Source organism: Uranotaenia lowii, chromosome 3 (assembly GCF_029784155.1).
Source record: "Uranotaenia lowii strain MFRU-FL chromosome 3, ASM2978415v1, whole genome shotgun sequence".
Taxonomy (NCBI): domain Eukaryota; kingdom Metazoa; phylum Arthropoda; class Insecta; order Diptera; family Culicidae; genus Uranotaenia; species Uranotaenia lowii.
The window spans coordinates 64,195,362-64,267,450 of NC_073693.1; the positions used below are offsets into that span (position 1 = coordinate 64,195,362).

At 34.7% G+C, this 72,089-nt stretch overlaps 1 protein-coding gene and 1 long non-coding RNA gene across 2 annotated transcripts; one reads left to right on the top strand and one right to left on the bottom strand.

Annotated features, from left to right (window-relative positions):
* Positions 1 to 1,898: 1,898 nt before the first annotated feature.
* Positions 1,899 to 48,523, bottom strand: LOC129756346 (protein lethal(3)malignant blood neoplasm 1). Its single transcript, XM_055753204.1, has 3 exons — positions 48,172 to 48,523; positions 13,262 to 13,385; positions 1,899 to 3,090 (listed from the first exon to the last, which is right to left on the bottom strand). The coding sequence occupies exons 1-3, from the start codon at positions 48,187 to 48,189 to the stop codon at positions 2,045 to 2,047; spliced, it is 1,188 nt and encodes a 395-aa protein (XP_055609179.1). The 5' UTR covers positions 48,190 to 48,523; the 3' UTR covers positions 1,899 to 2,044.
* Positions 48,524 to 60,127: 11,604 nt separating this feature from the next.
* LOC129751953 (uncharacterized) lies at positions 60,128 to 60,496 on the top strand. The gene is made up of 3 exons (XR_008738834.1): positions 60,128 to 60,195; positions 60,256 to 60,363; positions 60,428 to 60,496. It is a non-coding gene; the product is annotated as an uncharacterized LOC129751953 (long non-coding RNA).
* The last annotated feature ends 11,593 nt before the right edge of the window (positions 60,497 to 72,089 follow it).

The following is a 72,089-nucleotide window of genomic DNA, read 5'->3' on the forward strand; positions in this document are numbered from 1 at the left end:
ATTTCAAATAAAAATCTAAGCCAAACTTAGCAAACAAATTTCATAAAATTAAAAAAGTTTCATTGTAAAATGCGTTCAATTAATTCAAAAAATTCAAAACACTGTGTTTTATAATTTGATGAATTAAAAAAAATTAAGTTGAAAAAGATAAGTTATTTTAACTTTATATAAGAAAATTTTATCAATAAGAACTTCTTACCATTTCAAAAACATATTTATAAAATTCTATTGATAACTCAAGAAAACATTATTTTTGTGCCGATGTTAACTTGAACAATTTTGGCGTCCTGAACTCGAATCTATACACAGATTTTGTCGAAAGTTTTGGTGAGATAGACTTTACAAGTTAAAAAAATTTGTCAATGTTGAGTCATGAATTACTGATTAGGTATCTAATATACTTGAAAGAAAAATAAAACCGATTCGGATTATGTTTATTATGCCTAGTTAAGTGAGACAAATATTTTTATTATGATGATGATGAATGATCTAAAAACGTCAAATTAAACAATTTTTAGAAATTGCAACGATATCATTACAAATATTTCTGACGTTACTGAAGAAATTAAAAAAAAAGTTTTATTTCATTCAACCTATTTGTTGAATCCTGCAGAATTATTTGATTTCTGCTTTTAAAAACATCTATAATTCAGTTTGGGTTGAACCATTAAAATTCATTTAATTTAATGGGGAAAAATTAACAAATATGAAAGTTTTTTTTTTATCGCATAAATCACAATTACTTAAGGTCTTAGGAAAAGTTGATAATTTATTTAAAACCTTTATTCATTTATTTTTTTTTATTTTGTAAAGTTTTGCAAAACATAGTGTAGAATTTTGTTTAATGATTTCTACCTATTTTTTTAAATTATTTCAAAAACAAGGACTGTAAGAAAAAACTCATTGCATATTTGGATTCAGGGCACCTAATTTAATGGAGATTTCTTCAGAAAATGTGAATATTGTTGCCTTGTGTAATTTTTTAAAAACATTTTGAATGAAGAGTTGAACATCAAGTAGAACAAGAAACTCAAAAAAAAAATTGTGGTTGGAATTCGTTTTTTGAAGGATATTTTATATTAGCAGAAAATTTGTAACGTGTAGAAGTATTTGAAATGTGTAGTAGGTAATTGTTAGCTACAAATTTTGAACAGTTTTGATTACTCTTCTTAATGAAAAACCTATTCTAAAGTCGAGGTGTCAATATATGAGTTTCAATACAAAAGGATTATTGAATTATTGAATTATTGAATTCGAAATTTACAATTACAAATAAGTATAAACGTGGAAACGTCATATAGAGTCTTCAAATGAAATGAAATATGCCTTGAATGATTTAAGTCAAAATTCCGCCGAAGGTGAGCTTATTTTCTGACATGTTTATGAACACTTGATTTAAAACACGTTTTGGGATTATGTAATTTCCTATTACTGCGGTAAATTCAATTATTAAACTGAAAATTTTACTTGGAAAAAATCTCCATGTGGGGGGAGGGGGGTTGTTAAACTCCTAAACCCCCCCCCCTCCCCCTCGTTCACACGGCCTTGGGGGTTAGTTTTGATATTCAATTTTGAATAAGACCTCGGTAGGGACTAGACTTTGCAAACCACTGCACTGCCTTGCATAATTTTTAAAAGACTTCAATGATTGTTTATTTTTTGACGACGAACTTATCTTGTTCTAAGCTAAAAATCTGAACAATTTTATTTGCAGTTTGTCAAACCAAGACTTAATACGGCATACGTAGACAAGTCTTCTGTTGATTTATTGTTATTATGGGAATTTCCATTTTTACAAATAATATGAAACGATTGCGCTAGAATTTTTAAAAAGCTTTATTTATCATTATAAGTTCGGCAGCTATGGAAATCATTTTTTTCTTTAAATAGGGTAGGAAAGTTGGCTATTTACAATTCGAACATTGAAATTGAGTATTATCTATTGCCATTAGGAAGCGAAACTCTCTCTCTGGACACTCTCTCTTAACAACTAAAACTACTCAATAATGATCACACTTCTCCGGCTAGCCTTCGAAATTTTGTCCTACGAAGAACCACCCCAGAACCACTTGAAGTCGAACCCTTTAAGACCGGCCTGTTTTTCCGTTTCCTCCCGAGGCGTTTCTTCGGGGCTTACTTTTTCAAATTTGATCTGTGGTTGGAATCCGAATTCATTCGCCTTGTAGGTAACTCCTCTCCGGATACCATCCCTGCCTATCGAAAAGTATCCACCTTCCTTGTTGCCCTTACGATCACCCTGCTCGTGGTGCCCATGATACCCCACTGTGTAGTTGAACCTGTACAGTAATCCATTAAGGATGTGCTGGATCATCGTATTGGCCATATTGACTCCGTCCAGCTTAGCTGGACCAACTTCATTATTACTGGATCCCTGATCAGATCCACCTGATGACGATGAATTCGATTTGAAAGGTTTATCTTTCGACTTTTGATCCGATGATGGATTTCGACCGCCCGATTCTGACTGACTGGCTGCAGTGGGCAATTGACTACCTTCAGGCGTTTTCGGCTTGCTGGGCGATGTCGACTCGCGTGAGCCGCCGGATTGATCTTTTGGATCTTGTTTGACCAGTTTCTGTGGAACTTCTTGAACGTCGATCGACTCGGAAGATGGGGGCTTGCCTTGGGAGCTGGTGGAACTGGCCGGTGAGTTATTGTTGTTTACGCTTTCGATTTCATTTTTGTTGACTATTTTAAACGGTGGCGGTGCGGGTGTTGAATCTGAATCGCCTGAAGATGCTTCCGATTTTGCTGGTTTCGAAGTTGTGGAACTGGAGTCGGGGATCTTACATCCGGAGCAGGCATTGAATCCGTTTGGTTTCGAAGGATCCAGAGCGGATTTGGCAGTGGTCATGATGCGGAACGGTTGCGGTGTCGTTGAAGTTGTTGTTGTGGTCGGTGTCGTTGCTATTTGCTGTGGAGGAGGAGGCGGAGATCTTGGGCCCAGCTTGTAGTTTTTCATGCTCACGATTTTGAAGTTTCCGTTTTCGTCCGTTGCATAAACGGTCACGTGATACACGTTGTCGGCGGTGATGAATCCGAATTCGCCCATGATTATTCCATTTTTATCTAAAAAAAAGAAGTCAAAGTTACAAACAAGTTTTAAAATTGCAAAAAGCATATAGAATATTAAGCTATAATGAAATCATGATAAAACCCTTTTTAGATGGATTTCGATTTAAAATTTTCAACTGCCATTAGAACTTTTTAATTTGTAAGCAATTATTAGAAATTGGCAAATGATAGTTCTTAATTTACATTCGTTATAAACGTTCTAAATCAATATTCTTTGAATGCTAAATATTCGTTTGTAACATAATAGATTATCATTTTGGTACCTACGTTTTGAAATTTGATTCTGAAAGATTTTATCGTCCCGAATCGGAATCGTTTGTCAGATATTGACTATACCTTAACACTCAGAAAAAAAAAATATTCTAAAAATCATAAAACTCGTCTTATGAAGCCTTTTTTTTGAGGCCAAAATAATTTTTCATAAGAGTCTCAGAAATTCTTTCAATTTCATAAGAGGATAATATGATAAAAAAGGAGAAACTGCAGTGCGACGATAAAATTAACACATTCATTCAAAACGGCAGAAGCAAAGCTTTTTAATCATAAGAAGCATTTGAGGAAAGTAGTCCATTTTAAGTGTTCATAGCATTGATTTTTAAATGGTTAGTATATGTTGCAAAACATATCATTTTCATTAACTTGAAATGGATGAAAAATGTGAAAATATTCACAAACTTAGATTTTTCAAATTTTTTGTCCACTCTCCAGCTTACTGACTGACAAAAAGCGAAAGCCCATGTACTAAAACCGACAGTGGAATTTTCCAAGGTTTTCCCGTACATCCGCGAACAACTGACGGATCTGCTAATTCTGTGGGAGTTTTATTTGAAAACCCACAGAACGAATCATGGCCATAGGAACGGGGGGAGGGGGATTGGGGGTGGGGCCCCCCTGGAGGGTCCAAAAAAGCGAGGTATTCTACTCTACACTCCAAATTTTAAATTCAAATTATTATAAAAGAGTAAGGTTATTAATTAGTTACAATCTAGGCCAAAAACTTATACCTTAACCTCAAAAACCCATCCCAAGTTCAAAATTCTGCTACAGTTTTTCAAAATTTCAGAAATTCAGGTCTGAATAAAAATGTTTAAATTATATTGAAGCCATTTCTGGTTCCATAACCAAAATTATACCCATTTTTTCGTATTTCGAAATCTGTATCCAGTTTAGAACTCTAAATATTCAGTTCGAATAATTTTGTTTTGCATTTCACATCATATTTGAAACATGTTTCGAAAATCATATAAATTTTCAATATTTTTAATATTTGTTCTCGAAGTCGGAGTTCTTCAACTCAATTCTTACACTAAATTCAAACATTTAATACTTCTTAATGGATATACAAAATTTTAAACTCAGATTCATCATTTAAAATACTTATTATAATTTAGATTCACTATTCGGATAAAAAGATAAACAATTTAAATAATGAATTAAGATTAAACCAGAACTATAGAATTTAAATAACAGATTTATTGATAGGGGTTCTAAATTTGGCTCATAAAATACTGATCGTGAATTATGATTCGGAAATCGTTTTTTTTTGTACATTTCTGAAATCGCTTAGAAATTCGACAACAGACTCACAATTTAATTATCGAATTCAGGTTCAGAATTCAGATTCAGAATGCAGATTCAAAATTCAGAAAAAGATTTAGCTTGTACATGAGTTTTACAATCAGCAAAAAATTTATGAGGAATTCATGAGATCATAAACTTGAAAATTTGCTTGTCAATTCAATTTCCAGATTTTTAATTTTTGATCAAAATTTGTTTGTACACACAATTCAGCTGAAAATCACAAATATGAAGTAGAGTTTTAGTTAACCTTCCTAGGCCGTTCTCAAAATTTTGAACAAATTATTTTTCGCTTGTTTTGACTAGTAAATTGATTTCGTTCCACTGGTCACATATCTTGACCGATATTTATGACTTTAGATTCATTGTTTAGGTAATTTATTCAAGATTTTAAATATATAAAATTTAAATCGATTCGACATAGCAGATGACCTATAAAATGCTTGGAACGGAAAAACTCCGAAAAAAGACATCATTTTAAAATTCTTATATCTGCAGTATATGTTGGTGTATCAATTTTTTTTATATGTTTTGAAATTGTGAAAAATAAATCTTTTCAAAAATATATAAAAAATATATATAAAATTTTAGGGTTACATGGGTGTTTTGGCCGTAATCTTGGAATTACCGGAAAAAAATTAGGTATCACTTTTAAAAAGAGGTTACATTTTTTCTTAGCAGCGCTGTATCTCATTCCTAATTGAACCGATTTCCAAAATTCAAATTTTAGTTTTATTTTGATAACATGATTATCATTTTCATTGAATACTTATAGTATCTCAAATATTACTGTTATTCGTAATACGAGAATGAAAACAAGAAAAAAATCGTGATTTTCGAACCCGTCTGTTATGATGCGCACATTTCTCATTTTGTTATCGTGATTTCTTAAAACTTTTTATAAAACCTGCCCTTATTTTATATACCCAATGATAGATTTTAATCTTTACAATCGATTGATATACTTTTTATGTGGTTTTTCAAAAATTTGTAGCAACGTTTTTCGAATTTACAAAAAGATATTCTATTTCTACCAGATTTTCAAACGTTTGTAGCAAGCTAGCACAACCCCCCGGGAGAACTTAGATCGAACAAAATAGATTGCTCTCCCGGTCGTGCTCTCGAAATCTGCCTTCCTAAAGCAGACTGAAGGAATCGCCCGCATGGTTACGTAGGGTGGTTTGTGCTGATACTTATGAAAATTTTTACGTAATTCATAGCTAAGTCATTGTCTTCATAATTTTGATTGTTTGTCAGCTTTTCAAAGTTACAGAGACCTAGTTCAGAAATTATTTTATTTTTATTGCATAGTGTGGTTTCAAAACGACACTTAATTTAAATTATTTCGGAAGCGCGTGGATATTGTTATATTCAAAACAATCACAACCAATATTACAACGATTTAATCTTTAAGTTTATAATACTATAAATATCGAGTTTAAATTAACATGTGAAAAATTAGACAAAATATGCATAAAAGTAGTTTAAATCATAATTGGAGCTCTTCGTGATGTTATGATTATTAAAAGATGTTTTTAATGAATTAGTAATTGCCATATCAATTAAAAAAAAAGTCGTGTTTTAAAAGGTTAAGACATTGTGTTCCAGAAAATTGTCATATTGCATAATATTTTGAACGACATCTTTTGTTTCAGAGATATTATTTGAAATAGACATTCTTAATTTACATAAGTGTGATTTTTATTATTATACTCATATTTTCTTCAAAAAGATTCAAAATTTTAACTTTATATCAGGATTCAGAACAAAAATTTAAAAAAAAAAACTTCAAATAAATTATAAATAACTTATGATTAAAACTTCACAAATAATTTTATGGATTCATAATACTGTACTTCGAATTGTGAGATGTAAACCAGTTTTTCGTGTATTATTATTTTAATTTTTGACTTTCCAAGTATGAATTTTGCAATTCAAATTAACATTTTTCTAAGAGTTCCGAATCGGAATTTATAATGAATAAATTCATAATTAAAACTAAGACAAAAGAATTGCTCATTCTTAATTCTAAATTCATAACTGAACAAAAATCAGAATGCGAATTCCAATTTAACATTTTCGAATTTAGTATCATAAATATGAAACTAAACGTGAATTTATTGTTTACTGAATCAGCGTTTAAAAAAGAATGGAAAACTGTGGACTTTTAATTCAAAATTCACCATTGGAAGCTTAGTATTGTGAACAATAATTTTTGAAAGTTAATTAGAAGCTCATAATTTCGATTTAAAAGTTTTGAATTCAGAAAAAAATAATTGTGAACAAAGAAATATAAATCGTGAAAATTGAATTATTTTTTCTAAAATTTTATTCATCATTCGGATTTGAAGTTCAGATTAGTAATCTGAAATATAAACAGCAAATCTTATTTTAATACGTATGGTTTTGAAATATTTCCAAAATTAACATCGAAAACATTCACACTTGTGTAAAAGTAGTATGTTTGTATGTAAATTTTATGTTTTAATAAAAATCAAAGAAGATGCCACCGAAATTCTGGTATTTGGTCGAATTCCGATATCTTTTAGTAAATTCGAAAAACGTTGCTACAAATTTTTGAAAAACCACATAAAAAGCATATCAATCGATTGTGGAGGTTATAATCTATCATTGGGTATATAAAAAGTGGGCAGGTTTCATGAAAAGTTTTAAGGAATCGCGGTAACAAAATGAAAAACGCGCGCCTCGTAACAGCCGGGTACGAAAACCACGATTTTTTTTCTTGTTTTCATTCTCGTATTACAAATAACAGTAATATTTGAGAAACTATGTGTACTCAGTGAAAATGATGATCATGTTATCAAAATAAAACTAAAATTTGAATTTTGGAAATCGGCTCAATTAAGAATGAGATACAACACTGCAAAGCAAAAGTTCAAAAAAAGAAGCTTTTTTTCAGAAATTCTACGCTAGCGACCAAAAATTCCATATGACCTTCAATTTTTCTTTCTGTTAAAAAAGATTTATTTTTCACAATTTCCAAACTTGTAAAGAAATTTCAATACATCAAAGCAATTAAAAGATATGGGAATTCTGAGAAGACATTATTTTCGGGGGTTTTTTCCATTCGGAACAGAATCCAAACGTTCGGATAAGTTACATCAACTGAAATTTTGAAGATTCAGAAACTAGAATAAATTTCCTAACTAATGAATGTAAAATCATGAAAATCGGTCAACATATATCATCAGGGGAACGCCCGCAAACTTTCGGGTCATATTGACCCGAACGGCTTATGTGTAACTTTTTTTTCGGCTTGCCAGTTGTGGCATTTCAGGTGGTCACCGGAAGTTGCTTTTCCTACAGGCTATGTATCTCGTGGTTTTAGTAATATGTTCCAAATTTCATATTTTTCCGATTTTTTTCAAAAGAGTTATGACGATTTTAAAGTTCGCTTCGGGTCATATTGACCCGAACGGCCTAGAAAGGTTAATTTACTAAGTTTTGGTTTTGGAAAAAAACCAAATTTTATTTTAAAAAAATCATCCACAGAATTTTTATTATGGAATTGATTCTTTATGGAAAAAATGTGCTGTTAAAGAAACATATGTACGTCTGATCTTAACCTAACAAACCTGCTCAAATCATTAATTTGGTTCAAGTTTGCTTCATGCAAATTTTATACAAAAATGTTTTATCTTTCACTTTTCTATTGAAAATTTGATTTATTTTCAGTAAAGGTTAAAATATTTGAAATTGCAGGAGAGTTTGGAAGATGGGGTTTGTTTGGTTTGAGTAGAGAATAAGTTATTTTTAAAGAAATTGAAGGCTCTCCTAAAAAAAAAACTAATTTTATGCTCAAATCAAATAAGTTTGATCTACCAGACCCATAAACAAATTCAAAGATTTTAACCATCGATGAAAGCGAATTCAATGTTTTGTCAGTGAAGATTTCATTATATAAATTTAGCTCATCTTCTAGGTTTAGAGCCAATTTTAGAGCCAACTTTTTGAACAAAATTTTCCAAATTCTAAGTTTTAGCACGAAAACTATTAATGTAAAAGTGCTTTAAAATTAGTAATCATATATGTAGTTAGGTTTTAATTTATTTTGCATTATTAAGCAAAAAATCATAGATAAAAATCAGTCAGCCCTCCCTCCCCCCGAATCATAAAACTATGTTATGAAAAACAAACCATCTTCTTTCAAAGAGGCGTTAATCCGGAAAGTTGATTTTAGTAATAAGATAATCTTATGAATTTCACTTTTTTTTTGGCATAAGAAAATTTTATGGTAAACATAATATTATTTTTTTGAGTATAGTAATATGGATATGGAAATTTTCAAATTACTTATTTTCTGATAATCTGATTCTAATATTTATGATGTGATTTTAAAACGTTCAAAAAACGACTTATCAATGTATTTTCTTGAATGCATTCAAAGGTTATTAATTTTTTCCAATGCTCGATGCCACGTAGGTGCACATGGATTCTTTTTCAGCTGGAAATGTTATTTCCATAGAAAAAATTTTTACAGTAAAGGGTAAAGATATTTTTATTGAGAAATTCTACAACATGATCACTTTCTTTAGTCGCACCCCAATCTATCATATTTCTAAATGACCGCTATCTTTACGATGTTAAGTAACAATGTGTTGATGTTTGTTTGTGGAAAACATAAACTGACAATATTTTATTTAGAATTTGTGTTTGAAGATTACGCCAAAGCACCAACTTTTCATATTATCGAGCGTCACTTTCTTTAGCTACACTTTTTTATGAAGAGTTTTGAAGTTCATTTTCTCATTCTGGGTAAATAAGATCATGGTTGGCCAACACTTTCAACAGGCGGGCAAAATTTCAGACAAGTGATTGGCTGACGGTCCAAAAAAAAAAAAAACAAAATACAAATTGTTCTGGATTATTAAAGACAATAAAAAACATTCGGTTTTTTGAAAAGCCACTTAAAACATTTGCCTAGGTCACATCAAGTATAGATTCATCTTGATAAGTCATTTTTGTTACTTGCACATTTTTACAAATATTGCTCCATTTGGAAAATACTGGAAATATTACACAATAGGGAATGAATTATCCCTCTTAACTAAAGTATGTACGTCAATCTTTTCAAGGGATTTAAAACCTCCTCAGCTTTTTCATCCCAGAAATGTAAAATCGCGTGACTTCAATTTTATGGTCTTCAAATATGTATAAAAATTGTCAATTTTTTCAAAGTTTTTAAATTCACCGTTCTCCATAGAAAAAATTGAAAAAAAAATGCAGAATGGAATTGTTGAAAAAAAAGGAAAGTTTGGAGCAAGCTTTGGGCATTTAATTTTTTTTCAACGAACTTTTTATATCATATACAATATTGGTTTTTCATAGAACGGACCATAATTTCAATTTAACCCAACTCTTGAAAATTTCTCCAGTATCTCGATTTGCCATCTTTTAATAGAATGAATACGAGTTCGATTATTTTAGCAAAATTTTTAATTTTAAAAGGTGCAATGGCCTTTTTAAATTAAAAATTTTGCTACAAAAAGTCTTTTTTGTAAAAGATTTATTAGTACTAAACCAGTTCTAGTTGAGTTCTAACACCCAACTGTAAATTCTGATTAGTTTTTCACTATTGAAGTACACAAAGACAGAGCACGTTGCCAATTGAAATATTATTAGATTTGGTTTAATTTTACTGAATATACCTTTTTCTGTTAAAGCTATACAAAAAATAGCAAAATTGAAAATTCAACAGAGCAAACTTTCTACATTTTGAAAAAAAGTAAAAAAAGTAAAAGTTTTTAAATATTGATGGATGAACTAAGTTGTTGAGATAGAATTCAAGTTAGGAGTAGTTATTGTTATTGTAAAAGTTATTGTTATTGTAAAGTATTATAGTTATTGTAAAAGTATTATTTTATTAATGGTGTTGGTATGATTCGGTTTTTATACGTTTTCGATACGATCGTACTATCTTTCAAAGGCTATCCAAATTCCTCAATATTAAAACTAGAGGCCGCTTGAATACTCTTCATACTTATGATATGTAGTCACCAAAACCCAATCGGAAAACATTGAAAAAAGTGTGATGGAATTAACAGTTAATGTGTCAAATACCGTACCGATTTGATAATTTAAAAATTGTAATTGTTTTCGTATTCAGTAACGGTAACTTTTTGTACAATAATATAAAGCCCTCAGAGCCGAAGGGGTGAATGTGTAAAAATGATCGATTTTGAGTGAGTAATGTCAAACGATTCTCCGTGTTTTAAATTAAACTAAGTGATTTTTCAGATTTTGAAAATTATATTCACATACTTTTCTGTTCGAAAAAAAATTGAAAATTTTCGAAAAATATTTGGAAAATGGCGAAAAACAACAATTGAAAAGCGTGTTTTCTCGAAATTAGTTTTCATATACTTTTGCCCCTTTCGCTTAAAGCTTAGTTGGATTAAAAATAGGACAGTTACGATCTGTATCTCAAAAACCATTCGTTTGATCGAAATACTTTCTATGAAAGAAATAAAGGCAATCTTATAATAATTCATTTAAAAAAATTGAAATAAATTTTTTATCTTTTTTTGTAATAAAAATTTCTACTTTATTTTTGGTATCTTCCATCGAGCGGCCAGTCATGATTTTGATTATACTTCGTCTTATCTGAATTTAAGATAGCTGCATCTACCTCCTTTAATTTCTAATTGTTTTCAGTCTGATAATTTTCTTTCAAAAGAAACTGAGGGCAATTCAATGAATACAGCTGTTTCGAAATTCACTAATTTTGAATATTTTTGAGCCACTTTAAAGCGTTTTTAATGGAATTGCTGCTTGCAAAATACGACAATATTGAAGCAAAACCATCATGAGATTGAACTCAAAGCATAATTGGTTGATATAGATCGTAGGTTGCGAAGGATACATCAAGATTACTCTTTTTAGGCTTTTAAAAACAGCGAAAACCAAAGTTTTCGTTTTGAAAATTGTTGTTTTTTTCTACAGGAGCAGAGTCTTGGTAAATCAATATATTTTATACAAAACAACCAGCAAATACATTCTTTAATGCGCTACGGACCTTACCACGAGCAGACATGTTATAGAATTCAATCGCTGGAATTTGTTTAAAAAAAGGTTTTCCATAAGTTTTGTCGTCCATCAAAAATCTTCTGTCTCATAGCCTCATGTGGTAGATAGAGCTATAGTAATGAATATAAAATTAAATAATTGGAATTGGATTTTTTTTCTTTTTCTCTTGTATCGTTAATACCTAAAAACCGTGTAAATTAGTAGCTACTAGTACTAGAACTTTTTACGGGCAGCAAAATGCTGTCAAAGTTTTGAATGATCGATAGTCAATGAGCTATCAACAAAAGGAAGTGTCCCATTTCTAAAAGAATTTAGCTTTATATCAATTCAAAGAGATTTACAGATTTTTGTTTTGAATTAAGTTAGTGAAGAATCAGATATATTTGTCCAAACATTTAACATATGCAGACCAAGAAAAACGTACAATTCATAGAGTGTGATTTTCCAAGAAAGAGCTTCGATAAATTGGGATGCCGCTTAAGCAAGTGGTCGTATGAATCATGAAAGATGGTTATGGATTCTAAATTATGGATGATGGATTATGAATTGAGAGCTATAATTGAAGAATGGATTATGGATTATGAACGACGTGATTTTAGCAAGCGCCGTTCCTTTTAATTATTTTCGAGAAATATTAACCAGAAATTGAGTAGGATTTTGCATAATGGGTTGTAAACTATATATTTTGAATTAAGGATTCAAATTTTTATTTATTATGGGTCCCGGATTATGGATTATTGATTATTAGTTCTGGAATCTGGTTTAACGATCATGTATAATGGACTATGAATTATGGATGATGGATCTTTGATGAACTAACAAACATGCTTGTGCAAAAAAAATCAACTCTTGAATCTAAAAAAAAGAGCTTACAGAAGAAAAACTAATTGCTTTTTTTGATTCAATCGAAATCAGCTTTTAATTTTATTGCACTTTAAAAAAAAGGTGAATTTTGTTTCTGTTTTCCAGGTATACTTTTTCAATACACCGATTTATTTACATTGAATATAGGTATACTTAACGCGATACTTTTTGAAGAAAAAAAAAAGTTAAATAGTTTAAAATGTAGGTATAATACATTATTTACTATGTGAATAAAAAAATCATCAAAATTTCTCTAAACTTTTTGGTTAAAAATATGTTGTTGGACTCACAAATTGACCAATCGAACAAGATATACATAGGTATTATTTAACCGGTTTCCCAACTTTCTGGGATTCAAACACTCGAGATTATTTTGGTTGTTCTAAGCCGCAGACTCAAAAACAACCCCACGTGTTCGTACCCATCGAACTCAATCGAACCTGGAATTTATGGTGAAATTCGATAGCTCTCGCCCCGTCAATCAAACCAGTCAAACAGTCTGCCAAAACGGCCAAAACAACGCGAATCCCCAACGAGCTGAGGTCATCACTGCTGCTGGGAGTCTTCCACACCCACACCTGGCTTATGATCGCTCATTGAACTTATTGAATGAATCGATCCAGTCTGGAATATCTTAGCCGACAGACAGGAGGGGGCTTGGTTATTTGAAACTTACCTTTCGATTCCTTCCGATGCTGGTTGCCTTCGATGTTGAAGCCAAATTCGTACGGCCGAATCGGTCCATCGTAGTATTTGGAAGCCGGCTTGGCCAGTGGCAGGATCGCCAATAGGCTGATGATCTGTGGGGAGACGTTCGGAGGAAAAAGACAGGAAACTATCATTTGATAAGATTTTGAACGGTGTTTTTCTTGCATTCGATTATAATCTTAAATTTCGATAAAGTTTTGATGATATGACAGACATTGAGACTGGATTTTTATGACTTTTTTGGGTGCAACTTGATGCAGTGCGGCTGAAGATGAAAAATTTTAATTTGTTTTCGAGAAGTGTGACATTCCTTGGGTGACTGAATTGAATAGATGATTTTATGATCTGAGGAAAATTCTTACGAGCTGACTCATTTGACTGTAGAAGAGTAAAGCTTCCTAATAAAATAATTTGTTTTTTTTTTTATGAAAAACGTTGAGTTGTTAAGACAAGTGTTTTGAAGGAAAATAATGTAGATATAGATGACGATTTGCAGTCAACCCTCACGACATCTTTCCAAGTTCATCTTCGTTTCATGTAAACACAATTTGCCAAAACCTATCGATCGACCTTGTTGACAAATATTCCATAATTAATCGCTTGTTATCGCCCATAATCGGGCATAGATCGACATCCATGATCATTGTCATCACAAAACACAATTTAATCGTTGACATTTACCAAAACAGCTTAGGAACAACAGCTCAGCGCAGCAGCAGTTTAACAAGCATTAAAATCGATTCCCACTCATGTTTGTTTAACATCAATGCTTATTTCGTGACTTTTCCTATATTTGTTCGGGTAAATATTGACGGACATCAACCATATCGGCTACCGTACCCCAGACGCTATTTACGTTTGGCCAAACACTAGATCTTTAGTCGGCTAGACCCGAAAGTTTTTTCTACTGATCCCGGATGTCTTTAAGGGGAGTTCTCACAAGCTTGAGTCAATAAAATATGTTGATAGATAATTGGGGATGAAGAGATGACTTCTTTTTTTAGACTCAAAAAACAAAATAGATTTCCACTTGACAGATTTATGAAAACACCTTTAAGACATTTTGAAATCCCCCAACGCAAATAACTTCAGAAATTCCCAAAATCTCTACCGAAAATTCATAACATTTTGATGACGTGTGTGCTTATAGCCAGTTTTTACCGTTTAAGCACTCACTGTGAGGCAGGTGTCAATGAATATCTTAACGGCTTGGGTGAGATTTTGACACCTCCTAATTGACGCGAACCATGGAATGCGGCTGGAATTTTGCGGTAGAGATGAAAACACTGTTTAAAAAGAGTTATAATCGTTAAAGATAAAAAAATCGTGTCAGAACGAAACAAAACATAACCTCAGTTTGATAAAATTCGACAACCTGTTCAATGCAAAACTTTGTTTATGAATCAATAAAAGTTTTATCAATAATTATTCTAGAGAAACGACTTTTTTTTACTGAAAACAGTAAATTTGGCGGTTGGAGGAATTTTGCTAGGTCGTTAGTAAAAATCACAAAACTATGCTGCTCAAACACATTGCGGACCGAATACGAGATATCTCTGGATTTTGGCAAGTAAACTACCCTTAGAACCTTACAACTCGTGAGTTGTAAATTTAACACGTTCGTCGCCACGCTCATTTTGGTAGTTTTACTAGAAGGGCCCAAAGAAATTTTCAGAGAGAGAAAGCAAAGAGGGAGAACTCATATATTTGAAACGTGTGGAAAAGCTGAGCGCTAAACTCAAGTAAGAGAGCGTCACACGCTTTTTGATGTGACGGGGCCCCCCAGGAAATACACCCGTCACCCGAATATGGGTGCCGTGGCGACGAACGTGTTAAACACTTAATATTCTAAAAAATTAAACACAGGTAATATTCTGATAAACTCAAAAATACCTAATAATACCTAAAAGTTTTGTTCAGTAGTTTTCAAGATAAACACTTCGAATCTCAGTGTAATCAAGTTCAGATGTTTCCGAAATTTTTAATGAGTTAAGTGTACATGGGATTTTTTTCCGAGCAGATATTTTCCAGTTAAATTTTTATGCTCGTATAGCTGTCGTGCTATGTTGACTGACTTTTAGCCAAAAATTGAACGAATTTTGTTTTAAAAGTCATGTCATGATAGTCAATGCTTCTAAGTGCTTCTAAGCCACTCTCGAGAAGACACGTTTGAATGTTTTGGTATGCGTGGTTGTTTATGAATTTTTCTAAAAGGGTATATAGTTTTTGGTTTGTATTCTTTTTTAAATATGTTTTTTACAAGGTTTTATGCGATTTTCTTCGCGCGCTAGGGTTTTCACACAAAAATTTCGTCAATCTTCAATTTCGCTCCACGATTTTGTACTTTTCCTCTCACCTTCATATTGGTACGTCTGTTGAATACGAGACTAAAACTTACTAGGGAATTATTGAAAGCCAAACGAAATGGAAAATTTTACAATCGAAGCAATCAAGTTATGTTGACAAAAAAAAAACAATTAAAAAACAGAAAAAGGAACGTTCGACATATTCAGGTATTTTTAATGTATTATTTACTTTCTATTTAATTATGATATTCTTTCTAGCTGAATTGAAGGAAACGGCAAACACAATGATTGAGGAAATGGTGAGAACCTGCAAAAATCTTGTTTTGGTTAGCCGATAAATGAAATTTCATTGTGATCAAATTTTAAATTTTGAAACTATTCAAGCACTGAACTATCATTTTTGAGTCAACTGCTTCGGCTCTGCATTTGCGGCCTCGCTCGAGGATATTGGGGCTCGAATCGGGCCCGTGCGAAGGGTCCGTCCATTGCACACTGGTATAGAACATCAATCTAGCGGAACTAAATTAATAGCGCCCAGGGATGAAAAGATAGACTTTTGATGTCTTCGACAACATTGCATAATTTTATAAGGCGCATACTTTGAAATAAAATATAGAGTCGAGGGGTCCACCAATAGCAAGATAAAAATGCTAACTTTTTTGTTAAGCATTTCAGAGCTTTGGTTTCCTCTACAAAGTTGTTTATCTTAACAAAATACATAACTTTGCTCAACAAGTCAAAGTTCTACAATTTCATTCTAAGGAGTTACAATGAAATTAAAAATAAAACCTTGAAAAAACAGTATTTTGAATCTGAAACGTTGTAGGTAAGGCAAAACCATTTTCAGTCTTCGAAACAAAGTTGAAAAAAGTTAAGATCTATAATCTTCTAGTAAATTATGATGTGTTTTGAAATTGCTGAAGCGCTGTAGAAAGCATTTAGTGTAATATATTAACGATTTTCAAAGAAAAGTTTATCGAATTGCGCAAATTTTCGCACCATAAGCCAATGTGGATTTTATTTTTGGTGTTAAGAGAAATCATTACCATATGAAACTAGCGTGGAACTCGGTGGAACTCGAAGCAATTTTAAGATTCAAAATCTAGTATTTTGTTCACAAATATCACTTTTTTTAGACACTTTATTAGTTTCTTAGTTTATTTGATGCAATGAATGGTGATCCTGTTCTGGTTTCAAAATGGTCATAGATTTTTTACTCAAATTGAGTTTGTAATCCAACGAAAATTTATTATCTCAAAAGTGTTTTTTTTGTTAAATAGAACAAAAAATGGCCTGCCCCCAGCTACTGAAAGCTGAAAGCTACTTTACTTTTGGAGTTCAATCACTTTCACGTGTTGGTACAGATATCATTTATATAATGATGTACTAGAACAGATTCTATTGATAAATTCGAAACGGAAAACCGGTTAAATCATCAAATTATTTCTTATTCTCAAATTCTACAAGTTCATTGCATCAAATAAACTAAGAAGCTAATAAAGTGTCTAAAAAAAGTGATATTTGTGAACAAAATACTAGATTTTGAATCTTAAAAATGCTTCGAGTTCCACCGAGTTCCACGCTAGTTTTATATGGTAATGATTCCTCTTAACACCAAAAATCAAATCCACATTGGCTGATGGTGCGAAAATTTGCGCAATTCGATAAACTTTTCTTTGAATATCGTTAATATATTACACTAAATGCTTTCTACAGCGCTTCAGCAATTTCAAAACTCATCATAATGTACTAGAAGATTATAGATCTTATTTTTTTTCAACTTTGTTTCGAAGACTGAAAATGGTTTTGCCTTACCTACAACGTTTCAGATTTAAAATACTGTTTTTTCAAGGTTTTATTTTTAATTTCATTGTAACTCCTTAGAATGAAATTGTAGAACTTTGACTTGTTCAGCAAACTTATGTATTTTGTTAAGATAAACAACTTTGTAGAGGAAACCAAAGCTCTAAAATGCTTAACAAAAAAGTTAGCATTTTTATCTTGCTATTGGTGGACCCCTCGACTCTATATTTTATTTCAAAGTATGCGCCTTATAAAATTATGCAATGTTGTCGAAGACATCAAAAGTCTATCTTTTCATCCCTGGGCGCTATTAATTTAGTTCCGCTAGATTGATGTTCTATACCAGTGGGCATTGGGGGGGTTTTCGAAATTCAAATTGAGCCTAAAATAATAACAATACCAGAAATAAACAATAAAAAAGGAAAGGAATTTCTAACACCGTTACTCACTCATGATTACGACACAAACTAAAAAAAATTAACTGATAAAAAAAAAACAAAACTTTCAAATCATATCACAATGGAAGTTTAAAATTTTCGGTAAGTCATTCATAATTTAGTTCTAAATTATGTTCTTTAATCCGAACTAGAAATTTGTTTCAAACGAATTTCTAAGAAAATTGAAAACAATCTTTTCCAAAACACAGTGTTTAAAACAGATCTGAGTTCTCGAATAAATGTCCAAACAGGAAAAAACTAACCATGATTAGTTGTTAGGAAAACGATAATAATTTTTAATGTTTAATCATCTTAATTTAAATTATTGTCTTCATTTTCAACTGAAGGGTTTGATAGAAAAATTCCGCTGTAGTATTTTGAACAAAAAAAATATTTAGTCGCGATTTTAAATGTGAATTTTTAATAACTGAAAAAAAAATCATGATCAATGAATTATGGAAAATATATTCAATGGTTGATGGTTTAATTTGATTTCACAGAGAAAAGAATATATTTATTATTATTTGAACAGTGCCAGTGAAAATTCATTTTTGAAGTTCAAAATAATAACTTCATGTTCCATTATACTAACAAGGAAATGTTGGGAAATGGGAAATTTCGTGGATAATTAATGAAAACTGAAAAATAAGAGAAATAAGGAGTTCAAAGTTTTTTTTTGTTAATATTGAAAGAACAAAACAAATATAAAGTAAGTTAACATTTCGCATGAAAATTAAGTTTCAAGTTGCTACTTCAATTAATTTTTCAAAATTTTGAAGATTAATTTAAAATTCATGATCGATTCATAAAACACAATTTTATCCAAAAAAAAAAAAATGAAAATTTTTTATATTTTCAATTGCAGGTTTAAAAGTGGAAAATTACAAGCTCCAAGTATTTTGTCACTTTTGATTGAAATATTGCGTCTTGGAAAGAACAGAAGGTTTAAATTATGTTTTTCTTATTAAAAATTTATATTTAAGGGCTTATGTATCAAGCTCGATTGATTCGATAGATTTTTGCGTCCTAAACTCGATTTTTTTTTATCAAATTTGGTCGAACACTTTTAGTTTTGGTGATAAAGAGATTTAAAAGGTATCAGTTTACGTAAAATCAAACATTGATAACTGTTTAACCAACAAACCTACATAGGTATATGAAAAAAATATGATTCTGATTGTATTCATCATACTTCATCCAATTAAGGAATAATATTATGATGAAAATTATGCATTATCTTAAAAAGAAAAATTCAACAACTTAAAAAAGTCGAAAGATATCATTACAAGCATTTTTGACATTACTGCAGAAAGTGTAAAAAAAAACTTGATTTCATTTATCATATTTGTTGTAACCTGCAAAAAAATTACATGTATGCTTTAAAAATATCTAAAATTCAGTTTGGTTTAAATCTTCTTTGAAGTTGATAAATCAGAAAAAGTTAAAAAAAAATTGATAAATCAGAAAAAGTTAAAAAAAAACATACAACTTCCATAAGTTTTTTCGCAGAACACAAAATAACCTAGGACTTGAGGAAAGTTTTTAATACATTTTAAATTTTTATTTTTAAATGATATGTTTTTGATTTTATTTTTTTTTGTAATACTTTTTATTAATTTTCAAAAGGGATTTCAATAACAAAAGCTGATAGCAATATTGCATATTTTGATTTTGGTCCCACATAAGTTGAAATTACCTTTTGAATTCAGTGCGCCTCAGAAAAATGTAAATTTTGTGGCTTCGTGTAAATTATGTGTTGTGTTAAGCCTTGGAAAAATTCTTCATGGGGGGGGGGGGGGGGGGGGTGTTAAACCCCTAAACCCACCCCCCCCCCCCCCCGTTCGCACGGCCTTGGCTCGAATTGTGACTCGTGAATTCATCGAACCTGTCAAAAATGCAGCAATGGCGACATAAGAACCGGGTCCATCGCATTGATCAACCTAAGGTGTTTCTTATGACAGCAACCTGCTTCAAGCGATGGACAAGTGATGTTGTTTGAAATTTGGTGGAAATGAATTATTTTTATTTATTTTCGTAATAAATAATTACTCAATAATTACTCCCGAAATTCCTTTGGCAATGGGTCCAACATTCGATGGGAAAAAGGTTACATGATTTTGCTTGCCTATCAAGTGGTCGTGGGTAGTTTGCCAGACAGCTGATTTAAGTTTTTATTGGTTCCAATCCTTGTCAATAATTTGCATTTCTTAAGTCTACTGAATACCTACTATGGGATTCGTCACAAGACTGCAAGAACCAAAATCGCATATCTTGTAGTGAAGTTTGAAATTGAGTATTCCAAAGTTGTCATGCGATGTGTGTAAACAAAATGTTCAAGAACTTTCAAAACAAGGTGAGAAAAAAAAACGATGAAAATATTTGATAGCTGAAAATAAGTGCAAGTGAATCTAGTTATTTAAGAAAATCTCATTATTTTGAGCAATTTTTTACACGATTTTCTCAATATAAGACGATTTTCGGACATGTCAAAAGCAGATCCTAGGCATTCCCTCTTTTTTTCGATTCAGACGTAGCTTCTCGATAGAAGCATGGACCGGAATGGCCACTCAAGGGACTCTGCGAAAGTTTCGGAACAACCATAGCAGAAAACAATATCAAAAACAGATCTTTGAGCTTACCGATTTCACTCAAATCACTTCAGAATGGTCTATCAGGTTGGAAATAATCTATTTACAGTCCAAGTTGGCCATTTTATTCGAAATTAGCGTTTGAAATTTTTTAAAACGATATCGTTTTTTTTTAAACGCACACAACAATCGTTTAAAAAAGGATCCAGTAAAGATAAAGATAAAAAAAAATCGGAAAATTTCTTCAAATAATGTTTTGTTTTTCCTAAAGTTCAACAGTGCACAGTATTCCGTCAAGACATTTGACGTGTTCAATGTTAAATCGAAATTTAAAACCTATTTTTTGGTCACACCTTAGCAAAACAAAAATCTCTCCGATATTTTTTCAAAGGATTCAAATAAAAATTAAGAGTTAAGTATCCTTCAACCGTTATTTCTCAAACTGTAGAAACTCCTAACAATACGTCTCTTTTTAAACGTGTTTCATCGCTAAAATTAAGAGGCCAAGGAAAATTGTGGCGAGACATTTAAAAAAAGGTTTGTTGTTTGGCAGTTTGAAAAAAATGGCATACTACCAGATATACTTTTACTGATATAACCACTTAATGAGAAAACGGGAGACACGAATAGCACTATTTGGCGACAGAAATGGAAATACTACACTGTGAATTCTTCCAGAGCTTTGTCAGAGGTGCCAGGTGTTCCGATTTTTTAGAATTTGTTCTTTTTTTTTTTTTGAGAAACCTGCTGATTTAAAATAAAACTCTCGAATTTTCCTGAATTTTAATAATTGGTCTTTTAAATGTCCTGAATTTTGCTGATTTTCAAAAAAAAAAAAAACTCAATAAGGATCGAATTTGTAGTTAAGTTATGAGAACATCGTACAAATCTGCAAATTTAATAGTTAAACCAATGTAAACGATGGTAATCTTCGGTTCAAGTGATACTTAAATGGTGACTTGGCGAGATTTTGTTACATATATTTACCCTCTAGAATCCAATTTTATTTCGATGAAAAATTCTCAGAAATTGTATGTTGTGATTGCAAACAGCTTTTGTATCCGCTAAAGGATGCTGATGCTATCGCTTTTTCATTGTATGGAGAAATCAACTGTGGTATGGTAAATATTGGTTAGTATATTTGATACTAGGTAGACAAGTGATATTACAGGATCAAGGCAGAGCTAGGAAAAATAATATGAGAGATCTTGGATAATACTCTACAATGACTGTCCAAAAGTCTTGCTTTATAAGGGTCGCAATGCTCACATGCAGTCACACACTCATAGAAGAGGTTGCAAAAATCCAATGCCTATTTAGCAAATCTCTGTGTCGAAAATGCGCTGGAAAGTTTACTGTTCCAAAGATGATATGATTGGAAAAGCACTACTGGCATAAAGACTCGAGCTCCCTAGCAAAATAACGCATTGAAGCAAAACAAGAAAAACATATATCGTAAGAATCGAACTCACTGTAACACTGTTCATATCGACTTGTCAGTCCGGTATCTTACCCAGTGCACCATCTGCCACCTGCACTTTCTGCCACCGTCGGTATTTTTTTTCACCCCCAAATTCAAAACTGCCTTTCCGGACGGTTTACATACACACATAGCGCTCGGTACATCATTCGACAATATCCTTGTTTGCTGGAAAGGTATTGAATGACCACTTTTCAAGGACTACTTCGATAGGCACAAGCAGTGATGTCAATTTTGATTGATTTTCAATACCAAAAGACATGCCCCTATTTATCAGCTTATAACGGTTTTGGCTCATAAGATACGAAGTTACGGTTTTTTACAAAGTTGTTCAGCAGAACATTCACTAATTTGACACAAAAACCCATTACCAGGCTCGGTTTCACAGAAGAAACAAAATTGATGTTGATTTTTTCAGAAAAAATAATGCAATATTGCCATACAAACATAATAGTTTGAATTTATTCATATACCTTAACGTTATTTAAAAATTCTGCAAAATATCATGGATGAGTTTTGAATCAAAACAAAGCTTTTAAGACTCCACGGTTTGAGAAATTCCCCTAATCGATCTAGTCCATAAGATATATTTTATTTGATTTCTTTCAGACATATACTATGCTGTTGCGCTGGGAGGACAATGTAGACAGCTATTAGGAAGCTTGTTAGTACCGGTCCGGAAAAGAATTTTATACGGATAATTTTACCTCCAAGGAAGTTCATTATTGGAGTAGAGTCTGATTTGTGGGTGTAATGATTGATGGATGAACCAGAAAGAAAGAATAGACCTTCTTAGTAGTGTCCTCAGTCGAAAGGTTTAGATTGGGCTCATCTTCCTTGTCTAAAAATTTATAAATTTTTCCACCCCATTGTCTTTAATGACCTCAAATGTGATATCAATATTTTTTTTCAATTTTTTTTCTATTTGTTCCTTTTGTTCATGGAATTCAAACTGTCCCTATTATGATATTTCAAATGATTTGTTAAGATCCACCGACTTCCAAAAACTTTTAATTGATGATTAAATGTTTTAATACCTAATCAAGCTAGACGATTTGCTACTCTAGGTCTTCTGCCAAGTCTTGTTCTATGCAACCCAGTGTTTCAAGAGTAATTTATAAGCTCATGTATCAATTAAGCGTTCGTAAATTATCTCCATCCAAAATGCAAATGATACTCGGTAAGCGCACTTGAATTTACCGACTCGACAACAACAATAACAACTAAGGTGACGACAAGTATTTACCTACAGCACCTTTCGATCTTCCTCTCACTCACTCCTCGATGGCAGAGCACAGCCAGCGAGGGTGATCACATCAGAAGCGCCGCTGCCGCCGCTGGTTGTCACATTAGCGTCTCCATTGAATCTGCTTACCGGGTGGTGGTTTCTCCAGAGTTTGTATTTATAAAGTTTCGCTTTAACGGTGATCGCGAAGTGCATGTTTTGCTAACCGGTTCAGAGCTGGACAAACAATAGCTCGGAAAAACTAGCCATAGCTTCCGATAGCTGCATACACAGGTATTGGTAAATGCGGAAAATCTTCGGAATCGAATCTCGTACATCAACAGAGAGCTTTGTTGATCCGGCACATCGTTTGTAACATCGGCTCTTATCTCGTCAGCCAGATCTCTTCCCCGATTGTCACCCTAAGGTAATTGACGATACGACTGATTTCCCTCTCCCTACAAACCATAAATGTTAAACTAGCCTCTGGGTTATGATAATGAACAACTCGGTTCCACGCCATTCGGGGTCGTTATGGTCAACAGTTATCGACGCCTCATGGCGATTAACAATCTGCCGAGATGGGATGCTGCAAAGTTTATCGCTTCTAAGCGTGCCATCCCATCATTCCAGCCAGATTATTCCAGCTTGAAATTAGATTAGTACCTCGTTTAGTCAAGCTCTAAACGACTTTATTAGCTAGTGTATTAATCCACTGTTTCTAGTAGCGCCTACCTATTGTTGTTGCTATTATTAGCGCTTTTATCTATCGCGCTCATCACGTGCCGCTAGATCAATAAAATAGATCTCGGGCAGCCAGATTCGAAAATCGTATCAACTTTTCAACACCCCAGGCGAATTTCGATCGTTGGTTGTGGGAAATCCGAAACCGGCCCAAACTTATTAGCATAATTTAGTGACACGGCTTCCAAAAGCCGTATTTTTGCGATGATTCAACCGGGCGCGTTGACGTGTGAGTCGAGCATTTCGAGTCTCATCTGCATTTCTAAATTTAAATTCAAAACTAAAACATCAACAGCAAATACTCACCATCCCCAAAGTGTTTGGCTATATCTTGTAATCTTTATGGGAAGTGGACATAATTTTGGAATCGTATTTGAGCATTGATGTTCATTATTTTCCAGCAAATCAATATTTGGATTGTCGTTTGCTAGAATTTATTGGGAAATTTAACAACCCAAAGACGTCAAACGACTCGCTGGACTGGAGTTGTTCGAAAGTGAACAAGCCTCCCCTAAATGGGCAGCTTATGAGTGGTTTCGAATTTGTTCAATGGCTGTTTGCTTTAAATAATTGGTTTGAGATTTATTAGTTGATTTATGTTTGAGGGGGGGGTAGGGTCTAACGGGTATAAAAAAACACCATTTTCACGATTTTTTCTAGAGCTATCGTTCAAACAAATGTATTCAAATTTTTTGCATTATACAAAGCATTGTTAAAAGAACATTTAGTAATTTTTTCGTAGAAAAATATTGAAAAATGATCCGGTGACGGAGCACTTTCGAGGATGCCTTTTAGAAAACAGGATTTGCGGTGGACACTGTATCTCAGCACAGAATCATCTGAAGTCAAAAAATCAGGACAAAATATTTTTAATAGATGTTTTTCTAGACCTCAACGTTTTTATTTAACTTAAAAAAATTTTTATGAAATTTTTGTGGCTGTTTGAAGTAAAAACTACGATTTTTCACGAAAAAATCTGCCATTTTTCACCTGTAAAATCTCCCAAAAGTAAAAAAAAACAAAAAAGGAAAACGTTGGGGTCTGGTATTTTATATGTAGAATATATGTTCCAAATTTGAAAAGAATCGGATAAGTAGTTTTCAAATGACGATGTCCACGGACTTTAAAAATGTGCTTTCGAGAAAAACGCGTTTTAAGTTTCTGCTTTTGCTTTCTTGTAGTATTAGATAAGGGGAGATAAAGGCCTATAGTTTCTACAGTTTTGCTTCAATTGACTTGAAAATTTGACACAACATTCTTGAAATGTTTCACAATAAGAAAATCAAAAAAAAAACAACTAATTTTTGAAAGTGTTAGACCCTACCCCCCCCCCTTAAAATGAGTTTGCAAATTATAAGGAGAGGTATATAGATTACATGTCTAAAATGAATCAGTAAAAATGATTATTATACTAGAATCACCGCTTTAACTCTGGAGAGAAGATAGGCGTTGACTTTGATAGCAACGCACGCGTTTTTCCCGCCGTCCATAAGAATCGTGTTTGTTTATTTGTTTAAAATAGTAGTAATTCAAAATCTTTAACATGAGCCTACAATCAGACGGCTGTGTCGCCTAATTTTTGGTCGGAAGTGAAATAACCCCACCTTCAGAGTGTTTTTACAAAACGAGACTAGAAAGCAGGCTTCCGAAAAGTACAGCTTTGCTATGACAGCTTTTTTCTTGCCAAACAAACTGTCTCGGTTTTCCTCACCACTCGGTTCGCTGCTGTGCCGTCGGTAACGAATCGAAATGCTTCGGCTACATATCCAGCCTGTATCTGAACAATCGGCCCCAAGCATGCGTTGCCGAAAATGTTGTGCTTTAAGCTGTAGCGAACCCAACCGACAGTTCGGGTTTCATCCCTTCATGCCTCCTGTATTTCATCCTAACTATCAGCTGCAGGGCGTGACAGTTTTGGGCAGGACTGTCAAGGGTGACTGTCGTGCCCATACCGTACCCATGCCCGATCGTATGGGCTGCTGCTCGGTTCGAATAGATCGAACGAGCCATATATTCACACCGAGCAGCAGCATACGACCGAGGCGTAACGCGATGTGTAGTGCCGGTGTAGGTTAGGCGAAAAGGGGAGGGGAGGGTGATTGGGGTGATCACCACCCGCAGTAGCTTCAAGCAAAAGGAAAATACGTTCGTTCGAAATTAACTCGGCTCGAGCGAATCTCGGCTACAGTCGGACGGAGTAAGTAGAGGAAAACTGTACAAGACGCACCAGTTAAGCATAATCGCTATTTACAGCGATACCCATCATCTATGAACCAAATTGAAAGTTCACGACGATTCAGGGATCATATTTACATCTTTTCAGAAAGAAATAATATGTTAAAAACACGATTTTGGTTATATTTTCGTGAAAATCTTAAACAGCCAGAAAACAAGCCGCGGGGTAGAACGCCAAAACTAGTGGACAGAACGCACCATACCGAATGGGTGGTGAGAAGTGGAACAAAGATTATACGGAATATAGTTATTGAAACATCAAATTTTTTATTACCTGTTCATCGTATTTTTGCAAACTAACCATACTTTGGCAAAAAATCATTTTTTATTGCTAAATTTAACGAAAATTTTGCTTTTCAAAATTCACGTTTTTTATTTCCTTATAGGTAAAACGCCTTCAGGTAGGCAACGAAATTCAATTTCTAGACTGATATCGCGGCAAACATGGCGGCAGATAGTTTTTTCGAGTCAAATATTGGTGCACGTTTTTAACTCAAACAAAGACGAAATTTGTTGTAATTATGCATTCTTATCGTAATTTAGGAGTCAGCAAATGAAAAGAAAGACATTTTGTTTTGACATTTGGTTTTTTCTTAAAAGTTAACAGCATTTAAAATTTTAGCCTAAAACACGTGGTTTTGCGGGCATACTGCCCCAATTTTGATATGATTAATTTTAGTTAAAATTTGTAGAAAGTTAGTGAAATATAATAAAATATTAATAGCCATTCGAAAGTGCATACGAGTTTTATAACGAAAAGCTGCAGTTGGATCTGATAGCGCAGACTGGTTTACCATAAAACCTTATATTTTAACCACAAAAAATAACAAGTTTTAGGCACAGTCCATTAATTCTTCTGTTTCTAAGAATTAGAGTCGTTTTTGTGAACTTTTCATCTAAAAAATTATGAAAAAGCTCGTTTGCTACAATAAAAATGAAGAAAAACACCATTCGGAGCCAAAGGTTAGTGTATTTTTGAGAAAGAATGGCATGGGCCATTTTACCTCGCTGTTGCGTCTTGTACAGTTCTCCCCTAGTACTGTCATGCGAAATTCAACGCATTGAAAACTGTCACGAAGATTTTCCCAAAACTGTCACGGAGCCTTAAAAATTTTCATATCCACGAACAAACTCTCGCATGAGGTAAAAGAAGGCATCGCTGTACATCGCACGACCGCTCCTTTTAAAACTGTCGGGGAAGGAATATTCGGGAAGCTTTCATCGAGGTGCATGTGCGACGTTCGCAAGAATACTGTCGTTCGCCAGTACTTTTCGGAAGCCTGCTAGAAAGAAATGAAATTAAATTTGTAAGATTTCCGTTTTCAGTTGAGGTAATCAGGAGAACCTACTTAATGGCTGGCACTGAAACTGGCAAAAGAAGGAAGTATTTATTCGTAGAGTAAAAGAATGAAAGTGTATGATTATTTATTTTGAGAGGTATCTGAGAAACAAATATTGAATTGGATGTGGAAGTGGGCATTAATTGTTATTTTGTTATGGTTGATCAAACGATTTAAATAATATTTTAACCTGTGTAAACTATCGGATAAATGCTGAATCCATTGAATCTGGACTAAATGCGAAGTGTTTTACGACTTTGAAATGCAGTTTAGTTAAAACAACGGTTTATGAAGTCTAAAAACAAAGGCATATATTGTGACCGAATGTGGACTCTTTGTGTTGTACTAGAATCGGTGGGTCTTGTGAATATCATTACACCGATCCTTAACGATGAGTACCACTCTGTGTTCAACGTGCAACAAAAAAAACGGACGACAAAGATCGAGTATATTGCTACGTTTGCCGTAAAGCCTCACACTGTTACTGTTCTGGACTCACCGCTACTGGTATTACTGCGATCAAAGAAAATGTGTCACTAAAATACGTGTGTACCCGATGTGTTAGTGTGCGACGTAATGTGCTACCCGAATACGTAAAACTGGCGTCTTTAGTGCAAACTAAAATCGACAATTTTAAAACGGATCTTCTTTCTGATATCTCCCTTCATCTCGGAGCTTCGAAGTCAACCCCACAGACATTTGCACAAGCTGTAATGTGCACTACGGAAAACACAAGACCACGCAATATAAATAAAACTGCTGTACTCACTCCAAAATCTGCCACGCTCACATCTAAACCATCTTCACCTCTGCCTACGGCTGGACAGCTTCGATCAGGGAAACAACGTCAAACTACCTCTGTTATCACCAACACACCAACTGCTCCAACTCGTCTTAGCTCAAATGAACCCACAACTTGCACCCCTACAAACAAAACCCCCAAGTCACCTCGTGCCCAGCCAATGCGTCTGACCAAAATCTCACAAACTGTCATCATAAAACCCAAGGTACCACAGGATGCTGACACAACTAAAAGTGAGATTCAAAACATGCTGGATCCCATCGAACTTGAAGTCGTGTATGCACGATCCCTTCCGAGTGGCGATCTTGCAGTCAGATGTGCATCTGCCGAATCGGCTCAAAAATTTGTGAATGTTGCAAATATTTCACTAGCCACGAAATATAGCTCCGAACTACCAGCCCCGTTAAAACCGCGGCTTAGAATCGCAGGATTTTCCGCAGAAATTGACGAATCTTCTTTCATGGCAATGCTTGGAAAACAAAACAACATTTCCGAAACATCTGTCATGAGGATTATTCACATTGCTGGACACACAGATCGTAGATTTGCTATCATCGAGCCCGATGCCCAGACGTTTAATTACCTGTTAGGCTTAAAACGCGTCTATATTGGATGGAATCGTTGCACAGTTTCCGAGCACTTAGATGTGAGACGGTGTTATAATTGTTCGGAATTTGGTCACGTTGCCGATAAATGCAGTAAAACTTCATGCTGCTCCAAATGCGCTGAAAACCACAAATTAGCCGATTGCACTTCTGATTCCACCAAATGCATCAACTGTACTCACGCAAACTTAAAACAAGAAGAACCCGCTTTTGATTACAATCACGCTGCATCTAGTTCTGCCTGCCCAATTTATCAGCGCAGACTAAAAGCAACGAGAAAACGAACCGACTACGGTAATGTGCTAATCGCAACGTAGCAATCATCTACTTCAAGCCGCGAACCACATCAACAACCCATCGTACGCATACGCACCGCATCAACATTCGCCTCAACTGCCGACCGATCAGCTGATTCCATAATGGACCAACAGATTTGGATTTCCAGCATGACCAACGATGCCATCTAATCACTACCACAGCTTAGCCCTCACCCAACCAGTCGAATCTCCTGGTTTCTCAGGTAATGATTATATGGGTATATGCTCAGCCGAAGCTCTTACAGAATCTACACGTGAATTAAGAGAGTTCAATTTCCAGCCACATATCAATACAACCTTGCCTACGACCAGCAACGATCGATCAGCTGCTTCCAACAGCAATGATCATCGTCCAGCTGTTTCCAACAACGATAATCATTCTAAAGCACGACCACATGACGGATCATCATTCTCTTGGAGCAACGATCATCGAAAACTTCCACTCGGTGCACCCATACATCCTGGCACAATCTCGTCGGTAATAAACGAACATCGATCGGAGGATCATCGTCACCACTTACGGACATCACAACCACAACCAGTCGATTCTCCTGGTTTCCCAGGTAATAGCTGTCACAGTATATGTCCCGCCGAAGCCCTCTCAGTAACTACACACCAAGTAACCGAACCCGTTTTCCAGACACACATGCCCCTACGTCTGTATTATCAGAACGTGCGTGGACTTCGCTCCAAAATTGATGATTTTTTTTCATCTCTCAACACCGTCGAACATGACGTTATCGTTTTGACTGAGACTTGGCTAAACGATGAGATATATTCTCCGATGCTCTTTGGCCAAGAATACACAGTTTACCGTCGAGATCGAGACCCCGTCGTGACGGGAAAGTCTCGTGGTGGTGGAGTTCTCGTTGCTGTGCACAACAAATGGGTTTCACAGCTTGTATCTCTCCAAAGCTCCCTCGATATCGAACAACTCTGGGTTAAGGTTATGACGTCACAATATAGTATTTATATTGGTGTTGTATACATAAGCCCAGAACATGCTGCCATCGAATCTGTGATAAGCGCACACATGGATTCTGCCACAGCTGTTTCTGAGTTGATGCATTCCCACGATCTCCATTTAGTTTTTGGCGATTATAATCAACCATGTATTGACTGGATAACACTTCCCGCTGGGCACACATGTCCTAACCCAAATTCAACATTGCTTCCTGCTTCGAGTTCCGCCCTTGTAGATCGTATGGCACTCTTGAACATGAAACAAATCAATGCTATGAAGAACCACAATAACCGTACACTCGATCTCCTTTTCGTCAATGACGCTGCCCTTACTAAATGCTCTGTTGGTACAACAACCGAACAATTAGTCCCAATCGACATTCATCACCCCGTTGTTACAGCTGAGGTCACACTTGCCCCAATAGTGAACTTCTACACCCCTCCGGAAGGGCCAGCTTTGAACTTCAGAAGGACTGATTTCGAAAAACTAAACCTTGCACTTGGAAACATAAACTGGCAAATTTTAACCGATGCTACTTCCGTTGATGACGCTGTCTTCGCATTCACTGACATTATGAATGACCTAATTCATCGAACTACTCCACCTCTCCGCGCCCGACCCAAACCACCCTGGTCTGACCATCTGCTCAAAACCCTCAAGCGTAAGAGAGCACGCGCCCTTACACAGTACAGTAAGAACAAGAATGTGTATTCAAAATCAGCCTTCATGTATGCAAGTAACGAATATCGAAAGTACAACCGTTTATTATATTCGAGATATTCGATGCGTATGCAATCCAATCTAAAGCAAAATCCTCAAAAGTTTTGGAAATTTGTCAACGAGAAGAAAAAAGAAAACGGTCTTCCTGCAAAGATGTTTTTGGCAGACGAAAGTTGTGACTCTCCTGCCATTCAGTGCGAACTATTTGCAAAACATTTTTCGAGTGTTTTTTCCGCTGATAATGTGAACGAAGCAAACATTAAGCAAGCATTATCATTTGTACCTGCTAACGCCCTAAATTTATCTGTAAATCAATGTGCCTTGAAGGAGATAAATATTGCTATCAGAAAATTAAAACCGTCATACTCACCGGGGCCCGATGGAATACCACCGATCATAATAAAACGTTGTGCCGAACAACTTAGTGCACCTCTTGCGCTTCTATTTAATCGTTCACTGTCTTCATCTACGTTTCCTCGACTGTGGAAAAAATCTACAATGTTTCCAGTGTTTAAAAAAGGAAACAAACAGGACATGCAGAATTACCGAGGGATAACATCTTTGTGCGCCGGTTCAAAGTTATTTGAGATACTCATTACTCATACCATAATGAGTCAATTGAAAACGTACATTTCTTTTGATCAGCATGGCTTCTTTCCTGGGCGGTCAACTTGTACTAACCTAACCCAATTTACATCATACTGCCTGAAAAACATCGAAAAAGGATTTCAAATTGACACAATCTATACAGATTTGAAGGCAGCTTTTGATCGGGTAAACCACCAGCTGCTGTTGGCAAAGCTTGAAAAATTGGGCGTTTCAAAAGCTTTCATTGATTGGCTAGCTTCTTATCTCCAGAACAGACAAGTGTCGGTCAAATTAGGAACTTTTGAGTCAACTGAATTCTGCAATCCATCTGGCGTGCCCCAAGGTAGCAATCTGGGCCCAATACTTTTCTCGCTCTTTTTCAATGATATACTGTTTAATATGCCGAACGAATGTCGTCTTTGCTATGCAGATGACTTGAAAATTTACCACAAAATCAAATCCGAAAGCGACTGTACTACATTACAGAACATCATTGACATATTCGAGCGGTGGTGCACAGTCAATAAAATGACAATAAGTATTCCTAAATGCGCCGTTATTTCATTCGCACGAAAAACCAACGTTATTCACTGGAGATACACAATCTTGAACTCGGACCTAGAAAGGGTATCCTCGTTCAAGGATCTTGGAATTACCCTCGACGAAAAACTTACTTTTCGTGAGCATCTAAACTGCCTTATATCAAAAGCCAACAGAAACCTGGGATTCTTAATAAGACTATCGAAGGAGTTTAAGGATCCCTACTGCCTCCGTTCGCTGTATTATTCACTTGTAAGATCTCACCTTGAAACAGCTTCAATAGTGTGGTGCCCATATACGACATACTGGTCCCAAAGAATCGAAGCAGTGCAATCAAGGTTTTTGAAGTATGCCCTCCGATTCCTTCCATGGAACAACCCAGACGAACTTCCGGACTACAAGCAACGCTGTCTCCTGCTGAATATGGAAACACTCTACGAAAGGCGTGTGATAGCGCGCGCTATTTTTGTGAAGAAGCTGATCGACGGTGAAATCGACTGTCCAGGTTTACTCAGACAGATCGAAACTAATGTACGTCCTCGAAACTTCAGGAGTCCCGAATTTCTTCGGATTAACTTTCAACGGACCAACTACGGACAACAAGAACCATTGCGTGCTATGTTCAAGGTCTTCAATTGGTTCTACGAGTTACACGATTTCCAAATATCCACGGAGATTTTCAAATCAAAAATTCAAAAATCTAATCTGTTACGAAGCTTTTCACACTTAAATTGTTGATTTTAACTTGTGATTGTATACTTTAGATTATTTTAGTTAATTAATAATTCATGTAGACTTGGAATGTCAGATGAAATAAATGTAAATGTAAATGTAAAAAAAACGCCGTAAAGTTACATACCGAGGTTTACTTTGATCATGTTAATTGGTTCAATGTTTAAAAAGTCGTTTAAAAAGTGAGAAAACATGTTTCCTGAATGAGTTTCAAACCCAACAAACGCTCTGAATTTTGAGGGAACAGCGAAAATGTCAACTGTTTATGGATATGTTTATTCCTGTTGGGGAGAGACTCTCAGCTACTTGACACCCCTGCACTATTGGTTGAAGTTGCAGTTGTTTACCGGAATCTCTACGAGCACACACATATCTAGTAGGATGCATGTGCTGCATCATTGAGGTGTACAATTTCAAGCTATAACTGGCTAGCATTTCACTAATGCTTAAATAGCCAACCTTCATCACACTATGTGTGCAGATTATTTCACGACCGAGATTTAATATCATGACCGTTGGCTTACACACTCATCTGGCGCAACCCCTTATAATGTAGTTTTGACCCGTTATCGGAAAAGACTGGGTTAACTCCTTTTTCATGTAAAGCCCTTGTACCCTTTATAGTGTACACAGCATGTACGTCAAACAGAGGTGAAAATTAGTAATGTAAACATGTAAAATCTACACATTTAGTAGGCCAGCTTTTCTAAATAATGTGTAAAATTGACTCGATGAAACGACACTTTTTTTGACAGATCTCGGCTGTTCGCAATAATGGGTCAATTTTACAAGTTTAAGGTGTTGCGCCAAATGAGTGTGTAGGGCTGTCCCAACGGTGTATGCAAAACACCGTTTTCGACCACGCTAAAACAGTCCGCCCGGCACCGGTGGCGTAAATTGCTGTTTTAGCACAGTTATCGATTTCAAAATTCCCAACAGTTATACGCCTTTGTTCCAAATTCATGCAAATTTGGAACAGGCTTTCAAAATATACGACGTATATTGTCGCTGAATCCCCAAACCGGAGTTTTCGTCAATGAGCGCTGGCGACATTTACTGGCGACACTCACTGGCGACAAGTTATTATCAGGACGTGTACAACTTCGGGTGTGTTCTTATACCAAAGATTTTTTATTTCAAAGGAAAGTGCCGCAAAAACAAAGGATTTTTTCCTTTGGTTTTGGTATAAATAAAAAATCCTTTGGTTCAAATGCATTTTCCCCTGTTTCAAAGATTTTTTCTTTTGAAAAATCTTAGATTCAAAATATTAATGCTTTGATACAAAACCCAGTTTCATTTGATTTAAAGTTATTATCTTTGCTCAAAGGTAATTTAGATATAGATTTAAAAGCATTTATTCATTGAACCATTTCCCATTTATTCCAATTGGAAGATTTTTACCCTGTTGTTTCGAAGTTCCTATTAGGAGTTTGAATAATAAAAAGATACAATTTTAGTTCTTAAATTCTTTTTTATTCACAAACACATAAAACACTGGTTCACTATAACCGAGTAGGGTCGGGGATATCGTTGACAAAGTTTCGCATTCTCCGTGGGCCGATCAATAAACTTCCGAAAGCCACTCCAGCTGCTGGCTGGTCCGACTGGTGATTGCCGTTGAAGATTGGGCCGAAAAAATACGACCGCGGGATTTGGGGAGGTGTTACTTTGCGCAGCTTTCTCCATGTTCTAGAGACTTGGAAATCTATCCGTCGGCCGTGGTCCTGTAACTATACAAGCGTTTTAGAAAATCTTGAACTCGCTTAAATATTCAGTATTTATTAACTTACACTTACCATTTTGCATCCTGATCCTCCTTATTTATAGCTTACTCCGATTCACTGGTTTGATTTTTAAAACGAGCGGCCGAACTTTATTCGATTTTTCGGTTTTCTGTTCTTTTTGCAAGTCAATGCAAAATATCTTCTAAGTTTGAAGTTTTTGTTTCAAAAAATTATTCTTTTCAGTTTAAAACATTTTTCTTCGGTTGAAAGAAAATTTACTTTGTTTCTAAAGAAATATGCAATTGAACAAATTTCTTTTGAACCAAAGAATTTGTTTGAAATCAAAGTCCAAAGTTATTCAATTCAAAAAATTTATTCTTTCTTTCAAAAATGATTCTTTTCAATCAAAACTATAATTCATTGATTCAAAGAAAACAGGAGCTGGATTCAAAAAAATTAATGTTTTGAATCAAAGTCAGATTTAATTCGTTCCAAAATTCAAGTTTACTCTGCGTGAATACACGGAATCGTCCATCTTGTAACAGGCAATCGTAATCATAGGCATGGTAGGCGAACAATTCGCTGTCAAAAAGCGCTCCGTCTCCACCCCCCACCAATGAGAAACTTTTGGTACTCCTTGCCTACTGTTGCTCAATATGCAACCACCCGTAGCTGTATAGGCACGCTGGTTATTACTTTACAAAAGCGTTGCCAGTAATGATATTTCACAACGTCGCTAGTTGGCAAGGTTGCCGATCACCAGCGCGAAAACTTCGGATTTCAACTTCAATGACAATACGACAGACCGATTTAGACGTTTTCGGTTCACGGTGAGAAAATTTTAGCCAATGATGATTACTTTCACACATGTTTGGGTAGCATTGGGTGTAATAATTGTTTCTTTTTGAGAAATTATTTGAATGTTTTTTCCCGCCAAAACCGGTCAATACGTAACACAAATTGAGAAAAAATGTGAACAAAAAACCGTATCAAGTATAAAAAATTTATGTCACACTATTCTTGACTTTATATTTTAATAAATAGCTTTTGGCCTCAACGAATTAGTGAGCCCAGTCAGCGTTTCTCGAGTTCAAACGTTATATGAATAAGAAAAGGAAAATAACAGAAGTGTCCTAATGAAATTAACGCAAAACAACAATAATCTTTAAAAAAATTTAAAAAAAATTGAATATCAGTGTGATGACCGATTTTTGACCGATTATCTACAAGAACAATATATCATATTTCACGGTTTAAACATGAAAACCGTGAAATATGATATATTGTTCGATAATATTGACTAAACTGACATGATTCTTAGAAAAAAATCCTTTCAATTTCTGGCTAAAAAAGCCGTTTGCTACATTACAAACTACTGATCATTATGAAAATTTTACTTAAGAAATCTTAAAAGGAGCATGTTTGCCAATCTGTTTAGTTTGCCCAAACAAAAACACAAATATGTTAAATGACTTTTTACCTATAAACAAAAACTGGTAAACTAAATTAATATTTGGAATCAGCCAAAATGAGTCAATTTTTAAAAGAAAAATGTTTTTTTGTTTCAATTAAGCTTTTTTCTCGCTGCGTATAGTCATTTTGGCTTTTTAAGCTTCGTTCAATCATAGATAAAAATCGGTTTCAACTGGTTTCTGCCAACTGGTAGTTGTTCAATGAGTCAATGTTTTGGTCGAAACTAGTCAGGTCGTTGTCAATGAAGCAAGTTGAAACTAGTCAAAATAGTCAAAACCAATCCAACTCGACAGGGGGTTTCGTTACGGCCTGGAAGAAATCGGTCGAAGTCAATTGGAAAAAGAAATGGTATTCAATCGTCAATCCATTTCTACTTGTTTCGACCAAACTTCATTAAAAACACTTTAAGTTAATGAAATCCTGGTAGAATAATGACGTTGTAAAACTCAAAACTTAGCAACTTTTCAATTAAAATGAGTTTTTTCTTCTCAATTATTGAGTGTCTGCAATAAAAATGTACCCGTTTTAAATTTGCTATCACACCGGTGGGGAGCGCGTGTTTTAGCCGAATACAAAATTTAAAATTTTGCTAAAACTGGTATACCTAAAACCAATATTTAGACCTGAACCGTTGCAGGTGCTCTTAGAAGACAAGAACGCTATCCTCTAGGCCACGATCTGATGGCAATCATAACTTGAAAAGTTATAAAAAAAATTGTAACAAAATGACGTATTAGGAAAGTTTACATATTTAAATAGACAGAACATTTTACAAGTTTTTGTTATAATGTTGAAAGCATTTTTATAGGTTTTTCAATCGAAAGTTTTGTGTATTTACATGATTCAATGAATTTTAAGTTCTCTGATACTTAAATGAGAAACATGCTATTTTCAATACGTTTCCCTATTATTCGATTATTTTGGGACGTTGAAAATCCATTGGACACCGTGAAGTGAATTCACTTTATCGAACTTTTCTGAACTATTATCATTGTAGAGGTCAACCAATTCACTGTTGAATGGAAAAAATTATAGCAAACGGTCGCAAATTAAATTTCTCTTGAAATGAGGATGATTTGGTCACTAAAAAAAATTAATTTGTTTATTTTGCGTTCGATGATTTTGTGGTGAATTTACGCTAGAATTTGTTATTTTTGACTTTAGTACCTAACACCTTAATTTCCTGTTCTACCCGAGGAATTAGAATATCGATGTCTTAGAACAAGTTATAAACAAATTAATCACCCACATAGTTTTGCCTGATCAAACTGAAACCGGGTTGTGAACTTAATTCATGTCACGAAATTTCTAGCTATTTTCAACCATTCTTTGAAGCGTCCAAATTTTGTGTACACTTTTAATAGTGATATTTTGTTATTTCGACATAATCGACATTTCCAGCACCTTTTTCTAACTTTTTTCTTATTTCGGTTTGCACTTACATAACAACATATTGAAGAATCAACATAAAAATTATTACTGTTTCTCACAATCTTCTGAATATTCAACAAAAATCATTTTTTCAATATTTTTTCAATTATTTTGTTTTTTTTAATTATGAGTTATTTAAAAAAAACCAGAATATGTTCCATTTGTAAAAATCCTACCATCAGGAGGATCAAGACAGCTTTCAGAGCATATTTCTCATTTAAATTTTTACAAAAAAAAAATAATTTTGTGACTTGAAATCACTCATTCGCGCTGATGTTACTCAGCTGGGTCTCGACCGATTTCTATAAAATTCAGTGTTTTTTTTTTCCTTGTAGGGGAGAGCCCTTTGCGACCAGTAGTTGATCTATTGTGGTAATTACCCCGCGTTACTGTATGCTATCAGGCTTACATGCACTATGGGTTGAAGTGACAGTTGATTGCTGACTAAGCATTTTATCCCAATCGGGTATGATATCAAAGATGTATGATATAACCTTCCTTGGGCTGATATGGAACCATATTTCTTGTGCGCTTATTAACTTTGCCCCAAGTACACGCTCTCTCCTATTTAGGAGGGCGCAGCAGTTGCATAGAAGATGCTCTGCAGTTTCTTTTTCGAGCCCGCAGAACCGGCAGTCATCGTTTTGAATAATGTTTATCCGTTTGAGATGTTGTTTTGTTGGACAATGTCCAGTCAAGAGACCTGTGTAAGTACTTAACTCATGCTTACTTAGGTTCAACATGTTCTTGGAGAGTCGTGCGCTTGGTTCAATGAATCTTTTCGCCTGAGCTGCTCCCTCTGCTGTTCTCCAATTGGAGACAATAGTGGTGCTTTCCCAGTTCTTGAGTTCCATATTCAAGGCACTCCTCGATACTCCACAGAAAGGTTCAGGTCCAATTAACAGGCCCTGAGATCCTTCCCTAGCTAACTGGTCTGCTTCTTCGTTCCCTAGGATACCGCAGTGGCCTGGAACCCAGAATAAAAATACTCTGTTCCGTATGGCCAGGTTTCTTAGTGCAACAATACACTCCCATACTAGCTTGGAGTAACATGTGAACGTACTTAGTGCCCGGAGAATGGCCTGGCTGTCAGAAAATTTATAGATATTTGTGTATCTGTATCCTCTTTTCAAACAGGCTAAAGTGCATTCTAGAATAGCTTGAACTTCTGCTTGGAATACTGTTGGCCAGTTTCCCATCGGATTGAGATCCTGAGTCTAGGTCCGAACACCCCTGCCCCAGTTCTATTATCCATTTTTGATCCATCAGTAAAGAATTTTATCGATCTGGAAGGAACCGCAGGTCCATCTGACTCCCACACGTCCCTATCGTTGATAGTTACATTGTATGGTATGTCTAGATTGAAGACGGGTTCCATCCAGTCATCGTTCTTTACAATAAGTGAGTTTGTTTTAAATATCTTTAGGATTTTTAGGTGTCCTGTAAGATCCCCGTCATAGAGAGTTTTGTTTTTGGAGAGTCTCAAGGCACTACGTTCTGCCTCTAACTCAATAAATTGATGTAGTGGCAGGATATTTAGTAGTGCATTCAGAGCCTCGTTTGATGTGCTTCGCATAGCGCCAGTTATAGCTAGGGTTGCTATTCTTTGAAGCTTCGCTAGTTTCTTCCGGGCCGTAGCTTGCACAGTTTTGGTCCGCCACACTAAAGAAGCATATGAGATTTTGGGTCTTATTATAGCTGTAAATATCCAATGGATAATTTTCGGCCTTAGTCCCCATTTTTTCCCTACTTCTTTGAGGCAAACCCATAGAGCTATTGTAGCCTTGGCTATTACATGCTCTATCTGCGGATTCCATGATAGCTTTGAATCTAGTATGATGCCTAAATATTTCACCTGTGATTCGAAGTTTAGCACTTCCCCGTCTAATGTTAGTGGTTTTAGTGCAGTTTTTCGTCTCGTAGTGAATGCTATCACAGTAGTTTTGGAAGGGTTAATGTTCAGTCCCTCTTCCCTGCACCAGAATAGTGCGTAGTTAAGTGCAGATTGCATTCTGTTTGACAACACATTGTTATATTTTCCCCGAACTATTATTACACCGTCGTCTGCAAAGCCAATAACTTCGAAACCCATAGATACAAGTTTGTTTAGGAGGTCGTCCACGATCAATGAAGACAACAACGGTGATAGAACCCCACCTTGGGGACATCCCTTTGTTGGAGTGGCTTTGATTGTAAGTCCTCCCAAACTTGCATAGATGGTTCTATTTATAATTAATTTTAATTTTTAAATTCAGTGTTTAAGAATAGTCTCATCATTTTCAGAGTAGATTTACACTGCCGGCCAAAAGTTTGGGATCACCTGCTAAAAAACATGCAAATTTTGATCGTTCATATCTCAGCCGTCTTAGGACATATTGCAAATCTTCTGATCTCATTTGAAAGATAATGAGCAATAGCTATTTCGGAGGTATTTTGCCCATAAATAACGTTTTCGTTTTGCACCTAAAACTTAACCTAAAGTTAGAACATTTTCAAAAAAATCGCACTCAATATTCAAAGCCAATCATCTCGCGATAGGGTGAACCAAATTTCAAAATTTGAGTTGCATTAGAATCCTTATTCTATACTTCTCAAAACACAGTCAAAAAATTTTGTGCAAAAATTTAAGAATGTACTTTTAATTAATAAAATAGACACTTAAGTTATCGTCCAAAAGTTTAGGATCACAGAATCCAGATCCAGATCCAGAAGAATAATTAAAATTTAAAACAATCAGTTTGTTTCGGAGACAACACAAAAATTTTAAATTTTCGTTTTCAAAATATTTTATTTGCCATTACTGAAACACACATAAATTAGTGTTGGTCGGTGACATAAAAAAAAGTTAAAAGTTGTATAATTCCTCGATATAAAAAAAATTCAAAACTATATTTATGAAACATTAAATCTTAAAATGGCTCCTGTTCTAAACTAGACAACATTCATGGCTCTTGAATTTTAAACCAGTTTTTGCTAGTTGAATTTTGAACAATTTATATTTATAATCGAATAAGTTGAAAGTTTATCGATGACAATTGGCACTATTAAACTTTTTTATCGATTGAATTAAAAATGGACAAAACAGAACTAAAAATGAAAGTTCTCTTGGCCTAAAAGTAATGTTACTATTGGGCATTGAATTTACTCGTTGTCATTTCAAATCTACGTGTGAACCTAAATGAACATTTCAACACACTGCGGACCATATACGGGTTATCTCATTTTTTTACTTCACGCTAGTGTGCAACTCTAAAAGGCATAACTCAAATATTCTGAATTTATTGATTGAACACCATTCTACAAAATTAAACACGAAAAGTTCGGTAACTCAAAGTTACTTAATTTGTAGGATTTTGTCCAGTGGTTGCTAAAATATGGAATGCCAAATTGTGGTGTTCCCGGCTTTAATTTCTTCGCGGTCCTTAATGTGTTAATATGACCTCACCGCCCCACTGAGCTTTTCCAAGTCCCAAAGTCCCCCCAAATTTACCGCCCCCTTAGAAGCTTTAAACGCCCCCCAGGGAGCTATAGGGACCACTTTGAAAATCACTGCTCCTTGCCAAAGACATTTCATTTCACGACACTTCAAATCCTTCTTCATTCTCAAATTTAAAATTATGCCATATTCGTTTTCATCTGGTGGAAAGATGGTTGTGCACCAACTGCTGTCATCTTCATATAAAAAAAACGCTTTGACAGCACTTGGTGCACTACCGGTGCACCACCAGGATGAAAACGAATATGGCATTAGTTTTAATTCTAAGTTTAGAATTGCAATTCAGTAAACCTTTTGTATTGAAACTCAAATCTACAAATATACATCACAAAAACTTTACTGATAAGAATGAGTTTTTCTCATGTGTAAGTAAACAAGTTAATAATTTGATACCAACCATTCCAACTTCATAATTCATGCAACGAATACTAATTTTATACATCAACTACACTCAAAAAATGCATAGTAGAACTACTAAATCCGTGGTTTAAATGAACAACATGCATCAATATTTTTGAGTGAAATATTTTTTGTTGTTTAAAATACCTTACGCATAGTTGTTTTACCATGTGCTGGATTTGGCTGTGCATGTGCATAGTAAATTCGACTGCGTTTTAGTAAAATTGTCAATGAATTGATGCACTGTTTTACTTCATGCGTAATAAAATTGATATTTTTCATGATGAAACTAGTATGTGTGTGATGAATGCACGAGGAGCTTGATTTAAATAGTTATGTTTATTTGCATGCATGCATCATGACATTATTTAAAACATTAAAATTCACACTTCCGACACAAATCGGTCAATGTTAGTGTGTTCTCCCGATGCTCTGTAATGATTTTCAAAGTTATTAAATTTTAATGCAGCTCAAAATTGGTTTGTTTACTCACGGGTTTGATGATAATTGATCGTTAATTTTGAGTCAAATATGTTTTGTTCTCAAGAGTACCATGTTCGTACTATTTTGTTGATGTGAATCAGTGCCACAATGCCTAAATTACTATGCGGACGCTTTTTGTAATAGATATTCTGATGAAATTATCATGACAATAGTATTTTCGACAATAAAAAAATTGAGATTAGTCAAAATTACCAGATACAATTGATACAGAATTGCAATAATGTTTCATGCGTACTTTGACTAAATTAATGTTATACGATGCCGTGGTTGAAAATGCTATGCCGCAGAAATAGAAAAATTACTATGGCAACGTTTTTTAAAGAACCACACAATTTTTTACCGCGTAGTTTATAGCCACGTTAGTGGCGTTCAATACTCACAACTCAATAGTCAAAAGAGTTAGCAAAAAAATCTAAATCTTAGTATCCATTGCTTTATTCCTAATCTTTTTGATTATAAAAAAACGTTCATGTCATTACAAATTATATGCGAAGTAAATTGATTTCAACTCACTTTTTTTTATTTCGTAATCTGAAATTGCTTTTAAATCACTAAATGAATTATGAAATTTCAGTTTAACTTAACCCATAAACTTTGTCTAGTCAATTTGAATTTGTTGCCCCTCAGTTTTTCAAAATTAAAAATAGTACTTTTTTAAAAACAGTCAGAACTTGGGAATTTTTTTTTCTTTATTTTGAGAAGTTTTCAGCCACAGGCTGGTTCGCCTCTAAAAAGTTGGGAATTATTATTTTTGAAAAAATAATAAAAAATGCCTAATGAAACCTTAAAAATGTAGAAAACCTTTCCATTTATTTTTTTCTTTCAATCTGTTAAAATAAAGAAGTTATGAAACAAAAATTAAGTGGCTCATGAAACCCCACTCTCCCCTATATATTTATTCAATGAAATAAAACCAACTTTCTTCTGTATTGTCAGTAGTAATAGTAGTAATGATATGCTTTCAAATTTATAAAAACTGAAGTATTTTACTTTTTTAGGTCATTTTCCATTATCTTTATCAAAATACTATTCTTTGATCTAATATTTTATATATTCTATTCCTGTGCACTGATTGTTTTGCTGAAACTTATCATTTTGATATTATTCGAAATTTCAATTCGCATTCTATTTCTGGTGTTTCTGAAATATTGAGTTAAAATTTGTAAACTAGGCTGCATAAAATTTAGTTTCAAGCAAATTTCTACTTCAGAATAAGGGTCATCATTTTGAATAATTTATTAATGAATTTCCGGAAATAACATTAAATGAATTGATTATTTTTGAGAGCTAGTGTGGTAATTGTAAAAAAATGGTTTTAAAATCTTATTTTTGAATTTTTTTTTAATCGTAGAATTTGAATTTTTCAAAGCGGTGTATTTCTGATACTAATAAATCTAGGCAATATCTGAATCCTTCATAGATAGAAGGATAATAAATTAATTCAGAATCGGATTTTTGTTTTTATGTGGGTTTATTAGTTTGAGTTATCAAAGATCGATCTAACTAAAAAGTGATAAATTTTGATTTTTCTACATGCCAGATCACTAAAACTAGAGTTGATAGCTAAAATTAGATCAATGACTTGATTTCAGATCGCCCAACCTTCCAAATTCTGTTATTAAAAGGCATAGGCACCTAAAATTCTGTTCCGTAATGATATCAAAATGCGTTCGATTTCAATAGACAAATGACAAAATTATGTGTACCCGATACATTTTTTTATTTTTTTTTCACGAAAAATTCCACAACCAAATTTGTGGGTAATATTTAATATCTCGAATTTTTTCTCAAAAAAGAATCGAATTTGAAATCTTAAGAATGTGATGATAAAAAAAACCCTCTATTATGGTTCTATATGTCGAATATTTGTTCGATTGATTTCCAGCAGGAATAGTCTATTGATCTCTTTCGATCAAAAGTAATGATAAGTTTTGGACCCATAAATAAGAAATTTACAACAAATTTTTTTGTTAGATTTGGCAAATATGTCGAATGAATACGGGCAAAACCTGGGCATTTTAATGAAAGCCGGGCAAGCGGGCCGGAATTGACTTTTTCCAAATTTCGTATTAAATATCCGGGCTATCTGGCAAACGAATTCTAGATACAGTAAGGTTATATTTAGTAAATTTTTATAGTTATTTTTGAAATTTCTTCTTGAATTTGAGGATTTCCCAGAAATCGGGCTTATTTCAATAATTTTCCTTGGAAAAATGTTCAAGTTATGTTTATTATAGATTAAGCTAGAAAATGTAAACGATTTTTCAGCTTATTTCAACAGTTTTTCTTTTATTTTCAAAAACAAGAGCTGTTTGAGAAAAATGAATTCAACGCTCCCAAATTAATGTTAATAAGTTTTAATTTTTTTTTTTGAATCTGGTAAACAATATGAATTTAGTTGCCTTGATTAATTTGCTACACATTTGCTCAGCGTCCCAAACGATGTATTTTTGGATTTATTAACAACTAGCTGATCTCGTACGAACTTCGTTTCGCTTTAAATGATTGGTACGTCAAAATGAGTTTAGAAAATGAATTCTAAACATTCTTTCGATAATTTTGGGGAAAAATTCAGCAGTGTTTAAAGTCGCTACTATTACTATTACTTGAAATTCAAATTAAACGGTTGATTGGCTTTTTACTAAAATTTATGTGAGAGTGTTTTCTTCTCGATCGGTTGCAAAATCTAGACATTATGGCAGAAACATGTACTATTTGTTTGTGTGCACGACTCTTTTGCTTGACCTTCACACTTAAATTGGTATCAATTAACAGCCTCCAACAAAATTATTGCACAAAACACTGAACTTTCAATGAAACCCTCTTTTTCTGTCCCATGGCCCGAAACTCGATAATTGAAACCAATTTTACGTTCCTCAAAACTCCCATGTGCCATTTTTTCTTTTCAAATTGTATGTAAAATAACGTCAGGAGCTTGAAAACAGTGATCAGTGAATATAGACGCCCCTTTTGCCGACCCTTGACACGGAACATGCTACCTGGAGTCAATTGCTCATAGTTTATAACCCTCATCTGAACATTTTCATCTCAATCCGATGCATGATCACGACAATATCACTAAAACAGTGAGCAACTAACATGGACGGCATTTTTTTTACCACGATTCAAAACTTGACACCTGAAATCAATTATCTTTTCTGTTAAACTTCCATGTGCCAATTTTCATTACAATTCTATGCTCAATCAAGGAAATATCGTAAAAACAGTGAACAGATAATAACCCCTTTTGCCGACCCCTGAGTCAAGATTTGAAACCTGAAAGCAAAAGAGCGTCCCTCAAAACTCCTATGCGGAAATTTTCATCTCAATCCAATGTAGAGTAACGTCAAAATCGCAAAAACATTAAAGTTGCGTATGGACGACTCCTTCAGCCGACTTCTGATCCGCAATTCGAAACTTGAAATCGATTGCTCGTCTTTCAAAACACTCATGTGCAAATTTTCATCACAATCCAATGTAAAATAAAGCCAATATCGCAAAAACATTAATCAGTGGATATGGACGACCCCTTTTGCCGACCTCAAACTATAAATTTGATAACTGTAATCGATTGCTCGTCTCTCAAAACACTCATGTGCAAATTTTCATCACAATCCGATGTATAATAACGCCAATATCGCAAAAACATAAATCAGTGGATATGGACGACCCCTTTTGCCGACCCCTATCTCCAAATTTGATAACTGTAATCGATTGCTCGTCTCTCGAAACACTCATGTGCAAATTTTCATCACAATCCGGTGTATAATAACGCCAACATCGCAAAAACATTAATCAGTTGATATGGACGACCCCTTTGGCCGACCCCTGACCCTAAATTTGATAACTATAATTGATTGCTCGTCTCTCAAAACACTCATGTGCAAGTTTTCATCACAATCCGACGGAAAAGAACGTCTATAACGTGAAAACAATATTTGTCTTGTATGGACGACCCCCTTCAGAAGGAGTCGTCCAAAAATCTAAAAACATTTTTCATCATTCCTGGTCCTAATGAGCATCCATGCCAAATTTCAGATCTCTAGCTCTTAAGACGGCTGAGTCTATAGAGGACAAACAAACAAACAAACAAACAAACAAACAAACATACAGATAATTGCTTTTTATATATATAGATAATAAATTGAGCATCTCTGAAAATTCGAATTGAGGGCGCCAAAATCTTTCAATATCAGTTATTAAAATACCACCAAAAATGATGTTCCCCTGTGATATCAAAAACCACAATACGTTTTGATTAACGACTTGAAAAAATATTTCCTTTTTTTCAAACATTCACATATCAAATGTTGAACTTGTTCTTGATAGAAGTTTAACAGAGGGATTGCAATAGAGAGAAGGTTCTTTGCATTTGGAATGGTAATGATCAAAATTCCACAACTGTTTCACAATTTTCAGCAATTTGCATATTTTCTCTCTCTCTCTCTGAGCACTGGTTTCTCTCATTTACGCAGCTCGTGGCGTAGAGGATAGCCTTCAAGTACTCTAAGCCAGCGGGTATGAGATCGAATCCCGGTCACGCCATACATAGTACACTTTCTGTGGGTTGGTGGTTTTAGCATTTGTAAGATAAGTTGAACGCTTAGCGTTAAGAAAAAGGAATCTCTTCGAGGAATCACCAAGTTTCATTGAGATCCTGTTTGTGTTTGTGTCCGTTTTTTCCACTAATATTTTCTCATTTTCCCGCACAATTGGGTACCACATTTTTTGCGATCAAGCAAATCATGGAAAGATATTATTGCTAAAAATGCTTTAGAAGAATCCAGTTTAATCTCATTTTACTTTTTTCAATTGCTTTATTCGAACATATCATTCTTCAGATCAGCTTATGACACCACCAGCCTTCATTGGACTAACGATGTACCTAATGCTCGTTTACTACAGACCAAACAAATCGTGTTAATTAAATTATCACTAAACTGAACTTGCTCATTAGGGGCCTGAATCTATCAATAACTCAAGCCAAGCCTCTCCCATGCAACAATTTAACTTCCTCCACAGAAAGATAAATAGATTTGCTACTCGGTCAAAGTTTATTCTTCTCGCATGAAACAATTAATACGCTTGTCAATGCAATTAACACAACTGCGGAAGGAAAACATCTTCACCTGATGTTTGCCTGGAACCCAAAAGTGAGTAAGCACTGGCCAATGCATAGTTCACACCTAATCACGAGTTATTTGATTTAACTGAGCTGAACATCTTTGTAGCTGCACATCGACTCTTTGCCTATGAACTGGTCGAATCCTTATTTGATCAGCGCCATCCGGGCGATGCAGAAACTTGATTGAACGATCTCGTACTTACCAACATAGGTATGAGAATGCATGTAGTTGGTATTTGTAGCTCCTTAAGCGCATCGTCGTGATGGGATTTCTTTTTCTAGAACCGAATGCTTAATCGCCAAACTAGCCGGCTGATGACATTCTCAATATTTTATGCACGCCCGGCTGCATCGGTGATAAATGTCATCGAAAGTGCAGATGAGCATGTGAAAAGTGTCTAATTGAAATTCTGAATAAATTCTGAGTGCCAATTTACAGGGTAATGGAAGTTCTCATTCAGCCGTTTCCAGAATTCGCAACTTGAAGGTGGAGTTAAAGTTTTTCAGAAGCGCGAATGAGTTTTTTTAAGCCTTTGTCAAAATTGTCAAAATTGTCAAAATTGTCAAAATTGTCAAAATTGTCAAAATTGTCAAAATTGTCAAAATTGTCAAAATTGTCAAAATTGTCAAAATTGTCAAAATTGTCAAAATTGTCAAAATTGTCAAAATTGTCAAAATTGTCAAAATTGTCAAAATTGTCAAAATTGTCAAAATTGTCAAAATTGTCAAAATTGTCAAAATTGTCAAAATTGTCAAAATTGTCAAAATTGTCAAAATTGTCAAAATTGTCAAAATTGTCAAAATTGTCAAAATTGTCAAAATTGTCAAAATTGACAAAATTGGAAGTAATAAAATTTTCAAAATTGATTCGAACTCCAAAAGCTTGAAAACTGTGGATATTCTCAAATGGTTGCAAATTCTTAAAAAAAAATATTTGAATTTTATAAAACGTTCTTCAATGGCGTTTTCTTAATTTTTATATTTTTCTAAATTATATAAATCTTAAAATTAGTTTTTTAATATTATATTTCTTCAAAGAATTTTTCTTACAATTTTTTTTTAGATGAATGTCTTCGAAAAAAACAAGAATGAAAATTTCCTTTGTTGAATTAAATTCTGAATATTGAGATGGAAGTTTGCTTGATTGGTTTTTGTTTTTACAAAGCTTCAATCTTTATTTTTTATTGATTAAAAGTAAACTTTGACGAGGTTTTTTTGATTATTTTTTAAACTTTGCTATTTTTTTCTAATTTTTTTTTATCAGCTAAGCACGCTGTTATGCATTTTGTTTTTTACTTACGAATATTTTGATGCTCATTTTCAGTGTATCCTTGAAAGTTTCCAACCCGAAAAAATGTCAAGTTCGAGATTCTTAATTTCCCAGAACTAAAATACGAATCAATAACAATGCTCGTTTGCCAGCCAAAGTTGATGAAGGTTTCTCGCATACATCACAGTTCAGTTGTCACCTTTCGTTAATGAACACATTCAGTAGAAACCATATACCGGTTGCTTATCACTTGAACAATTTCACTTAACGAAATCCGATTAATCTTCTCTCGGTCACAAGGAGCAACACCAAATACACGATCTACCAACTAATCGAACGACTAATCCGTTCCGCACGACAACGCGAGCTCGAAGTTTTCTTCTTTTCCACTCGACGGATCACGCAAGAATAACTGCGGTTAGAATTTGAACCATGCGAGTTATCACAATCGTCATCATCAATCGATCGAATGATGACGACGCCCGATGTTCTGATGGAGGGCGGGAAATATGAGAGATTCATCTTCTGCCTGCTTAGAACGAACATGGGGGATGAACCATCATCATCAGCCAGTAAAATCATCACCAAACTGTGGGGCGAGTTTTCCTTCTACAGAAATTCAGAGCTGAGAGCTTTGCAAAACAAAAACAGGCGGGGAACATTTATGTTTTCCTTGTGAGTTGTGATTGATTTCAATCCACTAAAAGTAAGATTGCTATAATAACGAACACACACATATATAGGATCTCAAATGCTAAAACCATCAGACCACAGAAAAAGTACTTTGTGTGTCGTGACCGAGATTCGATCTCATCACCACTGGCTTAGAAGACTTGAACGCTATCCTCTAGGCCACGTCGGCAGCGATTTCGTTATAATTTTAGTTTATTTTTTGCAAAACAATTGCATCTGGTAACTCTGAATTTTTGATTGCCCTATTTTTTTAGGTAAATGAAGGAGAGTTTAGTAAAAATCATTTCAACAGAGCATTTCAATGCTGTTAAATCAATTTTAACTAGGTATATCATCTTTTTTCCCTCAAATAAAAAAAAGACAGGTTCGACAGTTGGAATAAATTTGACATCATCAAAACTTAATTTAAAATCTAAACAATTAGTTAAGGTGCAAATTTCTAGAAGGACATTATTTAGGACCTCTATCGAGCATTTTTAACGTTTTTTGTCAGCAAATAAACTGCAAATAAACGACAAGTAAACAAAAAAAAATAGGTTAACTGCTTTGCTGTTTACAAAGCTCACTGTGCGTAAAAAGTTTGAGATATTCATAACATATATTTTATTGCTTTTAAATCGTTAAAAAGCTGTAATACGTTTGATGATAATTTTTTTATTTAGAACATCGTTTCGCTTTTAGCTTTAAAGCTTTTGCCACCAACCATGGCCAAGACGATAGCGTTTATGTCTTCTAAGCAAGAGGTCATAAGATCGAGTCCCGGTCACGGCATACATAGTAGAAGAAAGTTTTCCTAAATGCGCCTACGGCCGTTTGACGGAATGGTTGACGAGACAACATATCAAATCCATGCATTCTTAGGGTGATACGCTTTGAACATAATAAGGTAAGAAAGAATTTTATGAATTTATCAACTCAACAAAATTTTAAAATTAGAAAGTGAAATTAGAGTGTGTTTTTGGATGCCCCCATTATGTTTGTAAAAAGCCTCTATCCTAAAATAACAGGTTAAATAGAATAAATATATGATTTATTACATCAAACCTTCGAATCTAAGATCCAGTTAACATCTTAAGCGATTGAAGATCTCTCTGAAGATCTTGAATAGATTCGAAAAAGTTTTTCTTATGAATTTTTTTTTTCGATTAAAGTCGTTTTACCATCTTTGTGGCATTCGCGACTTTATCAACGTTCCAGTTGGCGGACAAATATTGAAAAACTTATCCGGTACAACTGTGTTCGATATTTACTCTTGGGCTCGAACTCGCGGACATCGGCTAGGAAGCAACAGACTTGCCAACTCAGCTTTATCACTAGCCTTTTCTTATGAATGATCTGCCTTCGTAATATGGCAACCCTAACTTTTGTTTTATTCCATAAAATTATGAAAGGCATAGATTTTAATAAAACTTTAGCTTTGTCGTATGAAAGTTATAAGTTTCTAGCACTTTCAATGAAATTATACAGAAATATTGCTTGCAAAACAGAAATTTTATCCAAAGCATTAATAGACACATTTAGCCGCACGGTTTGAGGTTCGGCATTTTAGATAACAGTTATAATAAAATCGTTTTCACGAAAACTGAAGGAGATTTCAACATTAAACTACATTACTCAAATATTGTTTGTTGTTTTCATCGACTTTTTTCGGCGAAAATTAAAACGAAATTACTTGCCAGTTGCTCCAAACGTTTCGAGCTACTTTTGGCGTTTCGCTCCTCCTCAGTGGACCTTCAAATTAAATTTATTTATTGTATAATTTTCCATTTTACAAGTGCTAATTATCTTACTTTATCTAGCGATCGTCGTACTGTTATTCGCTGTCTGTTGTTTGTTTTTGATGTTATGTTTACATTGATCTGTCAGAGTCTTGATCTCAGGTAAAATGGAGTTGTATGCTGATTTGAAATTAATTGAATCTTTCTGTTTGTTAACAACGTCGTTGTCGCCTCTAATTTTAATGTGAAACTTTTCTGCACAGATTCTGGTGTTGTATTTCGAAACTTTTTCCAAAATTTTGGTATTTTTTAAATCAAAAACATGACCGTACTCGATACTATGTTGTGCAAGTTCAGTTCCACCTATTTTTTTGGTTTTAACATCGTTTTTATTTTGTTCCAATCTTTTTTGTAAGAATTGACTTGTTTCTCCAATGTAGGATTTTTCACATCCTCCACATTTTATGTTATAAACCACATTTGCTGTTTCATCTTTTGGTATTTGGTCTTTAGTTTTTGTGAAAATTGTGTTGTGTAACTTTGTTTAAAGAATGGAAGGCTACATTAATATCGTATTGCTTAAAGTCGGAGTGAAACTAAAAATAAGCAACCAAAAAACTTTATTACAATTCCGTATTGTGCAGGTCTAGGTGAGAAATTAGCTAGACATAACTTGAATATAAACGGAAATATTCGAAATTCCTGAATTTTATATAGATTTAATTAACGATTCACAAGAATGCCAGTATATCTGATGAAGTACAGTCCCCTTTTCAAAACTAAATAAAGGCGCTTTAACTTTCAGAAAAAATTAAAGTATCGATCACCGAGAAATGAATTTTTTACCATATAGAGTAATAAATGTGGTACATAAAAAGTCCAATTCATATCCAATCAATCCGTTTTCTACAGTTTTATATGTTCATTCTGAAAAACCTCATTTTCAGCCACAAAAAAAAGGAAATTCCAAGGACCATCGGCAAGAAGTACCATAAATTTTAGCATATATCTGTGGGACCACTCCGGGGTCTACCGGAGAACCCGCACGACGATGTGGATTCCCTTCATCTGATCGACGGTCTTTCCTTTCTTGACCACGCGGCAAAAGCGCGCGACCTTTCTGGCGCACGACAGATGAACTGACTGACGAACTGACCGGGCTTGTCACTAAGCCCGTTGGAGGGAAAGAGAGGATTCTAGTGAGAAAAGGTGAGAAAGACATCATTTGTGACAGATCTAACAATGCTGGCAAATAGTGGTGCCAGGTGCATTGTTTGACTTAATTCAACATTTGACTCGATTTCTTTTCTCATATCCCACATCTTCCCTCTTCTCCATAAAAAATTGTTTTCTATTTGTTTTGCCTAATTGTGCAAAAAGCTTATGCGTGTGGGCAATCGCTTTTCTCAGGCAAGTAAATCCAGATTTTTGTTTTTTTTGTGTGTCATCCTTATGTAATAAGACCTTTTGATTCGGATATCATATTCTATGAGTGACTCTCCTATAGCTCCCCCCTTTTTCTCCTTCCCTTTCTGTCAATAGGGCTTGGGCCTGATAAAAAGAATAAAGCTTGCTCTTTACTCATACACAGATTTTCATAACAATGACAGCTAATCGGAGTGAGATTGGAGTGAAGGCAATCTCTTTCTCTGTTTAACACACGAGAAATCGTATACCGGGATTGCGAGCGCGCCCATCGCCTATCGAGTTTTTTTTTCTCTCAGGCCAGTTAAGGCTCTTCCAAACAACTCTTCAACGTTGAGGTAACAAAACATACACGCTTCTAAAATTTCAAATTTGTTCTGAATCTTTTCATCTTTCCGGTTCACAGTCAGATTCAGCGATAAAATGGTTATCAACTTTTTCCCACTGATAGTTTTAACTAAGAGCTCATTACTTTTACTTTACATTCACTTTCATGGTTAAAGTTTACAAATCGGATCTTCACTTTAGACACATTTCGTTTCTTGTTCCCTTATTCTCTAATATATTGCTGCTGAATTTCCAAACCGAAGTTTTCGACATTATCAACGCCAGCGACATTTATTGGTGACATTTGATGTTGACCAGACGTCTATCAAACATCTTTCAAGTGTCGTAACCAGCACATCAGATAAGGTTGCGATAGACGAGATGTTTGCTGAATTGCTATGACGTTTTTCATCACGCTGGTTGGTAAGGGTGCAAATCATCAGCGCGAAAACAGCATCTACAATATCCGATCAATTTCAGAATTCACACTTCAGAGTTGAGATCTTGCTTGAAGATTTAAATTGCAACTAACGCCAGACTAGTTAATTTGTTTTAATTTATTCTGCTTATGTTGTCGCGTTCTACAATCTTCTATTTTTCTATAAATATTACGCTATTCAATGGCCTGACGATCTATGTAAAACAATTGGTAATGTGTACGAATTAGGTTTTCTTCCATTTTCTTTTAAAATACAAATGTTCTCGAGACAAATAAGTAGGTTTTAATTCATCCGTATCGTGTTGGAATCAACTCAATTTCTTAATCTATACCTCTACCTCGAAATATAAACCTATAGGTTTTCCATTCAGCATTTCATCATCTTCTTTCAATCATTCCAAATTAAAATTGTCATCTCGTTTTACCCGACTTGGTTTCCTCAATTTTCATATTTATTCGCTTTGTCAAAGTTCATTAATAAATAAAATTTCACAACTGTGCAGTCTCAACTGACTGAAGATTTAACAGCCAAATTATTTAACTATAACAGAATCCATCCTTAATTCATCGAACTATTGATTATAATTTTTTTTTTACTTTACAAACTTTTGGTTTCCGCCAAATGCCTTACAGGGTTTACAGAACATTGTTCAACCGGTATCCGCTGAAATTGTTGTTCTAAGTCGCTTTTTCTATTACACGGTATATGTGGAATTTTCAAATCCATATCCTAATTATTGGGAAGGAATGGTTTACGCTATGTCTAGCCGCCATCCTGGTGAAAAAAAAATGTTTTTTTTTTCAATTTATTAAGCACTACTCAAATTAGTTATTTTCATTTGATTTCTCTTTCTTTTTTCCACTCTTCCTAGTATTTTAATAATCCTGAGTCGGAATCCACCAAACTATCAAAACCCACTTTTTAAAGTTTTGTGGATTTTTCAGGTTTCGAAAAATCAAAACAAACTTCAATGTATCCACCATTTTGTTCCTGTTTTTAACAGAAAGTCGGTATCCGCCGAACTATTGAGTCTCAGTTCCGCCAGTTTTTTTGATTCAAAGTCATCCGCCAAACTTCAAACAATCAAATCAAACATTAATGTGTCCATCATTTTATTCCTGTTTTTAACATAAAGTCGCTATCAGCGCAACTAATGAGTCTCATTCACTGGTCCGCCAGTTTGATCCAAAGTCGGTATCCGCCAAACTTTCGGGTCTCATTCACCGGTATCCGCCGTTTTTTTCCACAGTCCATAGTCGGTGTTTTCCAACTACGGAAATTTTTAAACCGGTATCCGCCGGATTTCTGAATTTATATACCGGTATCCGCCGGATTTTCCAAATTTATATACCGGTATCCGCCGGTTTTCAATCCACAGTCGGTATCCGCCGAACTGTGGTGGTTTATATACCGGTATCCGCCGGTTTTTTTTTTCAAATTTATATACCGGTATCCGCCGGTTTTCGATCCACAGTCGGTATCCGCCGAACTGTGGTAATTTATATACCGGTATCCGCCGGTTTTAAAATTTATATACCGGTATCCGCCGGTTTTGCAGGAATCTGCTTCTATCCAAGTTTTCTCGACTCTTGCACTGTATTTATTCACTTCGCCTTCCGCCATTTTAAAAAATACATTTTATTGGCGTGGCGACGTACACTTCATTTTCACTTTTCTCACTTTCAGTATTAAGGGGAATCATCACTGTGATGTCCCGTCCTGTCACGGTCGCCAAAATGTGGGACCACTCCGGGGTCTACCGGAGAACCCGCACGACGATGTGGATTCCCTTCATCTGATCGACGGTCTTTCCTTTCTTGACCACGCGGCAAAAGCGCGCGACCTTTCTGGCGCACGACAGATGAACTGACTGACGAACTGACCGGGCTTGTCACTAAGCCCGTTGGAGGGAAAGAGAGGATTCTAGTGAGAAAAGGTGAGAAAGACATCATTTGTGACAGATCTAACAATGCTGGCAAATAGTGGTGCCAGGTGCATTGTTTGACTTAATTCAACATTTGACTCGATTTCTTTTCTCATATCCCACAATATCCTCCCAACGTTAATGTTTTTAATTGTACCTTCAAAATCATAGAAACGTTTGGTACTGTTGTTCACGTGTTTTTCTCCCCTGGGTTCCGGTCGTCTCTGCATCTAATACTGCAAAGTGGGCCCGGCCTCTTAAAGATGGGTAGTAAATGTACTTTTCCTACTCACCGGGATGCAGACCAGTTCTGGCTGTGTGTGTTTCATAAGTAGAAGCATTTGAGACCACCATACTAGAGTCATCATGCTCAGTATGTCGGGTTTGAGCGTTTTTAATGGAGAGTAAATGACAGCAGTTATGTCGCATGCGAGGAAGCAAACCAAAGGAACGCTTTGTCGCCTCAGCATAACAGCACTCTAAGAAGGGCTATACAATATGGGATTTTCAAGAATTTCTTGAATATTCCGCTTTTTTCTAAAAGTATCTGGCAAGCCTTCCTCAAGGATAGAATTCAGAAGGGCAGTCTGTGCAGTTTGTGAAAAATAATCAGTTGTTTATAATCCAAGAAAATCATTTTTGTCAATTATATTCGACTTCTTTTATCCTTAAAATTTTCGGTTTCTCAGGTGTTTTATGCACAGAAAACTTTAATGTTCGTTCATTTTTATAGTCCAGTTTTAATTTTTTATTGATGTGATGTTTTTCTCATTAAATTCATAACAGCTTATCTCGCTTCATAAAACTTCAAAAACTAACAGAAAATGTAGTAGGGTGGGTGTTCCTAATTTGGCATGTGTGCCTAATGTTAACATATCTTTCGATTTTGAGTGCATTTCGCGTTATTTTTCACTTATCACAATCATAAAAAAATGATAATGTAACGGGTTATGTAAACTTTCATTTTTCAAAAAAAAAATAGTTTTTCATCTCACAGGATTTTTCGTAAAATCCGGATTGTTTCAAAGTATCTCTAGATTGAATGGAATTGTTAACATATTTCTTTAAAAAACGTCTTTTTAGAAATGGAAGATGAAAGCCAAATTTGTCAACCGATTTTTTTTAATTTTTCGATGGATTGTTTTTTTATCACGATTTTAGTAAAGAGTATATTAGAACCATGTTTTTTCGTGTTAAAACTAAAAATAGCTTATGTCCACAATTAGGAACACTATTTTCAATGTGTTCCTACACCCATAGAAGAGGTTGCAAAAATCCAATGCCTATTTAGCAAATCTCTGTGCCGATAATGCGCTGAAATGTGCACTGTGCCGAAGACGGTATGTTTGAAAAACCGTAACTGGCATAAGGACTCGGCTCCCAACCAAAATGATGACCACTACATTCAAGCGAAACAAGAAAAACATTTTATGGGATTTCCTTCCTATTGGATAATTCATCCCAGAAACAATAAAATAAAACTTAAAACCACAGCGCTGTAGGGAGAATCGAACTCACATCACCAATTGTATCGTCTTGCCAGTCCGACATTCTAACCAGTGTACTGTTCGAGCTTCATGCAGGACGAGGTATATTTGTTATAGGCTTTCTGTTACCGATCAATCACAAAAAACGTACAACGGCGGCTTCCCGGCGTTTGGCCTCCTTTCAATGCATTCCTTTGTCTTAAGATGGAAACGGGAAAGGGAACGGGAGTGAAGGAACGGGAAACCCATTGAATGAGAACTGTGCTTTGCTTACTGCCTGCTATTACATACACACGCTACATATACACAGCTGCTAAAGCCGGACAGCTTGGCCGGTGTTGTTTGCCGGTAAATTGAAGGAATGTTTTTGTTGTTGCTTTTGCTACATACACACGCACAGTGCTCGGTTCGCTGGCTGCCTGGTGTTGGCCGGTATTTATTTCCATCCTTCTTCGGCTGATGTCATGCTGAAGCAACTAGCAACGCGACCTACAACGCAACGTTCACACGACTAACCAGCTCTCATTTGATCTCCATGGAAATCGCGCAGACCTGTCATACTGGTCGCTTGGTGTAGCGCGACCAATCTGATGCCAATGTGTTTAGTAGCGCGACTAGTAGGAAATCCAATAGGAACATTGTTTTTTCTCGATTTGAAGCAGTGATTCCGGGTTTTAAGCACAATAGTACGAAGATCTGTCCGAACTTGTGATAATAAACTAAAAACTATCTTTATCGGCGAGAAAATTTTCATGAATTCTTAGTTCCGGCAAAAAAACAAGGAATTTTGTCGGTTCAAATTTCGGCATTCTTGCAATCCGGGTCGTGATTTGATGAGTTTTTGATGGCTCCGGAAAGAAAGGAGACGATTCAAAGCATTATCAGATGTAGAGAAGTGATGATTTGTAGGGAATTTCAAAGTGACAGGTCGCGCCAGCATGACATACCAATGCAATGCAACGCAATCTTATTGGAACGTTGCGTTGCGTTGCGTTGCTAGTTGTTTCAGCATGACATCAGCCTTCGGCTTGTGATGCGATGGGGAGGGACGCGAAAACGTTTTTATTTTGTTTCATTCAGACATACGCAATTCGGTTAACTTGGGAGGTTAATGCCGGTGGGCGAAAATCGAATCAGTGCCGGTCGCGTTGTCTTCTTGTACCAATGATGCTATGAAATTGACTACACGCCATTGGCACAGAGGCTGAATTTTGGGTGTAATTGTGGACATAGTCAAAGTTTTCCAAAGTGTATCAAAGTCATAAAATGTATTTGAAATAAATTTGATTGACGTAAAGCTGTTAATACAAATTGTTTTTTAACATATTTTTCAACGATCTGTTGAAAAACTGTTTTGAATTTCAACAAGAACAGAATCGAAAGAGAAAATTAAAAAAAAATCTAAATAAAAAAAGTTGTATACCGTCACCAATTTCACCATTTCAATAACTTCTAAAAATCTCATGTCCACATATAATCATACCGCTAGTACATCAAATATTTAAAGATTAATGGGATGTCAAATTGACGTAGTCAGAAAAATTATTGGTTTCTCCAGTTATTTTTAAATTTACAAACAATGCGATTTTCTCCCTACTAAGAAAATGGGGTTAATTGCAACAACCTTTTGGTGAGTGGTGAGTTTAGATGTATTTCTCATTCAAGTATTAAAAAAAGACCCATATACAAAATCAGGAACAAATAAAACGCCGCCGACCGTGATCTAGAGGATAGCGTTTCAGTCTTCTATGCCAGAGGTCATGAGATCGAGTCTCGGTCACGTACTCTTTCTGTGGGCTGGTGGTGTTAGCATTAGTAAGATACTAGCCATTATATCCTTGAAAGATGTACGCCTTAGTCTTAAGTAGAATTTAGATCTCTTCAAAGAAACATGAAGTTTCACTGAGATCCTATATGTGTGTGTTCGTTTTTTTTTAAATAGTGTAATATTGGGTACGCGGATACATTTTTCCTCATATGTTAGCATTAGGAACACCCACATGTTATCATTAGGAACAATTAGCGCCAAATTAAGAATATCAACACACTTTGAAAAACATGATATTTTCCGTAAATTAAAGCTTGAAATGATTATTTCAAAACATAACAGAGTTCAGAAAAAAAAAATTTAGTTATCAAAAAATTGTACATATATGTAAGAATAAAAGATTTGGTCTACTTAAATCACATCTAAAAACCTCTGACAAAAAAACGAAGTTAGGCTTACTTACCCTAATTGAAAAAAAAAAATATTTTTCCCAAAGCTGATAGCAAATTTTATGAAATTATTTTATCAGCTATATCGATGAAATTTTATATGGCCGTGCAAGACAGACATATTCAAAAGATGATCAAACGGTTTTCGGGAGAAGTTTAAACCTGTGATTGGTAAGATCTACCCTTTTTTAAACTATTTTCATTCAGCTAGAAAATTAGTTTCAAATTAAACGACATTGGAGGAGAAACCTTTTCAGAATAAAATACAATAAATGACAGCTTATGAAACGAAATGCAAAGATTGGCTCGATTTTGATCTTGGAAATACCATGGATTACTTGCCTCGAAGGACACGCAGACTAATGGTTTCTTGATGTTTGCTGTCGAAAATGAACCATAAAGTGGAGCCGAGTTTTAAAATATTGTTAAAACAGCGGATTTTGAGATATTTAAAATTAGGTTTTTTATTGTGAACAGATGATATTTCGTTCGATGTCAGTAATGCTCAATACTATTTTTGTCAATTAAATGAGGATAGGGCGTTTCCGAAGACGATTTGTTTTGTTCGAACGTGGTGGGCCGAAGCAAAGATAAGACATTTTGGCTGGCTAATTTGGAAACTAGTTTTCTGTCATTTTCTTCAACAGACATGGTACACTGAAATCTTCAATGCCAGTTTTCGACCTAGATATATGATTTTTTAGGGTAATTTGAACTATTTTCTATTTCAAACTGTTTTTCGTTCGGAGCAGAATTTGGTAAAACCTTCACACTATTCAACAGTGTCTCCTTCCTCTAATTCCTCAAACAAAATTCTTTACTAGGATGCAGAGGTAACCTCGGTCTTAAAGCGTGATATTGATCTTTCATCGCTTTCTACCTTTTTCAAACTCTCTCTTGACTACTAGGACGTGTCCGGCGCCGTTATTAATGGTTCAAAGAGAGAGCATCTGTTTTGGACATTGTGAATGTGATGTCAATTCCAGGCACCTTTCTTTTGACCTTTGAACAAAATTAATGACCTCGATCAATAATGTAGTAGCAACCATTGGTGATATCAAAAATAAGTTCTACTGAGCCACGCCAGCGATCATGAAACTCGGAATGCATAGATCGTTGCAAAAATTTTATTCTCGAAACGAATTCAAAAACATCTTTAATTTTGTAACAATAATTTCTGCTTGGGCAGAACATACCTAGAAAATCATGCATAAAAACCATCGTGCAGGATCATAAAATCCACCAGTCACTGTATCGCTAAAATTGCACCACAATTATAAACCGCTAAAATCAGCCAAGCCACTCTCACAGGCTACGGAACCATCTGTCAAAAGCAGTTCCGCTTCGAGGCGAGATCGACCTAGCCTGTGGAAATTTAACAAATCAGTGTGTTCCCAGTATCGCTAATGCCTTAAGTGAATAAGAATAGTACCTAAGCAACATCTACTGCAACACCACGGTAAGTGGCCACCGAAATATTAACAAGACCCTCCTCTTAATAAAGGGTTATACGTATTGCAATACGAGGCAGTAAGCGTGCTTTGCACGAAGAGTCATTTTGACCACGTATCAGCTCAGCAAGCTTTAGAAGTCAGTAGGCATCACAGCAACCGTTTGTCCGAATACGGGTCCGTACTGGTCAACACATTGACAGGCAACAGAACTTCCTGCATGGTCGATAGTCACTGCACAGGTAAAGCGATTTTTACAGTAGACAGTCGAATCAAGCAGTTAATCTGGTCATATTTCACCATAGTGAATCGTTTCCGAAGAGAGCCAGGCATTTCGAATCATCCGGGAAAAGCATAAGTTCTCCAAGCGAGGTAAAACTGAAATCATACTGATGTTCGTAGAAAACACTTCATTGGATTCTTTTAAAACAGAAAACACTGTTCGTTGGTGGCTCCTGTGGTTATCGCATCTTACCAGTCAAACTGGCATTGGAGAGGCCAGACGGAAAGTTCCGGGAAAAGCATCAATTTCTGAAAGAGGTAAAATTGAAACCATGTCTGCTGATGTTTGTAGAAATCACCACATTAGATTCTTCGAAAACAGAAAACACCGCTGGTGGCTCCTGTGGTCATCTCATGACACCACACAAGCTGACATTGGTTAAGCCAAAAGGGAAGGTCCGAGAAATCCAAGAAAGGTCCTCATAGGAGGTAAGAAAACTTTAACGAACATGATAGAATTTCGCTTACCAATCTTCGTCATTCAGGGCCTTTCAAAATAGCTGCTGACTGTATAAAAAACGCCTGAAGGGCGGCAATAGAAATCATACTTACCCAAGCTAAAGCAACGAGTGACCAGCTGGAGGAAAATCTCATCGGTGAGAGGAAGGCACCTTGAGGACTAGAAAGGACAATACTACCAGGAAAATAACACGGAACGCTGGCAAAGTGGTAGCTGCAGTGGAGCAATACAGTTGTTCAATTGTGAAAGGATGCATGACTGAGAGGGGTGACATACACAACTGCGGTGGCGCAATCTAAACGCGTTTCAAGACGCATTGCATGCTTCGAACATTGTCCAGCGAGAGTGAGTGTAGGCGCTGACACATTAGGACGGCACGGGCGTCTATTTTGCATGCGAGAAGTCATCGATTTTGGAGAGACCGATGGAGTGTGAGTGCTGATACGGGATGAAAAAGTGCATGCGTCCTTACATACAGCATTACACTTGATTGCATGAGAGCTGAATGTATGCATGTTGAGAACGAGTAAAGGAGTCCGGGGCCCCGTCGAGTTGCAGCTGAGGGAGCAGATTCGATTACAGCGGTACCATATATACAGCCAGGTGCGATTCTAGATATTAATTAGTTATAGGCTTATAGTAGCAATAGAGTTTTATCATGGCAATCATTGTTCTACCGTTTGCATAATTTTGGAACCACATAATATAAAGTGCTTTATGACGGCCTAACATAATGCTGTCTGCGTTGAATTGAATTTCTTATTACTATTGCAAACAACTATTTTGATTTATAAGTTGTTTCGGAGACTGGCTTGCTAGCAGTCCGATTGCGTGAGGAACCCTTAATCAGGGTTAATGAAATTGGCAACAATTTCACTGTTAAAAAAATGTACGAGGGATTTCGAGTTTAATGATTCAAGGTAAATGTGAGTAGTCAATCAAGCTAAGCCAAACTAAGCTATATCGGTTAAATTTTATATTCTTTGAAAAAAATATATTTAAGAATTGAAAGATTATAGACGGATAGAAGATTAGAATAAGATGAAAGATGATGAAATGTGATGAAAAGTTTTCAAATTAAAACTACCCCTCTGCTCATTTTCAACATCACTCATTTTATTGTTATCTTATATCCGTCTATAATCTTCCAATTCTTAAATATTCTATCTCAAATAATACAAAGTTTTACCGAGATATCCGATAAAATATAAATTTACGAGATTAATCCTTCATTTCATTGATAACAAATATTAAAAATTAAAAGCTAGCGAGATCTTCTGTTTGCTTAAAAATCTTCTAGTTGGAAAATTTCCGAGTTCATTCAGCACCACTAAATCCCGCCATAGAACGTTGAAAAGAATCATCCCAATGATCATCATTTTTAAAACCGCCCCAAAACTCACAATACCACACGTGGTTTTAAGCCAACGAAAGAATTCAGCTCTATCAAGCGAGGAACTGGCTGCTGCTGGCTGCTTGATAGATTCTCAACATTTTATGGTGATTCGGTTTATTGATTCGTTCGACTGTTCTGTTGTCGTTGAAGATGTTTGCAGTTTGCAGATAGGCAGAGAAGATATTTTCGCACTGCAACTCCCCTTCAGTCTTGTTTATAGTGAATGCTGCTTGCTGCAGCTTTAGCGTTTGAATTAACACCAAGCATCTTGTGAATTTGCATGAATGTTATGTGATATGAGGTGGTGCTTTTCTGCCTTTCGGCGCGGTGTTTCGAAAAGCTGGAAGGGTTATGGTCAACAGGGTTAACTAGTAATCGTTATCTTTGTACTTTTATCAGTCGACTACTTTTTCATGTACGGAATTGTACGGAAACAGTGATTGATTACGCACGAATAATGGATAGCGGTTTGTTGGCCTATTGGCAATTTAACTGACAATGAGCAATGGGTTTAGAATGGCGTGGTCACTTTTTTTTAAATGAAAACTAATGGCAAAATAATAACGTAATGATTTCCGAGTTCAACATGATTAGTTTTCAATTCCTGCTGATTATCACTCAATCACCTGATCCAAGCATCGATCACAGTAACAAATATTTTTAGAATGTCTTCAACAAGGTGTGGTTCCACATATGCAATTAATTTTTTTTATATTTGACAGTCAATTCAGTGATTAAAAATTTTATGGTCAACACTTAACAAATTTGCATGTCTTATTTGAATAATAAGCGATGCATTTCAAAAGGATGCATCTCAGAATGGTGAACCTCTGTTCGGAATTGTCGACCAGTTCTTGATGATTGATTGACTTTTGACCCAACGACTGTCTTTAATTGAGCGATTTCGAAACTTCAATTCATAGCCTTGTTTCAATCAAATGTCAATAAAGATCACGCTCAAGGATGGGTCAAATTCTAACAAACCATCGGTAGCTTCTATAAGTTTAACCAGTTTACAGCTTCTTCAGTAAGAGTTCAACTAGATATTCCTGATCGTGCGGGTACCATCCCAATTAGAAGTCCAAAAAACAGCAAAATTCTTTCGGCACCTCGTACAAACAGCAAAGAACTTGACAATTGAAGGTCACATCAGAATTTGCAAATGGACAGGAATTTTCGATAAATCATCTGATGAAACAACGCAACCAGGCAGCCGCCACCAGTCAGTGACTATAGTTTGTTTGTTGAATGGCCAGCCGGCTAGCTGGCGTTAATAATCTATTCGACGCCTCCCAAAAAGCTGCGAAAACGGATCTGTTCGATAGATGGAGTTGTTCCTAGCTCAGGCTGCGGCTCCTGAAGTTTATGACCGGCTTAGAACCATAACTCCCACAATGACGAGCGACGTCGACGCCTGGCTAAAGTCGAGAATTTTCACACGTCTGACTGATGCCAACCCAAAGGCAGATAACGGTTGATACTTAGTTTCAATTAATGGGCCTCAAAGCGTGCAATGTTTGGAAACTTCGCATCAAACTCGGGGAAACTTTCTGACTGTAAATAAAGGGCCATTTCATAAATCTTGGAGTAACTACCTATGAATGAGTTGAAAGAGGGAGATTCTAAACGGGGAGGTGAGCTGATTGACGCGTCAAAAAGCGTATGCTAAACTAGATAAAATATTCATAGTTCCACAGTAGCTTTTTTTTAAATATTTCTCTTGGAAATTGAGCATTTTTCGGCCTATTTTGAGCTCATTCGGTCAACCCTAAAGGCTCGCTCAACGACGTTTAATTTCATATGGCATTTGTTTGATCGATTTTGTAAAATTTGCTATTTTTTACTAATTTTCAACCGATTACACTAGTTTACAAAATTTTAAAAAAATCGTGAACTTGATTAACTGACTAACATTTTTAATGTAAAATCGGGCACTGAATCCGAAAATGAAATTCAAAAAAATTTCAGTAGAACCGTTTTTGAGTTGTGCTCCAAATATGAAATTTCGGAAAAATTAAAAAAGTTCTTGTACTTAGATTAAAATATCTCGGACAGGATACTAGTAAATTGAAATCTCTTTTTTGCATATTGAAGGTGAATAAATTTTTTATCGATCATCTGAACACTGTTTTTGCGTTTGACCAACAGTATTGTTGATATTAGTGACTTTATGAGGAAGAAAATTATAAAAAACGATTTTTTTTAGAGAAAATTTTGTTTCAACGAAAGTTTTTGACTCGATGGTAGCATTTAAAAATCTGGTTTTCTTTTGCGCTTCAATGTCAATTTAAATCAAAGATTTCAAGGGGTTATTTATTAAAATAGGTTGAAGTTTGAAGAAGTTAGGGCTACTTTACCATAACTGTAATTTTTGCAGATTTTAAAAATTTAACGAACTGCAGTACACTTATCATAGTATAGGAAGAATGAAACATGATAAATCTCACTCGCTCCAAGTCAAAACTATTATTAGCTTATCAAAAGGTCACATGCCAAGTTTCAGGAAGATCTGACCATAGGGAGGGGTTGCTTGAGTCTCAAACGTGAATAACATTTTGAGGTATTTTGCCCGGAAGGAACGAAAAATACTGGTTTTTCATCAATAACTTTTTTCATCACTAGCTGATTGTTTTTTATGGTTGATTTTCTTAAAGCCTAAGTTGAGACAAATATTTCGTCCGAAGACTGTAACTGGATTGGATTTGAAACAGAAAAGTTATTGCGGTTCAAAGGCCGCAAATTTTGTCCAACACGCAATGAGTACTTTTTACGCATTGCGTTTTATACGACAATTTTCGACCAAAATACAATCTTTGAACCGCAATAACTTTTCTGTTTCAAATCCAATCGAGTTACAGCCTTCGGGTGAAATATTTGTCTCATTTCAGGCTTTGAGAAAACCAACCACAAAAAACAATCAGCTAGTGATGAAAAAAGTTATTGATGAAAAACCAGTATTTTTCGTTCCTTCCGGGCAAAATACCTCAAAATTGTATTCACGTTTGAGACTCAAGAAACCCCTCCCTATGGTCGGATCTTCCTGAAACTTGGCATGATACCTTCTAGTAAGCTAATAAATAATTTTGACTTGGTGCGAGTGAGATTTATCATGTTTCATGCTTCCTATACTATGATAAGTGTACTGCGGTTCGTTAAGTTATGAAAAACTACAAAAAATACTATTATGGTAAAGTAGCCATTACTTCTTCAATTTTCAACCGATTTCGATAAATAACCACTTGAAATCTTTGTTTTAAATTGACATTTAAGCGCAAAAGAAAATCAGATTTTTTAAATGCTACCAGTCACCAGCTACCGAGTCAAAAACTTTCGTTGAAACAAAATTTCTCTAAAAAGATGCGTTTTTTATAATTTTCTTTCTAATAAAGTCACTTATATCAACAATACTGTTGGTCAAACGCAAAAACAGTGTTCAGATGATCGATAGAAAATTTATTCACCTTCAATATGCAAAAAAGAGGTTTCAATTTACTAGTATCCTGTCCGAGATATTTTAATCTAAGTACAAGGACTTTTTTATTTTTTCCGAAATTTCATATTTGGAGCATAACTCAAAAACGGTTCTACTGAGATTTTTTTGAATTTCATTTTCGGATTCAGCGCCCGATTTTACATTGGAAATGACCTTCAGTTTACTGAGTTCAAAAATGCTGTAAACTAGTGTTATTCTTAAAGTTTGAATAAAATGTTCTCTAAATGATTCTCCAAGAATGATTTCATAACACTACTGCTATGAGGTGCAGAAACAAAAATTAGGAGTTAAAATGAAGTATCTTTTGCTAAAGGTCGGAGTAAAAATCCGCAAAATATAGATTGTTCCAGAAATTATAAGCACATCTAATGTTAACTGTCATTTTGATTCGAATATTTTATTCGAATTCTACTGTCTGCGTCGCTTTGTTTACACATTTCATGACGCGATAACATAAAAAACATTAAGTTTGTGATTACATTTAAAAATGCGCGGTCTTACTTCGGAAAAGAGAAAAAGTATCGGGCACAATTTGTGCACTGTGAGTGGAATCTTATTGAAAAAATTGGCCAAAGAAGAAGATGTGATCATTTTGAAAGTGTGCTTATAGTTTCTAGAACTGTCTTTAGATCGTTTTGGTTCTTTTTATTTTTGTCGTTCTCATAAGTAGAAACTTATGGTGTTTCAAGTATTTATGTTGAATTATTTAAAAAATAATTGAAGGAAATATCCGGTTTGTGAAGAAGGCGGAATATGGAATAACCCATGAATTTTCATGTTGTGCTGATTTTTTTTATAAGGCCGGAAAAAATTTCAAATCCTTCTCTTGTCACTCGGAGTTGGAACATCGCGAGGGTGAGGGGGGGGGGGACAATAAACAATAATGCGAAAAACAATTCAATTGAGATAAATTGCAAGAAAGCTTGTATGTAACAAAATTGCATACTAAATGATTGCACAAAACCTCTAAATCAAATAATTTTTTATCGAATAATTCAATCAAATCAGGAATACAAAAGGTGGAATACCTCCCATCTTCCAAAACATGTTTTTTGGTCTTGTAATCTTTCGGATATTGGATTTTGTTTTTCAAAATTTACATAAGTTACATCTAACTTTATTTAGTCTCCCTTCGGGTTTTTTTGGAGTTGATATTTGTTCCAGCCTAATGAGAAGATATAAATATGTCTGACAAGAAAGAAAACTCATGTTGGGCCATTTTATCGAATCTTAATATTTTTTTAAGTTTCTCATAATTTTCGCGCTTGGAGTCAGAGAGCTGAAGTTTCACACCTAAAGAGGCGCAGGTTTTTGATCATCTTACTAGTCCAACCCAACAAGGTTTGAAATAAGAAACAAACCGCTTATAGGGACCACCTAAATAAACAGGTTTTTTTTCTATACATTTCACCGATATGCCGAAAAATAAATAATCAAAAATTAATTAACGGTGGTTTACTTATCTTAAAAGTCTAAAAAAAAACTTTTCAAAATATAGTATGAGGATTGAGGTTTTTTTTATAGTTTATTGACGCTTTCACCATAGAGGTCTTTCAGATCCTTAGAAGGATTGAGGTTGATTGTTTCGAACTTCACTAAATCACAGCAAAAATCACACTCCAAAAAGCATTATCAAGAGTACAATGTTTACGTTGTTTATTTACAGCCTAAGAAAGACTTGAGTTTTATCAAGCGGGGAACCCGAACAGCTGCTTAGAAAAGTGAAGTTAAGATCCCTATTTTCAATTTTTGGATTAAAATTCATGAATTTGAACTCCAATCACTCCTTGATTTATTTTGATACTATCTCCCTATCTCTTTCCAGTTTTTTTTTTAATATTTTCTTGAATCAATCATTGTAAAATATTGTAAAATATTGTTTACTTCAGGCCCATGCATAGGACCTGGGGGGAAGAGGGTTTAGAAATTCAAATTTATCTAGAAACTATAAAAATCACTTAAATGCACACTTATGTAGGAAACCGATTTCTAAAACCATTTTCTAACTCATTTCTAACACATAAACTCGAAAACGTTATAAATTATTCAGATACGATTAAAAAAAATTCAGAATCTATGTTTCAAATCAAAGGTTTTTGTGATAAGTTATAAAATAATTATTCAAAATGACGATCCTTATTCTGAACTAAACAATTTAAGTCAATATTTTCGAAACACTAGGAAACGAATGCATGTTAAAATTTTGAATAAAACCAAAGTTTAAAGCTTTGTTCAAAAGAATCAGTGCATAGAAATAGAAAACATAAAATATAACATTTAATAAATTTCAGATCAGATCAAAAATTTACTATTTAACATTTCTTTTCTTCATTTTCAATTGAAGTGTTGATTGAAAAATTCCTCTGTAGTAGCTTAAACTTTAAATATTGGTTGATCACGATTTGATTTGAATTTTCGATAAGGAAAACAAAAATCATTTTGATTTTATTCCAAACAAATAGATAATTATTAAATATAATTGATCGAAATCAGATATAATTTTTTTTTTCAATTCAAACTTTTTCAGTTATCAAAATAAGAGACAAAGAAAGTTCATTTTTGTTTAAAGTTCACAATAATTACTCTTTATTCTATAATACAACATGATTAATTCATCAACATTGAAAAAGTTGATTGAAGTGGGAAATAGGTGATTCTTTGAATAACCAAATTCGGAGCTGATAAAAACGAAAACATTGAATTCCAAGTTTTGATGTAAATTTTGAATGCACAAAATAAATACTATTTAAGTTAACATTGCGTATTCAAATAAAGCTTTAAAGTTACTAGTTCGAATAATTCTTCGAAATTTTCATAGATTAATTTAAATGCAATAATTGATTAAAAAAAGATTTGATTTTTAAATTTAATTAAGAAAATACTTCTTTAAACACTCGTCTTGGGAAAAATTGTTAAAACCTGTATTTTTTTTAAATTTTAAAGTAATGTCATAAAAGTGCAAAATTTTCTTAAATATTTTTTACCTAATTTCGAAAGTTTCAGAGCACCATCACTAATCAAAATTAGCTCCTAAATTTGTTGCACCTCATGTGAATTTTTTGGCCTTGTGTAATTTATCAAAACCATTTTGAATGAGGAGTTAACTGCCGTTGGAAGCATAATTGTCACATGTTACATTCTGAAATTTCCTACTTTTAGGTGTCTAGAGGACATATTTCATAATTTTTGTTTGCCGTTTTTTGATAGATACATCAGGTTCACTCTAAAAAACACGTTTTTAAAAAATATAATTAAAATATTCATCGCAACGAGGTGGTAGACATAAAAGCACCTCACACATCAAAATGTGACAATTATGCTTCCAGCGGCAGTTAAGCATTTCAAAGAACAAGAAACACAAAATAAAATTGAAGCTGAAATTGGCCTCTCGGCGAACATTTCATATCAGCTTACTTGCAATGATATATCAGATTTTTGATATTTTTGAAGTGGGTAGTAATCAATAAATTATTCATCCATTGTTCAGATAATTTTTTTATTAAAAAGTTATTTTAAAGACGAGGAAGGGTTTTTGTGTGTCGAGATTTGAGTTTCAATATAAAAGTTTTATCAAATTGCAAATTGAAATTGACAATTCAAAACAAGTCAGGTAGTTTCGTAGCAAGAAATGTCTTAGACCTATAGGACTAAAAACCGTCGGAGGCGAACCAATTCTCTGACGTGTTTGTAAACACTATTTCTTGAACATAATTTGGGATCAAGAAGTATCACGTTACCACGGTAAATTCATTACTTCAACTGAAAATTTTACTTGGAAAAAATCTTCATTGGGGGGAGGTTATATCCCGCATTTTGCCCCTCCCCCTCATTTTGCTTGGCCTTGATTAATTGAATTTTTGGGAAAAAATAGGTTTTATAAAAGGTACCGTCGTGCGGGGTAACTTTGGGCCTGGGGTGAGTATGGGCCAAAATGAAAAATGTTTGTTTGAAAATATCCTCATAAGTATCAGAGATATCGTATTCAATTTTTTACACATGATAGCTGGCATATCATTTCTCCTTCAGCTTTAAAAATTTTGTCTCATAAATATTTTGTTTTAATTCCAAATATCGTCAAAATTCAGTGCAATAATGACAAACAAACTACATTCCACATATTTGTCAAATGTAAACTAACACCAGCAAATTTCATCGCTCTTTCACTGATAAATACGTTCATTAAGATCTCCTTAACCAGAATCAGTGCTTCTTCTACAAATTGGTTGAATGTGTTGAGAGTTATTCCAATTTTTGAAGCGGTGTCCAAAATGTACAAATAGGGAAGAAAATGGACCAAGCTGAGATCGTGGTTTCCACAGCCTTGAAGCTATACTTTTTGAGCCCCAAAAAAAAAAAAATGAAATAAATATTTTATTTATTGTTGTGCAGCAGTCGAAGATAACGTTAGTTCGTATTTTTCTACACGAGATTAAAATTGTGTGGACTACAAAACATTTCTTTTAAATGTCTGCCATCGAGCTCAAGACAAATTACGCAGCCTTTCGACGTTGCTTTTTTTTCGTCCCATGAACCAAAATTGGAGATAAGTACTTCGGACTTAAAAAGGAAAAAAGCAAATCTTCTGCGAAAAATCTAAAGAAGCCATATTACCTAGCACTGATAAAGACCTTGGTGAAAAGTCTTAAGAAAAATTAGAAAGAAACCTTAATTTTGGAGTTGAAAAATGTGGTATCTTTCCAAAATTTGTGGAACCACTGCTAAAATAAATTTCGTACGCGCCGAATTTTACTAAAAGAATGAAAATAACTTCTAGGATTTATCAGGTTTTTTTTTTTATAAAATTAGGATAGTAAAATTTATGTTTTGAAAAATTTGTTTATTTAAACAACTTAATATCAGCAAGGACCGGTGTGAGAGAACATGAAAAAGGGCCATTCATAACGTTTACAAATTATTACAGGTAGCACTTGTTCACCAGCAATTCAAATAAAAGTACAGCGGATTAGAATAAGAGATATAGAACGAAGCATGATTTTATATGCTCCTGTTGAATGTATAACCTGGGTCGAAGTAAAGGAGCTGTCTGATTATTATTCATTGATCATCATCAAATGAAACTGTAAGCCAAAATCTATGAAAGATAAAATTTTTACATTCTACGGGATCATTCTTCCCTTAAATATGAGGCCCTTTGAGCCAAAGGGGTATAAGTGCATAAAAGCTTATTTCGAGAAAACACGCTTTTAAATTGATGTGTTTGGCCATTTTCCATATATTTTTCGAGAATTTGTATTTTTCTATCAAATTTAAAAATGTGTTAAAAAAATTCTTAAAATCCGAAAAAATCATCCAATATAGTTTGAAAGGTGAAGAATCGTTCGGCATAATTAATTCAATATCGACCATTTTGTCACTTATACCCCTTTGACTCCAAGGGCCTCATATATGGATTTTTTTTTAATTTTTGGTAACAGATTTTCTTAATTCAGGCAACTATTACAAAGGATAGTCACCTCTGTAAGGGTTGAGATTGGACCAATTTTCTCTGTCTTGTAACTTTTTCAAAAAATAATATTTTTCAACCAAATTTTATGCAGTTGTATTTATACTTTTCAAGTACAAATCTACTTTCTTTTGTTTTCCTTATAAGCTAAATTACAATAGTTATCCAGTAAACAAATCAAACACCAACATTTTTGGCCCATTGTAACCCCGTACGATGGTACCTGTAAACCGGCTACTCATTTTTAGCAACGTTATGACATTTGAAAACATTTTCAAATTTTCAAATAGGTAAAAAACCATTTATTGCATGTGTGACATTCGATGATAAACGGCTGAATTCCTTTGACAGTTTAAAATCACATAATAATTCACAAAACTAGCATCGTCATAAAAAGATCGTAAATGCCATAATTATTGCTTAATCCTTAGAGCGAGGCTTTGTCTAATAGAGTCATAAAAAGGCATTTTCATAGCTAATGAATAGCCTGGTAACTATAAATTTGAGCTATCAAGACCATCGTGAGCCATGTAATCTGCTAATCTGATCCTATCTCATGTGGCTTGATATTTGGATGGAGCATTTTTAGCTGCTGGATGAGTTATCGAAAACTTCTTCACTTCATAGATGAAATTGAATTTAATGCTATTGAGAAATTCCACTGAAATAAAAAATACGATGTAGCAAGTTTTCGATGGAAACTTTTGGTAACTTGTTAGCTTCAGAATCTACTTAGTTTGTACATTGTACGAACATGATGGCTATTTTCTTAAAATGTCGATCATTTGTCGATTCGCTGGAATTGGTAAGATTTGAACGCGACCATTTAGCACAAATTATCGGTTATAAACACCTCAATCACCCCTTATGAGCGCGTAAATTACCGCGCTCCCTTTTATGAGAGCAGCAGCATAAACGTTGCCCCGATCGGCACCAAAGTTTCACCAATAATCAAGTTTATCAGACAGTCCAAGACACGAGCTGAGGGTTCCCAAGCGGTGATCTATCGATTCTCAGTCGCATGTGTGCCTACCTTAAACGTTTTGGGCTTCTACTAAAAGATGCTGGCTGTGACGACTAATCGAATCGCGATACCGATAGCAGGTTGCTCGGTGCTAAAAAGCAGATGACCTCACGAATGGATGGATTTATGTTCGTTGGGTCGTTTTTC

Excerpts from the sequence above, each read along its gene's own strand:
- LOC129756346 (XM_055753204.1), bottom strand. Across the intron at positions 3,091-13,261 it reads GCATCGGAAGGAATCGAAAG|ATAAAAATGGAATAATCATG; the intron begins GTAAGTTTCAAA and ends TCTTTTTTTTAG.